This window comes from Lytechinus pictus, chromosome 10 (genome assembly GCF_037042905.1).
Source record: "Lytechinus pictus isolate F3 Inbred chromosome 10, Lp3.0, whole genome shotgun sequence".
NCBI lineage: Eukaryota > Metazoa > Echinodermata > Echinoidea > Temnopleuroida > Toxopneustidae > Lytechinus > Lytechinus pictus.
In genome coordinates, this window is record NC_087254.1 from 14,664,151 (window position 1) to 14,736,239 (window position 72,089).

General features: G+C 35.4%; 1 protein-coding gene and 1 long non-coding RNA gene across 2 annotated transcripts; one reads left to right on the top strand and one right to left on the bottom strand.

Annotated features, from left to right (window-relative positions):
- Positions 1-14,864: 14,864 nt before the first annotated feature.
- LOC129270227 (uncharacterized) lies at positions 14,865-36,646 on the bottom strand. The gene is made up of 15 exons (XM_064106025.1): positions 36,598-36,646; positions 35,931-36,038; positions 34,898-34,979; positions 33,123-33,174; positions 31,837-31,944; positions 30,381-30,429; positions 29,002-29,060; positions 28,371-28,520; positions 27,807-27,878; positions 26,348-26,404; positions 25,218-25,399; positions 21,500-21,545; positions 19,418-19,486; positions 17,792-17,934; positions 14,865-16,035 (listed from the first exon to the last, which is right to left on the bottom strand). Exons 1-15 carry the CDS (start codon positions 36,644-36,646, stop codon positions 15,939-15,941), a joined length of 1,323 nt encoding a protein of 440 aa, XP_063962095.1. The 3' UTR covers positions 14,865-15,938.
- Positions 36,647-55,298: 18,652 nt separating this feature from the next.
- On the top strand, positions 55,299-66,662 carry LOC135155786 (uncharacterized). The gene is made up of 3 exons (XR_010294958.1): positions 55,299-55,362; positions 63,579-63,689; positions 66,299-66,662. It is a non-coding gene; the product is annotated as an uncharacterized LOC135155786 (long non-coding RNA).
- The last annotated feature ends 5,427 nt before the right edge of the window (positions 66,663-72,089 follow it).

Consider the following 72,089-nt stretch of genomic DNA (forward strand, 5'->3'; position numbering starts at 1 on the left):
CTTCATTTAATGAGAAAGCCCACAAACCTGGAAGAAAAACTGCACTGATATATCTCTTAATGGAAAAATATCACTGCCATTGCACTTGTGACAATAATGGAAAATGAAAAACAGAAAAACAAACAACCCTCCCCCCCCCCCAAAAAAAACCCCATCATTCTGTTTGATGTTGAAAAGACTTTTACCCCTTTGGGTAATAGCCCTGTAGGAGATGATATATTACGGTAAACATTAAACAGATTGAATTTAAAAAAAAACTATCAATGACAATGCCACCATGACAATAATGGAAAATGAAAAGGAAAAAACAAAATACCATCATTCTGTTTGATGTTGAAAGGACTTTCATCCTTTTGGGAAATAGCCCTGTAGGAGGTGATATATTATACATTAACAAAAAGAGATTGAAAAAAAACTATCAATGTCAATGCACCAGCAGCAATCATGAAAAATGAAAAGGAAAAAAGCCCCATAAAACCATCATTCTTTTTTATGTTGGAAGGACTTTCATCCTTTTGGGTAATGGCCCTGTAGGAGGTGATACACATTAATAAAAGGAGATTCAAGAAAAGTATGAATGAGAACGCTCTCCACACATGTTCAGGTTAATTCACTGAGCAGATAACTTTGGGTTCTAATTCAATCAAAAGTGAGAAAAATGCAAGACGGCATTTCAGCTCATTATTGTAATGAATTATTATTGATTTAATAGAACATGCAGGCAGCTACAGCTATCATTCACAGCCCCATTAACTACATGCCTTTCCAGGGAACTTGGCTGTTTTGTTGGAGAAAATTGCTTCATAGGCATTGATTAATGAATTTCCAAAGGCTTCTTTAGTTGGAAAAATGGAAAATATATATGAATGTGAAGATGATTGAGTAAAACAGTTGTTTTACTGATACAGCTGAAAGTATTTTCCTACATGAAAAGAGAGCTGTTTGATAATGAGTTTGATGCTTTTGCTAATTATATAGAGCAAAATTCTTTGCTTGAAATCAAATTCAAATTGAAGGAAATGTCCAACAATAGTTTAGCTAGGGCCATTATGGTAACATTTCAGCAAGTACTCATTGGTGCCTTTAGAATTTAATAAAAGTTAACTAATACCTTGGTCACATTTGCTCTACGGCGGCCGTACGGCGAGTCGAAAACAGCCGTTTTAACATTTGTTTGTACCAGCTACATGTACATATAGGTGGTTTTGGTAAATATGAATAAAACGGCTGTTGTCTACTCGCCGTGGCCGCCGTAGAACAAATGTGACCGTGGTATTAATAACGACAATCTATTAAATTCCAGACTGAACAGGATTAAGGGACATGAAATTAAGTGACACCAAACAAAAAAGAAGAGAAGAAACAATGCAGGATGAATGATAAAACCATCTCCAAACCCAACCTGTATATATGCAGTTCAACTGGAAGCCCAACATAAAAACACACATTCCAGGAAAGTTGCTTCAAACTATTCTTTAAGAAAAAAAATCTATTAAATGGATCTCAATTTAAGACAGCCACTATCAAATATTTCAATTAAGTTACTTGTCTGTTCAATATACATGTACATTTACATGTAGGCTACATGTACGTGGACCAAAACTTTTTGAACATATCAAAGACTGACCGTTGCTGAGAAAGTTCAGTTCAATAACATGTGATGCTGCAGACTAAAAAAAAAAAAAAAAAAAAGGCCTATTTTGTAATGATTCAGAAAACTTTCTCCAAAGATCGATCTTCCCACACTAACAGCTATAATAGGCCTCAATTTACACTTTCTTGTACTTCACTTAGTTCTCTTTACTTTTATGTTTTGCTCGAGCGCCTTGAGCATTTAATCAAAATGGAAAAGACGCTATATAAATCATATGTATTTATTATCATTATTAGAAAATGCAGCTAGAAGGAAACATTTTATCATCAACAATACCAAAAATTCAATGAAATGCCAGTTTCTTACATAAAATTGATCACAGTCCATCATGAGCAATGACAAAAAAAAGAATATAGACAGAAAATGAAATTTAACGATACCAGTCCGTCCAATTTAAATCTCAGGGTACCCCGTTCCAGGAAAATCAATCTACGTCACAGTAATACTATGAGCCCATTGATTAGTATCAGGTATAATGACGCATGCATATCGCATGCATGGGGTCACGGTAAGATGGCTATACAATTTTTTGTATTAATAATTCAGGCAGAAAGGAAGGTAATTTACAAGGAAATTTACAAGCAGTGAATGCATGTAATCATTGGTTACCTGGAAGAAAAAAATATCGATTTCGATAAAAGTTTCATTCATGATTTATGAGGGTGAAATGGAACACTTCAACAATCTAAATTCCAAGGCCCGTATTCTGAAGTCTGGTTTAACTTAAACTCAGGTTTAAAGTTGTGGTTTAATTATGGATAGCCAATTGTTACATAAATCACTAAGAATCATATTTCAGCTCATTTGCTGTCAAGTCATTTGTAATTATGTAGGAAGTATAAAAAGATGATTGTCTTCACCATCGATGAATCAGGAAAGAGCACAGTAAACATAAGAAACATACAACTTAATAAAAATTTTGACACTTCTGGCTTCCCATAATTTTAGCACAGAGTTAGACCATGGTCTAAGTTAAACCTGAGTTCAGAATACGGGCCCAAGGATTCAAAATAAATCCTGATCTGCTGTGAATAGTGACAAGCCAAATTAGATTTAAACCTTGTGGATTTAAATGAAATAATACAAGATTTGGATTTAAATCTTTTGAGATTAAAAATTTAATACATCCAATATTCGACTGGTCACTAATCACAGCCATCCCGGATTTATTGGAAATCCTTGAAGTTTAAAAAATATACACACTTTTCAGGAAAAAAATACACAATACTTGTATTATTTATACCATTCGATCCTAGTTTAGTCATGTTCGTATAAAATCTATGACTCAAGCAGATAGTAATGCAATAATAAAGTCTTGTTCATATTATTTCCCTTGCACAGGGGTGATCAAGGATTTCATTTTTTTTTTAATGGCACAGAAGTATAAACAGATTCTCACTCTAAAAAGAATGGAATGGCCTCCCCCTCCAAACATCTTTACTATCTAGCAAATAAAAAGAGTTCTAATGGTCAAGCACAAAGTAAAAAAAAATGCAGGTACAAATGATTTTTTTTTACCCTTTATGGATGGATCAGTACCTGACAGGGCAAAAATATATGTTTGTAATATTTTCTGGGACTTATTTTCCCAACCTACATTGTACGGGCTGAATCTGAAAGATTGGAGAAGCTTCAACATGGCAGTAAATGGGAATATTTCAGGGCTCTTTTAAGTGTTTCGGAGTGAAATCGCCCCAAGCTCTGGTGTATTTTTTTCCTTGCGTGACCCTGGTTATGGTATTCAATCAGCCCAAAAACACTGCGTGTACATTCTCCACTCTTTTAGATTAAGACCGTCAAGTCAGATTGAGTATCAAATGAGGAAAATGCCTTGCATGTATCAAATGGGGAGCACTTTAATGAGGCTAACTGATAAATATTATCATACTGTATAATATCTTGTTATTATGGTATAAAGGTCCCCCCCCCCAGTTTGCACAGTCCCCCTTGTCTGTGCACATGCACATCTGTGCGATTCTAAAAAAAGGAGATACGCCATGACCACAAACTTTACACATGCAATACATAGAATGATATCCATTAAAAAATCCAACTCAAAATGGTGGAAAAAATGATGAATTTTAGCCGCATTTCATGTGACAGCCTCAGTGTAGCCTTTCTCATCAAAATCCCTGAATTGTGTGTAAAGTGAGAATGGGTGTCCACTGTCCAGACATCAATTTTTGTTCAATCTAAAAATGACTGGCCAATTTTTTCCCAAAAAAATCTTACATTCCTTTCAAATTTTCTACGAGATTTTTGGCACACTTATTAATATAAAGAACATTGTCAACTGAAATTTTTTGTGAAATGAAAAGAAATCATTAAATTTTTAGGTGCGCATACATGGTGCCCCTTTCATACTTGCTTTACTGCTACATGCATTTGTCTTTTTTTTTGCTATAAGGGCTATGTACATGGAAGGCCACCAAGTGGGTGATATTTACAACCCTGTATGAATATCAGAAAGAAAGAAATAACTAAATAAATATACAAATATAATAAATAAATAAATAAAATTTAACTTCATTTAGTTCCAAAATGTTCACATTTTAATAGGAATGTCTAACTTACAAGTTGCCCAACCTATTCAACAGTTTGAAAGAGAACAACTACACAGCAAAATCTGTGGTGTCAACTTCAGTACATACAGGTCCACACTCATTTTACTCCTGTGTTAAATTTACAGTTTTAATGGAACACCTGTATATGTTAATACAATCCATTATATTGGCTACTTCCTTTGTGTTCAATCTCTGTTGGGTGTAATTAAACACCTCGGGTGTGGTGCTCAAGGGACACCAACTGGTGTCAATTCTACTACCCTTCCTAGTTTTTTTACAGTGTATTATCAGGTTGGTGTTTCATAAACCTGTTCGTAAGTTACGAGTGACTTTAAATATGACTTTATGGATGATTGGTGATCCTTTCTTGAGGGTAAATTATGTGCACTAAATGGTTAGGATTTAGCTCTTAAGAAAGGATCAACAGTCGTTTGTAATGTCGCTCGTAACTTACGCTTTAGTTCAGTTCAGTTCAGTTCAGTTCAACTTTATTCAATTCCAATATTAAAAACATTTAACAACACATTGGATAAAAAAATGCAATTCAAGATAAAATAAAGTAGTTCAATGGTATGTACATGCACATTGAATAGAAAAAGTATTGAAATTAGGTATAGCTGTAAAAAACCATAAAGGTCTTGTCAAGACATCTCCCTTAATAACATAAGATTTGATCAATTTATAAAAGCGGAGAACAATTCAGTAAATATTCAGTAAATAAAAATGAATTGCGTCTTGCACCAAGACAAACCCAGAACAAACATACACGTAAAGGGTAGAAGAGAATGAAAAGCAGAGGGGGGGGGGGGTTGAGAGTGGAAAGAAGACAAAGATCTACCTACCAGGCATCTAAGGGTTAAGGAATGAGGGAGAACTTGGTGTTAACTTTAAACCTACTTCCATGGTAGAGTGGTGATTAAAGCGTGATAAAAAAGTAATTAAAGATGCCTGGAAAGCTTTTAGATCTATTTAACATCCTAGCATTCAGTGAACATTATGCAATTATAAAACATAATGGCAAACCATAAACATATTATGTAATAATTAAAAGTGCGACGCATTGTCAATGATGGCAATCAAACATAATGACATAATTATGTTATGAAATGATTACAAGTACAACACATTGCCAGTGAAGGATCAATTATTTCTTCATAATGCTGCCAATATTCTATTTCCCGACGACGACTGAATTCTCATTATCTACACGAGACAGCCTTGAAAAGCCATCTTCCATCTACCGCACTCGTACCTGTCGCGACTGGCATGTTCTCTCTTCTGAGAAACATACAATCGTCTGGGGAAAATGAGAAATACAGCTGGGTTATTCATGAAAGGCAGATGTTCAGATACTGTGAATGTTCCATCCTTTTCAGTGAAATTCACAGTCATATATTTGGCATACAGGTTGTGAGGATCCATGCACATGTTATAAAAAATATCTTGTTTTTAATATGTACTTGTACCGATTTCTTAGTAACTTCAACCTACATGTAAAGAATGAAGGTAATCGGAAATTGAAGTCAGTTACGAGTGCTGTTTGTGTTACTTTTGTTCTTTTATCTTGTCCAGACATTTCGCGAATAAGTTTTTACCCCCAACAGAGAGAGGCGTGACTGTATGTATATCTATCTGTCTCTCTCTTTCCCTCCGTCCTTCCTTCCTTCCCTGAATAAGCTTTCACCACCCACTCTCTCTCTCTCTCTGTATCCCCCTCCTTTCCTTAATCCCCCTTTCCTTCATACCCTCCCCCCTCTCACTCTTATCTCTTTCTATATCTCTTGTTTGGTCCCTCCGAGAAGACCTTAAGCCATCGGTCCTCTGGTTGCTTGCTTACAAGCATTTATGCTTTCTTAGCAATCAGGTAAAAAATTACCACCATTAATTTTGTGCCTCTCTCCTCTCCATCCCTTCTTCCCTCTATCCTCCCCCTCTCCCTCTCCCTTCATCCTCCCATCTAGCTCCTCTCCCTATCCACTCTCTCTCTTTCTATCTTGTTTTTTACCTCTCCTTCCCTACATCCCTCCTTCCCTTCACCCCCCCTTCCCCTTCTCCTTCTCCCCCTTTCCTCTCTCTAGCTCGCTCTCTCCCCCCTTTTTATCTCTCTCTCTCACACTCTTTAATTTCCCCCTCAAACACCATTAACATGACTATAATGCATGTTGCTATTCTCAGTGTGGGCCTACTTCCCTTCCACACATTTCTACCCTCCAGACACCGTCAACTCATTCAAAACTAATTCTATATCGGAGATAACGATTTCTCCCTAACATTTGCCACACCCCACTACATCCTAGGTAAAGAACAGACATTGTTCATGCACCTTTCTACTGTTATGGAGGTGTTGGCAAGTGATAAAAAAACTAGTTCACTGATTGCAAGACAGCTGTAAAACCTTGCTTCAATATCCTTTCATCAATCAAGTTCTTTGTTGATGCTCTGGTCTTCCATGATTGTGGACAGGTACAGGGGGGGGGGTTCACAAAGAATTATTGCACACACGGTATCTAACGCATATCCTCATTGATGACTACGCAATAGTGTACATCCTATGAGAATGACCTAACCGATATGATAAAAACGCAACTTGGACGTTAAGAGCGGTTTACAGTGGGAACTTAAATCTTTCTGAAATATGACACCCTCACTCCTGACCTGGGGCCTGTTTCATAAAACTTGTTATAGTAACACATTTTTTAAAAGCTACTGAAATCTCTTCACTCTGATTGGCTGACAGAGAATTTGTTATAGAAATTGTCCATTTGATATTACGACAAGTCTTCAGGAAACGGGAACCTGACACCATCCCATCTTCGAATGAGACAATTTTTAAAATTTTATTTTGGGGAGCTACTGTTTCGCACCCTCCAGCCCAAATCTGCAACATTGGATAAGCTTTATAACATTGCAATGAATGGGAGTATTCCAGGGCTCTTTTGAGCATATCAGAGGCAAAATCACCCGAGCCCGTGTAATTTTTTTCGCCCTGCTTTGAATGCTTTATCACCTCTCTCCTCTACTTTCCATTATCTTTCCCCTCTCCCTTTCACTCTCCCTCTTGTCTGTCAGGGGGGGGGGGATAGACTCAATTTACAAGGGTGTGCCTCACAAAAACCTGGAATGAATTGAAAAACCCTGAAATGTAAAAAAAAAAACAAGAGTTTCTTGGATCAAGCAACAAGGCATTTGAAATATTATAGGAGTGGATTGCATTGGATGCTCTTTATATAAAGTAATGTTATACCTGAAAGAGCATTAAAATGTATTACTTTAAACAACATTGCTTGACTGAATTCACACAGGAATCCTTGCTCATGCAACAACTGGTGCATTGGATAATCCAAAATAGGATTTATTTCTCATCCTGAAGTGGAACCGAAGCAATAGGCTCACCTGCCTAGTTCAATTACCGCACTGAACACCCAGAAAATACATTGATTTATATTCATGAATACATGAAGGAATGGAGGTTGCTCAGGACTTCACTCCTCTTGGGGGGAAAAAAAGGATGATTATATGGATGCCACGATGGATCGAATTACAGAAAGACGGATAGATTGATACTGTAGATAAACAGGTAGATGGATGGATGGATGGAGAAAAGATGGACAGCTCGAAACATAAAGAAGTGCAAAAGACAAGGAATGAATGAAGGCAACAAATTTGCATACCATTACAACCAACCCCCCCCCCCCCCTCGAAAAAAAAATCCCATCAGCAAAAATTGAAGGGCTGTTTGTCTCCCCACAAATGACAAGCAAGCAAATAAGAAAAGGTCACCAATCCCAAATGAATGCATTGTAGCACTTAACAGGGTGCATTTTTTTCTTTGTAAGTTTTATGTGGTGTGCCACCCCCTCCTGCCCCCCCCCCACCCCTCCCTGGCAAAATACCTTGAAAGGTACATGTATGTGGTAACTTGTTGAGCACAAGAACGTGTCAGCATTTCTATGCAATTAAGATGTGTGTAGCTTACAAACAGCTTCATGAAACACCTCAAGGCACCTACATGTACTGTATAAAAATAGAAATCACTCAAAACATCTCTACATTTGTAGATTGGTGTTCACCACGACCCTGGGAAAGCAATCAATCAATCCAGGACCTGAAACAAACCCTTGAAAATGCTTTTCCTATTAATAAGGAAGGAAAAAAATGGACCCAGAAAATGCCAGAAGACCAAACAAAAGGATCTTTTCTCAAATGGTCTAGCATGAACATGGACAGTATAAAAAACGATTCGTCAGACCAGGGACGTGTCCCTGGTCAGACAGAAAGAGAAAGAAAGAGAGAGAGATCACAACAAAAAAAGGCTACATGAATCTTCCTTCCTCTCTCTCTAGATCTTTTCTCAACCAGCATGAACATCAACAGCATCACAAACGAGTGGTTTGTCTTCAGCGATATTTTAGTTTCAAATTCCCAAATCCATTCTCACAATACTCGTCACAGCAAATGCCTACGCCCTCCAGATTTTCGAACTTCTATCGCTTTCAATTCATTTAAGACTTACTTCCCCAAACTATGAAATGGAATTCCACAAAAAATTAAAAAAATAGTTCAACCTTATATCAAGATTTAGATGTCTATGCAGGACAATTTTATTTTCCATTTATTGATTGTATGCAATTAATCGTAAATCATACATTAGTGCTTCTTCCCACCCCCATCCTTTTTTTTTGCTGCAGGAGTGTTTGGTTTCATTTTACTTTTTGATTTTCACTCTTTTTAATTTTGTAATCATTTGATCAAACCGCATTATATCACATTTTTTCATTATCATTATGAATTATGTGATTTTTTATAAAAATCTTCACACTTGTTATTTGTAATGTATTAATGTAATATGGTGACCCCTTTTAATAGCATTGCTTCTTCGGTGTCTCCGAGCCATCTATTTTTTTTCCATTACTTTGTTCATCTTCTATCGTATACTGTTTATCCTTTAGATGGTTGAATAAATGAATTGAATTGAAAAATTGAGTGGTCAGAGAAATAGATGGAGAGGGATCACAATTCAGCTAATAGCATGGCCTGCTGGGAGAACAGTTTTCAGAACTGAAGTGGCTTCCCTGGGTAATACATGTATATTATTATTATCATCAAAAAGGCAACATGTGTCTTCCTTCCTCACTCCCTCCCTTGCACCTTCACCCCAACCCCCCCCCCCCCTCTCTCTCTCTGACATGCTATACATACAGAGCCCTTATAATACCCCGCTCCTCTGATGAGCATATATAACATGAATGATTTCAATCTCCAGCTGAACACATAACAGAGACACTAATCCGAATTGAAAGCTGAACATTCCATATCACTTATTGTCTGAAATGAAAGCATGGTGACATGCACGCATCCATCATTCCATTTTCATTATTGCTGAAATCATTTCTGAAAAATTGCACTTACAAGCGAGACAGGCCAGCGTGTCTGCCTTAATCAGTTGATCTTTTTTTTCTAATGGACAGAAGGATGGGGGGTATAAAAATGTAATGTTAAAAACATTGGCTAACATTAAAATTTTTTTTTTTTTTTTTAAAGTCCTGAACTTTGAGGTGTGTTGAATATAACATATTCATTTAACATGTTCATATTCATAAACAACACCCCTGCGGAAGCAAAAAAAATTAGGACACTTTCAAGATATCTGCGACTGAAAAATCAATATTTCATAAATCTCAGGCAGGGAAGATCAATGTTAATTATAAAACACACTCATTCTCTCTCTCTCTCTAAGTAAATAAAAAGAAGACAACTGGCCAAAATCAAAACAGGTTAATTATTAGCTCGACCATATATATTCAGTGAAATCACCGACTACAAACTGACCTTTATCTTCTAATAAAGATTAAGTGGTTCTTCATAATCCCAAGTTAGCTCAATAAAGCTATAAATCCCATCAGCCTTCCCCTGAATAGATTAAGACCTCATTAGATTTAGCTTTTATGGGGCAATTATTGCCCTTGTGAAAATAAAGAGAAAGTGAGTATAATTGCCTTTGCAAAGAAATATGTGATTATGTCCCAGTTGGAACTAAAGACTGGAACAGAATGAGCAAGACTACAAAGCAAGCATTTTTTTTATTAAAAAAAAACCCTTCATCATATTGTCCAAGGATCGCAATATTACATGTATAAGCCCATGAAATATCTCAATTATTTAAATGTCAGTGATTTTACGAACCGGCTCAAACCTAATTTTTGGTCAAATTTTCAAAATTTATTTTTTTTGCATATTCTGAAAGCTCTTGATTCACTCTATTGATTTGCCAAATTTCAGATAAAAATAAAATTAGCAGCTTCTTAAATGCATACATGCGCTTCATCTCAAATAATAAGAGAATGAATACGAATTGATGACAAAATTCTATATATTATAACAAAATAGAATGGATGCTTTAAATTAAATAATTGATCTGGTTTCTTTCAAAGCGTGAAGTTAAATGAGGGTCTGAAAAACATTCAAACTTTAAACGCAATTATCTCGAAATCATGCTTTGGAGGCCAGCCGAGGTTTGAGCCAGTTCTTAAAATCACTGACGGATTGGGTCTTCATTTTAACATGAATGCCAGTTTTGGTAACAGGTTGAAAATGAGTTTGCACAGATTCCAAGAAAATAACTAAGTCTGTCTATATTTGTATTTAAAAAAATGTGTCAAAGCATTCTGGAAGGAATTGTATAATTGTTGAGAAATAAGAAAATAAGCATGGCATTCTAGCCAGATGTCTAGTCCTTTTTTTTATTAATCAATAATAATACACTGTCCCACACATGCTTATCTGTGTTGGCGATCTTCAGTGTGATCGTTTTCCAGCTTTTAGATGTCAATATTTCACAAAGTTCAAAATGAATTATATAATTCTGTAACATTTATCTAGATCTATAATGATATAGTGACAGATAACCTTGGTTCTGCTTCTACACAATCTCATGAAGTAAGTATTGACTGCAACTACATTTATTCATTTTAGTGAAAATAAACTCAAGATTACTTTCACCAGAACGACTTGTCAGATCAGAAATAGCGGGGGAAAATAAGAAAACATGGTCTCGTGACGATGGGGTATATGCTTGAGCTGAAGTAAATGTAGGAATCCCAATGGGCTTCTAAATCAAAATGAAATACATCTAATCGCAAAACATAATACTGACGGTTTGAAGTTTATGGTTTTGTATGCATATTTTTGTAGACTGTGGTTGTGTCAAATTTCATTTCAAAATCCCTCCTGAATTTCGTTTTGACATTAGTTACACAATTCATATTTTTTGCTGCCTTGTTAAAGGTGAACTCTGTTGGAGATTACAGAAACTGAAAAGAATTAGATGAAATCTAGATATTCTAAGGGAAATATGTGCCTTCCTTCAATAGTATTTACTTTCAAGTTAATATATTTTCTTAAGATACATGTACATCATAATGTGTCATTTCAGTGATGTACAGCTTTAATATACATGTAGGACAAATGGCAAACATTGCTTGCTTTGCTAATATTTGTTGAATTTTGGAGAGTTAAGCAAAAAAAAAATAAAAGCAGACTGAGATCTCATGCATTCCGTGTTTATAATTTTCTTCCCAGATATATGTAGATGGAGATAAAAGTGATTCATTATTTTGCTTTTTAAGTGACTTCATTGATTAAAACCCTTTTCAGATAAGATAATATGTCCAGGAATATGAGAGATGCCACAGGATAATCTTTGCACACGTTTCATCATATGTTGTGGCTTTTCATCACTAACTTGGTTTATTATACCATTCGTTTGAATGAGTATATGAATCCTTAATTTGGATGCATATTGCAATTTACCTCAGTATTTTCACAAATGAATTAAATATCATTCTAAAGAATAAATAAATAACCATTTACAAATAATTAAGAAAGATCTTACAAATTGTGAAACTAGAGAATTGTGTCAAATACTGATCTAACATGAAGTTAACATTAATGGTATGAAGTCTTTATAAGAAAGGGAGTTAGCTTGAAAGTATTTTTTGTTTCATGCCATTCTCACTCTCATTCTCTCTCATCATATTACATCCAATATTCAGAATGTCTCTCCATACTTAAATCTCTCTCATTTTGGAAGATTCCATTAAAAGGCAGAGTAATCTTCCATGGATTTTAAATAATGGCCTTCTATAATCCCATCCGATCTTTGAGTAGGAAATAAAGAAGAAAAAAAACATGCATTTCTATGCACAAGATGGAAATGCGCTCTTATCTTGATGCATATTCATTTTTCAGAAAGCTCATCAAAATGGCATAAAATGCATAGAAATGATTTATTTGATAGATGCACCAAGGTGCAATCAAGTTTAATTCTTTAGCTTTAGAAATATCCCATTTGAATTTCAATGGTCAAGTTGGAAAGCAGGTGTTTCTGTTTCTGTTTATGGTAACTCATGTGGGAACTCGGAAGGACAGCATTTTACTGGTAAACACCAAGCTGGTATATACTGTATATCCAATTTCCTAGGAAACATTTTGCATCTTGGTTAATCGGTCACACAAATGTATCTTTGCAACTGATGTGATTTATATCCAATGCTGTAAAAAAAATACTCGACTCATCTCATGCTTTACCAAATGAAAAATACATGTCTTCAATATTCTTATTTCTGACTCTTAATTGTTCTTTTCCCCTTCTGAGCAATAAGAAAGGGAAAAGTGGCAAAAGAAGTTTACCTGATGTAATCACTACGATTCTTTATCTGCTGTATCATAGAGCTCTGAAACCTATTAAGTCATTAAGGACTTTTTGCAACCACTACATGCACATGTACATAGACGCTTTCTGGAACAATGACAATCTATTGGCTAAAGCCTTTCATGACAAAGCAGTCTTTGTCGAAAATCAGTGAATCAAAACAGCAGCGTTGTCCTGTACTCTGGACAAATGACGTATTTGCAAGTGCTCGTCAGCTCTGCATCGTAGGATTATCTGCTCTCCCGGTTAATCAATTTTCGACAATGAGCTCAAAGCCGTTCATTGCGATTTGAAGAGCATTTTCAATAGATTCACAGCTTTCCAGAAAGCATCTGCATATCGGTTGCAAAAACTGCTGATGCTATTGAACTATACTGTGTATCCCACAAAAAAGCAAGTCAAAACATGTCATGGGTGATTCCATACGTGTCTTACGGGACATTTTGACATTTCTAGTTTTCTAGCCAAATGCTTGAGCAACAAAATATTATCTTTTGTCAATGATAAAGCTACATGTATAGTTGGTGGTCATGTGAAAAACTGATACCAGTAACCAACACAAAAAAATAATTATAGGCGAGTTATAGGTGAAAATGCTGTGTGTCGTACGGGACGCAGAAATGTCCCGTACGACACGCTTTTTACACGTTTTAGGCTCTAATTCACCTATAGACTACAAATTTTTGGTAATTGCTGGTTTTTTGCATGTCTACCCAGTAGTACTTCAATATTACCACAAAGCAAATTGAAGTTCTTCGTTCGTTTGGACAGCAGGTTGAAAAATGTGTGAAAATGGCTAAATTTTCTAGCATGGAATCGCCCTCATGATCATTAAAAAATTATGTGCTACGCTTCCATAGTCCCTGCAAGATCTGAAAACATCGATTTGCATAAGGCAATCTGTAATAATTCATGCATGACTGATCACAATTTGAAACTAGCTGCAGAACAGAGTCATACTAAATTCCCAATCATATGATATACAATTCATTTGGATTTATGATAGCTACATGTAGGATTATAATTTTTTTAACAGCAGTTAACCTTCTCCTTATGAAGTGTTGTGTATAGTGTACAGATAATTCCTCTGTACACTATATCACAATCATTAACTATGCTTCAATCATAAATTTTACATTTATAGTAAGATAAAAATCTCTTCTATCATCTAAGCTCAAATATATCGTGAATTGTTCGAGCATTGTCATAATCAATTGATGCTGAAACCCAAAATCTGTATATACAGATTTTCACAGATACAGATCGATACCTCTGCCTGGGCATTGGTAGGCAATTCCCAGTGGACAGACTGGTTCAACTCAGGCCTAACTACATGTATGATGGGGTGTCCAAAGACTCCAAAATTTGCGGACATTTCAAAAAAATATTCATCAGGCTAAAATTTGTTCAAGAAAAATAATAGCTACCTAATTGGCGGCAAGATCGTAAACTAGAAAATTATTGATGAAAAATGTGAAGTAAAAGGTAGGTTAAAGGGTTTCGCCTGTATCACGATCTCAGAACTCTATTCCTATCGACGAATGTGTGCGTGCTGTGATGAAAAACTGTTCTGAAAAAGTGTGATCTAACTTCGCTGACCAAAGTATTTTTGAGATTTAAACAAAAACTCAAGCTCAAAAGGTGAAATATTTATATCAGATGGACGGCAAAATGCTATCGAATCAGTCAGTACCAAGCTTTACTCACATCTTTTATGATATCTGCGTGCAAAATGATGACATTGTGATGCTTGTTGAGAAGTTAAGATTTTTTCGGAACAGGCACTAACGGTGACAAATTTGCTGATCTTTTGTCAATATTTTCATGAATACTACACCCATCATCCTAAAGAAACTTAAGATAGAGGGTACATGTACATGTAGGTCGCTTTTCATGTTGACGACATAATATTTTAAAGATATTGAATATTTTTTTTAGATAATGATAGTCTGCGAAGTTGCGAAGTATGGACACACGCGAAGGTTGGACTCACTGCCATTTCTTGAACTTCCACTAATTTGTGATTGTTCATACCCACTGATACATCCTCACAAACACATACTCACATACACCACATACAAGTATAAGTGCAAGTGCTGAAAATTCATACACCAACAAATGTGCATTCATGCTTACAAATCCCATCCCACTTTTTTTTGCTTTTTATGATTAAAAAAATATCTCATTCACATATGCAAATGCAGCGGCTTTTCGGGCAATACCTCAGCACAGCACTGTGACTGGCATTGTTTTTTCGAATTATTTTGATTCAATCAAATGGCATACATGTACCTCCACCCTGAATTTCATTCTATTAATTTAAGGTTTAAAATCTACATCTAAAAACTGAGCCATCCTAGTCAGATTTTAATGGCAAGCTGATACTTGGATATACATGTAGATATAATCACTGTTCTTAATTCAATTCAATCTACATGTATTACTGATTCATACATGTATAATGCAAAGCAGATATATACAATAAAATGTGGATGGGAATCACAACAAAAGCCTATGGCTTGCTAAATAGTGATCCCCTTACATACAAAATATACAATATGGCATGGTAAATCAAGCAGACCTACCAACCTCTGGGAATGAAAAACTGTATTCTGTGATTAAAAAAACTGTATTTTTCCCCAAAAAATTGTATTTCATAATAAAATGCATGGCGCACTCGCTCATTGCGGCGCTCGAGCTGCATGCAAGCTAAAATGTGCACTGCTCTTGCAGATGAAAAAAAAACAATATTGAAACATGTATATCTCACCCTCGTTTTAAAAAAATGATTGGAAAAAAAAAACAAGTTACCTGAAATTACATTGATCTAATAACCATATTTTTTATATTTTTTTTTACAAAAACATATTTTTTCAAGAAAAAAACGTACTGCCATATTTGGGTTGCAAAAACGTAAAATATGCCAAAAACGTACTGGTTGGCAGGTCTGAATCAAGTAGTTAAAAGAACATTCAAATCTTCAATAGGTTTCATATGTATTTCAGCATAATTATGACAAAGGGACAATGAATGAACTTACCTCGATTTCTGTTTTGGCTTCGAATAAATAGCAAGAAAACTGTTTGGATATAGAGCACGTTGTATCCCTGCGACACACAAACAGATAGGCAAAAAAGCAATTTAAACACAATTCGACATTGTCAATGCTTTTACTACAAAATGAAAATAATAAATAATATACATGATATGCAACAGGTTCTATATGGATATACTCACCTACACATTACAATACACAAGAGGATACATTTTTTTTGTATGAGCATGTGTGTTAAATAAAAAGGGGCTTCTTACATTCAGGCGATACAAATCTTCAGTCTAATCATGAAGCATGAGGGAAAAAAGTGCATCAAATTATGACAATAATGAAAGAACAAAGATAACCACTGTAAAAGCAACCAAAAATGTTTTGGCGGAATTTGGGTCCAAATAAGCCGCATCTGTTAGGATTAATGGGGCGTTGAAAGAACCTTGCAATCAATTGCAAGTCTATTTTCGTTCCCGAAACCAAGCATATGCCATGCAATTAATTGCAAATTTGCGATTGATTGCTAATCTGCTCCATGAAACAAGGAGTGTAATCTGATTTGCTAAAGATCAATCAACTGTAAAATTGCAACAGAATATTTGTGATTGATTGCAAATATTTTCTTGCAACACCCCCAAAGTGTTTGAAAATGATAAGAATCTAGTAATCAACACCACCATGGTGCAATTTCATAAAAGTATTTAACAATGAATTAAAAATCAAAGCCCTCATTTGTGGGGAATAGAAAATTGAGCCTATGAGGCGTATAACCCTCACACTGTGTGCAAGATGGGTAGCTGTCTGTGTAGCAGAAAAAAAATTAAAAGTACGAAAAAATGTTTTAAAAACTCCTCCAAACAGAGGGCTTTCAGCTGTCTACATTCATATAAAGCACTGTGGCCCAGTGGATAAGTCTCCTGGCTTTGAAACTGAGGGTAGGGGTTCTGATCCCAGGCACCGCTTACATGTAGTTTCCTTCATCAAGTAATTTATCCGCACTGCTCTGCACTCGACCCAGGGGGCCGTTTCATAAAGCTGTTCGTAAGTTAAGAGCAACTTTAAGAACGACTGGTGAACCTTTCTTACGTGCCAAACCATCGCCAGTGAATATACCATTTACCATTATGACCACAAGAAAGGATCACAAGTCGTTCTTAAAGTCGCTCTTAACTTACGAACAGTTTTATGAAACACCCACCAGGTGAGGTAAATTGGTACCTGGTAGGAATCAATGTGCACTGTAAGTCATTACAGCCACCAAGCTGAAGCCTGGGTAATAATATCTAAGTCCTTTGGAAGTGCATAGAGACGTTATTATCATGTGATGAGCTTTACAAGAACTGTTTATACTTAGGGATACTTAGGGAGTATACTGAACAAAGTCATTTTGACTCTGTATTCAGTTCCAAATTCTTTCTCCCCTTTAGGTTGGCCGGACCATGTCCTGGTGGGTCAGCGTCGAACTTGAACCTCTCCAATACTTGTCCAGTCCGTTCTCGAAGCTGTAGACACTGGGTGCATTAACTAATTCATTACTGAGACTATTCCATGGTTTTCTCATTCTCATGTAAAAAGATTTCTTACGTTTTTCAGTGACTGATCTTGGAATAAACAATTTTTTATCATTATTCATATCCTGGGGGGCGTTTCATGAAAGGACTTGTCGGACGTTTTATCCGACAAGTCCCATTTTATCCGACAGTTACCATAGGAACAGTGCCTCTCAGCCAATCAAACTCATGTAAAGATGTCAGATCTGACAACTTGTCGGATGAAAATATTGATGAAACGCTCCCCTGGCTTTCCTCTAGACTCACCCAATGACAAGAGCAAAGTGTTTGACATAGTCCATCCGCCTTCCACATGATGCGATCTCAGGGTAGCAATGTTTCATGAGTTCTTCTTTGGTATCATGGTCAAAGATTGTTACCAATGTCTCTCCTAATTCCAGAACTACATCCTACGTAAGACAATCAGAGAGTTCATGTTAATACTTGGTGGCTCAAATCTAAAAAAGTGGTTTGAAATCATTGTTTACAAATAGTCTGTAGGCACAGACATTTGGTTTTCGCACAGTGCATAATGCTAGTCTGCTATGCAGACTCTGAATGGCTCGTATGGTGGGATCTCAGCGCGCTGAAGCAAACCAGCCTGAAAGGGCCAGCGAAGCGAGCCATTTCAGATAGTAGACCTAGTCTGCTATGCAGACTCGTTGAATCAGCTGTGGTACACACACTGCAGATGTGGGTCTACATTTGTAGACTAGCATAATGCAGAGTCTGAAGTAGTGAGACTAGATTCACCCATGTACTGAGGCTGTCTTATTTGACACAGACTGTTTGAAGTCTAGTCTTCACTCCAGACATGGAGCAATTCGTTTAAGTGTCAACTTTGAGTCTGTCTCAATTTTGAGACTAGTTTAAAACTATGATTTCTGTAAATTTCATTCATTAGTTATTATATTTAATCCAGCCTGTACATTGAGAAAGGTATAAAAATGAATTCGCACTTTTGTCATGAAGCACTAAAATTTATACTGATTGCTATGGCTTGAGACCCATGTATATATTCAAACAAATTTAAATGAATGGTGGGTTTCTTCAAATAAGATTTATGTCATGGCCAGTTTATCAAATTTTGACCAATGCTTATCAGCACTATTACGACAAAAAGGACATGTGAAATGTCAAAACCTTAGCAAGGTCATTTCAACTGCTTTTGAATGCTAAACACAATATAGCAAATGAAGTGACAAAAAGATCTCCAATGGAGCTTATGTTCTTTAACATCTCTCCCTACTTTCAACCTGTGAGTTAAAATGGGATCAATTTATCAGCATCAGCATCGTATTTATTTTGGACCATAAAGATTAGCAAACTGCGCAAAGTACTCATTCATAGAAGGTCATACCAAGATAAACTATAAGAATTATATTAACAATAATATAGATGAACAGATATTAAGACACCTAACTTCTAACAATTTCACATAATGACCTCTGTGACCTTTGGCCTCTGTTGTGTGACCAAAAAGTACATTAAGATCCACACTTACATGTATGTGTGCATACATGTACATCTACATGAATCCAGTTTGAAGTTCTTGAAGTTCATAGCTTAAACCCATCTTCATTTATCACAAGAACAAGATATTTTGATGCATTGATTGACGTCTGTGACCTTTAATCTCACAAAAAATTGCATCAGATCATCGCCACTCCTATCTGCATACATGTACTTGGATTTTTTGAGTGATTAACCTTTTTTCGAGGGGGGGGGGCAGGGGTGGGCTTTCAAAATATTTTGGACAAAACGCACACCCTACCGATTCGTGACAATCATAACGGTGTCATATCTTTGAGCAATTTGACAAAATCTATGAAAAAATAAAGCCAGATTTCCAGAATACTATCCCTAGATATGTAGGAAAAGAAATATACTCACCCTCGTAACATTAGATGAATCATTGAGTATTTGAAGTACAGCATCTTGTATCACTTCTGTTCCACCACTCTATTAAACACAATATATGAAGTAATTATAATAATAATAGTAACAATAATACTTATAATAATAACAATAATGATACTCTGCTTTTATATAGCGCTTAATACATCAGAACGATGTCTCCAAGTGCTTTACAGATCTATATAGTATTATGCTGGTCATCAGACCCTTGCATGCCCGCATACAATGTATGTACTTTCTCCACTCCCTGGGGAGCATGCCACCAAGAGATCTAAGATTTAATTGTTAGGCATACTACATATATGCTTTCGCATCCTACCGAGTACCCATTAACACCTGGGTGGAGTGGGAAAGTGTGGATTGATGCCTTGCCAAAGGATGCTAGGCAGCAATGAGATTCGCATACATGATCCTTAATTACGAGTCGAGAGTCAGAACCACTGCCCTTTATAAAGATGAATGAACATGTGACCCTACACCTCAAACCAAAAATAATTTACCCAACATGAGTTTTTCGATTTTTAATAAGCTTAAAAACAGATCCAAAGCTTTAAAATGATCTATAGCTTCATCAATAAGTACTTGCTTCAATGAGTGAGAGCTTCATCTTAATAAAGGCGAAAACTACTTTGAAGTTTGTGTTTGCTCAAGCATGATACTGTACATTCATCTCATGCATCCTTTGTTCAATAATAAACTTAAAGCAGTCAGGAAAAATGGTGTCAAAGAAATACTTGCATCTTGTTTTCGGTTTAAAGAAACGACTCAACATTTCGGCAGAATGGAGAAAAAGAGTCTTTCAATTATTAAAGCTGATTTTAGCGTTTTGATTTATGGAGATCAAATGACTAATTTGGCTACCGTAATTATGAATAATATTTCAAAAACATGCCAATTTAATAATTTAAAAACAAATCTTAAAATTCACAAGCATCACATGAAAATGGGTGGAGTGGCAAGTTGACAATTAAGATTTTACATTCACAAAACATTGATTTTAGGATTTCCAAATTTCTGTTTATCTTCTAAATTGTTAAATACACCTGTACAGTCAACTCTCACTCAGGAAATTGAAACAGCAAGTTTTTTAGGTGCTAGTCTTGTGTGATGACCCACTTGTTGATCAAAGTTTCAATCAGGGTCTATGCGTGCAGTCTAGTCAAGTGTGACATACATGTACGAGCAATCAATAGATACATATACATACACAAGCATGTATTTATGCAGTGAGTATGGATAAGTTTGCATTTCTTTGTATTTCAAATACTTTAAAAACTCTGAATAATAGGTCATCAAATCAAATGACAGAATACGAAATTATTCATTTCAAGAAGGTACGGGTCCTGTAATGAAACATAGATTAGCAATTATTCATATGGTTGATTTTCACAATTGTACACTGTTGACAATACAAACAATAGTTAAAGGACAAGTCTACCCCAACAAAAATTTTATTTGAAACAGAAGCACTGAAAATTTCATCAAAATCGGATGCAAAATAAGAAAGTTATGACATTTTAAAGTTTTGCTTAATTCAACAAAACAGTTACATGCACATCCTAGTCGGTATGCAAATGAGCAGACTGATGACGTCAATTACTCACTATTTCTTTTGTATTTAATTACATGAAATATGAAATGTTCTCATTTTCTCCTCATTGTCAAGTGAAACAACGATTAATTCCTCCCTGAACATGTGGAATTAGCATTGTCTAATACTATATGGTCCTTATTGTCTGTTAAAATTGAAATAATGCATAATTCAAACAATAAAAAACAAAAGAAAAATAGTGAGAGAGGGACATCATCGACTGTCTCATTTGCATGGCACTGAGTTGTGCATAACCCTTTCTTGTGACAAATAAGCGAAACTTTAAAATGTCATAACTTTCTTATTTCACATCCAATTTTGATGAAATTTTCACCATTATGCTAGTTTGATTTTCTCTATTCATTTAAATCAACATTTTTCTGGAGTGGACTTGACCTTTAAAAGATGTTCTACAATTATTGCTAAGCTTTGAGTTATGGGCACATGATCTGACAGGGAATGCTTACCTCTCCTGTCGGAACCTTCCCTACATATTGCACTTTATGGAATGAACTAAAGAAAGGAAAAGTGAAAGTAAAACATTATTATAATTAATAAAACTCCTGTAATAAAATCAAATACATGTAGGCATAGTAGTTAGCTATAAAACATGAATACAATAACAGAATATGAACACATTACTGATATTAAACTATAAATTCAACAGCATATCACTGACAGAGGCAAATTTGTTGATGTTTTCTCTTGGAAAGTACATGTATGTCTGAAATCAGTTGTTATGGTTAGGGTTAGTGTTAGGGAACAAGTGTCAAGCAGACCTACCAACCTCTGGGAATGAACTAGCACATCAATTATGTGGAGCTCATCCAGCATCTCGCAACAAAATTTAATACAATTTTAATTTCAGCCCAGTTGACACTGTAGTGAATTATATTGGTGACATGAATTGAGGATAAAGAATTGAAATTGATGAAGAAATGACATACATGTAGAAACATTTTTTTGTGATTTATGAATAATTTTGCATAAATTAGCATAAATAATTTTCTAGACAAAATTTCAAAATTTTGTGTACAAAGTTGGTGAACCTCATGCAGCTCTACCAGATGGAAGAAAAAAAATCAAAATCAGTCAACAAATAAAGAAGAGGCATTTTCTGTGATTTATGAATAAATTTTGCATAAATTGTAGCATTAATACTTTTCTACTGAAAATTTCAAAATTCTGTGTAGAAGTTTGGTGAACCTCATGAAGTTCTACCAGATGGAAAAAAAAATCAAAATCGGTCAACAATTAAAGAAGAAGCATTTTATGTGAATTTTTAAAAATGCGCATAAATTAGCATATTTAATGTTTCAAAAAACAAGTTACCTGAAATTACATTGATCTAATAACCATTTGTGTAAGGAAAGAAAACAAGGGCAGAAAGAAGAAATGAAAAGCAAAGAAAAGATCAAATGAAGAAAATAAAATATAAAAAAAAACCTAAAAGAAAAAAAAAAAGAAAACTATAAAAAGAATGATAAGAAAGCTAGAAAAGAAAAGAAAGCTTCTTTTTTTTTACAAAAACGTATTTTTTAAAGAAAAAATGTACTGCCGTATTTTGGTTGCAAAAACGTACTAAATACGCCAAAAACGTATTGGTTGGCAGGTCTGGCCAAGGTTACTAATCTATGAAATGGATTATTTTAGAGCTTTTGCTAGAGACTGGACAAAACTCTAGGCGAAGCACCTATGTATAAGCAAACTACATGTAATTTGAAAAGTTTTGTTAAAGGAGAATGAAACTCTTGGAGCAAGTTAGCTTTTGTGAAAGCAGAAAAATCAAAGAATAAGATCAACAAAACTTTGAGTAAAATAGGACTAGCAATAAAAGAGTTATGAGCATTTGAATGTCGAGATCACTAATGCTATGGAGATCCTCCCATTGGCAATGCGACCAAGATCTGTGATGTCACACACGTACAACTCTCCCATTTGGACACTGAAAATATACCCCAAAACATCTCTTTTTGCTTATTCTAATCATATGACAAACGATTCATCAATGGTACATGTATAATGTTGTGAAACCTCTGTACTTGTCATCTCATAAAGAGAACACCTCACCTTGTGATAGACTCTATAAAAGTGAGAATATAAGTGAAATAAGTACTAGAGTAATGAGGGAGTTGTACGTGTGTGATATCACAGATCTTGGTCGCATTGCCGATGGGAGGATCTACATGGCATTAGTGATCTCAATATTTAAATGCTCATAACTTTCTTATTATTTATTCAATCTTCCTCAAACTTTCAACAATATGTTTCTTTGATTTTTCTCTTTGATATGGATTCAGCTGGTTTCAAGGGTTTCATTCTCCTTTAAGTAAATGAAATACATGTATGCCCTAAAATCTCTAACACGTAGTGTTTAGTAGGTCATACATTTACTGTAGTAATTTGAGTATTACCTTTCATTGATTTGAAGGAAGCAAGATGTGATTTGTCCCGTTTTATTTTTGCCTTAAGGGCAATGCCAATTTCAAATTGATTTTCATTTTAGCAGACAAGAATAGATATTGTTTGTTTTGTGACATCGACATGATTTTCACATTTTATGCTGCTAGGTCAGGAAGGTGTTTTGATGATCTCTTTGATGTATTTTTAACTTACATAGGTGGTAAGTTTAAATTACTTCCCATCGTACAAAAATTCAATTCACAAGTCTTCAAAACTCTGACGGAAATCTTTATAACCTAACTGAAGTGACCAAGGTTAATTGCATGTTATTAAGAAACTTATTTGATGTTGAATTTTATACATAAAAACATTTTAAGATTTCTGGCATTTGCAATATTACGCCAATCTCCTGGGTTTATTTACAAATAAAATCTGAACATTGTTGCGTGTTAGTCATTATGCATTTCTAATAAATGATAGACATAGCTTATTTCTAATGTACTTTTATGAGTTTCTTTTTGATGTTTATGTTATGAATTTCTGCCATTTAAATGTGGGCTTTTGTCGTTACTACTTACTTATGCAAAAATAATGAATTGCTTAATCGGATCAATAAAGTAGAAGTGTGGTGTCATGTTTATTTTTGTTTTGGGGTTTTTCAGTATTGAGATTGTAACTCCGAAGGGGAAACAGTGCTGAGGGTGCTTGCGAGAACTACGGACGGGAAGTTTTGGGAATTGTCCTCCATTGTGATGTCACCACGATGAGTCATCGGTGTTTGGATTCTCCTAGTGATACTTGTCGTTTTCTTGAATGGGCCCGCAACAAATTTGAAATCAGCTAAAGACTCTATTCTTTTTAATGATTTTGGTTATTTTTGCAATACTATTCATGATATTATTCACGGATGTGAACTTTGTTGAATTGAACAATTATTAAAGATTTTTAATCATTTAATTGATTTGTAATTCCAATCCGCTTTCTACTTCATAACTTGTTCTGTGAACAGTACTCAGGCAATTACCTTTTCTCAGAGTTTTTTGTCCTTTACTTTGGCACTGGGCCTGTGATAATACATGTATGTATACTCTTACATGTATTTGCTTGGCATGTTTGAATTTTTTTTATGTTAAATGTCCATCTTTGACCCCAGCTTTACATCATAATACATGTACCATTTTTATGAGAACCGCTCAGTGCATTCAAGGAATTAATCCAACCAGGAACCCATTACCTCACCTGGGTTGAGTGCATCACAATGTGGTTCAATTTATTGATGAAGGAAATTAGGCCATGGTTGGAATTTGAACCCACAACCCTCTTTTAAAAAGTCAAGAGACTAATCCACTGGGCCACAATAACTGAGGGCGTCGTGGTCAAGACTCTTTTTTTTCAATCAGAGGGACGTGGGTTCAAATCTTATCCATAGCGCGTTTTCCGTCAGCAAAATATCTACCCACATTATGCTGCAATCTACCCAGGTGAGGTGAATGGGTACATGTACCTGGCAGGATTAATTTCTTGAATGCACTGACCGCTGGAAGGCAACTCAAGCTAAAGCTGGTGTAATAATAATCATAATAACAACTTGCCTCAGATTAGATAATTTCCAAAAATATGGCGCTAGATAAATGCCTATTGTTACTACTACTACTTCTACTTCTACATGTACTATTATCATTATTATTATTATTATTATAATTATTATTATTATTATTATTATCATTATTATTATTATCATTATTATTATTATCATTTCTTAAATCATCTATTATTTCTCACCTTCCTGATATACTCTCCATGGGTGGGTCTTCATCTTCCCCTGGTCTAAGTCCTTGTATAGATCCAGACCAGTCCCCGTTGCTGAGCCTGTCCTGTGGTACCAAAAAGCTGGGATACTCCTGAGCCATCTTCTCATACCTTGCCTTCAGCGGAGGAAAGACCTTCCCCGAAGGTAGATAACACTGTGAAGTAAATAATAATAATATACTGATTTGTATATTGCAGAAACTATGTGCCTAATTCTTCTGCGCTGTAACAGAGAGCTCTCCTGAAATGCTTGAAAACAAATTGAGAAAACAGAAAGAAAAAAGAATGTATGGAAATTAATTGAAAAGATAGGTTTCTAGTCTGAGTTTGAACGTTTCTATTGATAGAGGGGATTTAATTACAATATGGCAAGCCATTCCATAATTTTGAGGCTGTGCATGTGAAAGCATGATCTCCAAAAATTACCTTTGTGTTACGAGTGGGGATGTGACGGATGTTACAGAGCAAATTATTGTGTATGGTGAGAACTGCGCAGACTTTGAGTGTGTCTGTGAACTTTTCTTTACTACAAATTACCAGAATGATATCTTAGTATTTTTATACTCATATGATGGTTCCTAGTAAGGATTGTTGATTCATTTGTTAGCAGAACAGAATCCAGTTGGTTTGGAGGTTTAAGAGTAACATGTTCAATATAGCTTGATGTACATGTGACTTTAGTGTTGATGTGCTTGGAAAATATTTGATACAGCTTCTGCTACTTCAGTTTAGTATTGTAACTTTCAGTGATACGTAATTTCATCGAACATTAAGCAAAAGTGTACGAAACAAGTTGTTTTTTGCAAAAATTTGTGGATTCCAAGCTCGTTCATGAAAGACTATCAGCGTGTTTCTACAGAGACTCATTAAACGGTTTATTGGTTTATTGATAAACCGCATCGCACAAAATACGGGTTCTCATATAACACCTCTGGGAGGTGGTTATTGCCGTGTTCCGCGACCCGAAATGAGAGTTAATAGCATTATTCGCTCTGTAGACACAGGTTGGTTTAAGGGCGATACGGTTTTTCTATTCCAGAAAAGATAAACCGTTTTTAACGATTCTCTATAGAAACACGCTGTATGTAAATATATTTATTTACCTTAATAATGGCAAGACTGATCGGCCAACCCACGTGGTCCTTCAGTAACCCTGGTATCTAGAGAAAAATATATGTATTTAAAGGACAAGTCCACTCCAACAAAAAGTTGATTTGAATAAAAAGAGAAAAATCCAACAAGCATAACACTGAAAATTTCATCAAAATCGGATGTAAAATAAGAAAGTTATGACATTTTAAAATTTCGCTTAATTTCACAAAAGAGTTATATGCACATCCTGGTCTGTGTGCAAATGAGGAGACTGATGACGTCATCCACTCACTATTTCTTTTGCCTTTATTATATGAAATATGATATATTCTAATTTTCTCCTCATTGCCAAGTTAAACAACCGTTAATTCCTCACTGAACATGTGGGGGTTAGCATTGTTTAATACTATATGGTTCAGTCAAGTTGGTCCTTACTGTCAAATTTGTAAAAAATGAAATATTGTATAATTCGAACAATGAAAAACAAAAGAAATAGTGAGTGAGGGACATCGACTGTCTCATTTGCATGTCACTCAGTTGTGCATATCACTGTTTTGTGAAAAATAATCAAAACTTATAATAACTTTCTCATTCTACAACCAATTTTGATGAAATTTTCAGTGTTGTGCTAGTTTGATTTTTCTTTGTTTATTCATATCAACACTTTTCTGGGGTGGACTTGACCTTTAAATAATGATTATTTCATGGTTCAAAGAGTCATTAATATTTTTATTTTCTATGGTCTAACTTAACCATACTTACAACTGTACATCTTTCAACTTTCAAGTCTTGCACATCTTTTGAGACCAAATTTGTCAAGTCTCAATGGAAAGCATCTTGCAGTTGCAACACTTTGAGTAGATATTTGAAATCGATGCAAACAATTCATTCTTCCGATGGTCGTTTTGAATTTTTATTTGCAATGAGAATATCTTCTCTCTGTATGTATCCTATCCAACAAACTCCTTTTATACTGCTATTGGTTCCTTTATCTTTTATCAGAGGGTTTTGAATAAATTCAGGGTTCCCAGCTTTTCAAGAAAACAAGATTCCCTGATTTTTCCCTGATGAAGTTTAAAAATTCCCTGATTATTCAAACCCATTCCCAGTTTCGTATGTTTTCTAAGATGTTGCAGTGAATTACATGTAAAATAAAAAAACACTAAAACAACGACCATAACCAGTCATTCAATGTATGTTGTTTTGATATGCAACAAAATATAACATAGTCTGACTGACTACCATGCTTTTTAATTTTGGGCCGATCAAAATTCCCTTATTTTTCCGACTGGAAAAAGTAAAATAATTTTCACTGATGGGCTGGGAACATTGTATTACTAACTATCCATATACATTTTTCATCTGGATTTTTTGTTAATTGTATGCTTACAATTTTCCCCTATGTATTGCAATGCTCCCCTCATGTCAAACTGTTATGACAAACAGCCAGTGTGTATAAAGAAAACTTACCCTTCCTCTTACTGTAGCATATAAACTTTCTCCATACAATTCGTCAAATACATCTCCAGGCTCTATTTTGTTCTGTAAACGATCAATAATCATTGGAAATGAAATATGAAAAATAGATACATGACAAAATTTTCATTTTTTTCTTACAAAGATTAGTTTTATTCTTCTTCCTCTTCCTCCTCCTCTTCTTCTTTTTCTTTTTCTTCTCCTTCTTCTTCTTCTTCTCCTTCTCATTCTTCTTCTCCTTCTTGCTCTTCTTCCCTTATTCCTCTTCTCCCTTCTTAGTTTTTCTCCTTCTCCTCCTCCTCATCAACTTGTGTAATACAAATCAAATAGCAATCAATTATACACGTACTACCACAACTAATGTCAGTAAAGAAACTTCAACATAATTCATGTTCATTTCATATAATTTCATATCAGAGTGGCAATCCCCCATTGTCTTGTTTAAATAGAAACTGGATTAAAAGACAAAAAGAGTGATTCCCTCTACATGCAACAGTAAAAAGCATATCTGATATTTGGTATGGAATCTGTACTTCTTCCATTTGTTTTACCCTGTACCTCATCTGCTGCAACACTGCCTGGTTTGACCTCGGCTACAATGATCCTATCCCAGATATGCCTGACGATGACCCCTAAAGACTGACTAGGCACCAGCTCAAAATGATGGTAAATCGGAATCAACCACGTCTCGTCCAAGAAACTTGAATTCTTTTACAGAGAAATGGATTGGAATTATAAAAAAGTTAAAACTACCTTAGGATGATATATAGCCAGAAATTCTGTCTGTAACCCTTTGTAAGAGGGCAAATGCTGACTGAAATAAATGATGATGATGATGAGTACTGCAATAAATCTTGGTCGCATTGAATTTTTGAAGATACAAAAGCCAGAAATAAACTGAGAATCCATCTCTCTATATATAGAGTCAACAATACATGTATATCATGCATATCAGCATATGAAACTTGAGCAAAGTTGCTTGATATATCAACCTGATTGTAGAGTCTTTGTCCAAAATGAACATTAAATTGCAAGAGACATATTGCTACAGAATAAATACATGTACATAATATGTTAATTCATCAAAGACAAGTTTCTGAACGTGAAGCACAAGCAATATGGCCATCACTCAAATATTTGGGTGGGATTTGCAGTGGGTGGAACAGTAAAAGGGTAAATGGATTCTTACTTTGATGTTGAAGTCAAACTTAATCTCTGATGCCCAGAAAAGAAGGGACGACAGACTCTCTGCACATAAAAGATATCAGATAAATGTACATCAACACACATTATAATCTACACCATGCCAACAATGATCAAACAATAAAAAAGAAGCTCATTATTGCATAACCCTGGTGGGTGTTTCATAAAGGTGTTCTTTTCAAAGTCCCCAGCTTCTTTAATAATACTAATAATAATAATAGCGGTCCCGGTATATTTACCCAGGGTAGCCACTTCAGTTCCGAAAACTGTTCTCCCAGCGGGCCCTGCTATTACAACAAAAGTCTGCCTGGTGATCCCTTCTTAAGGTAAAACCATAGACTGCAAATTTCATTGGTGTTGATTTTATAGCTTTGAGGATCAACAGTCACTCGTAAAGTTGATCTTATCTTAATAATAATAATAATGTGACTTATAAAGCGCCAAAGCCACTCTGTAGAGTGCTCAAGGCGCATGAAGAGCTAAGAGTAAAATTTAAAAAAATTTATAAGATTTTTGAAAGTCTCGACAGAGGTACATTTTTTATGTCTTCAGGAAGGCTATTCCACAAAGTGGGGCATGGAAAAGCAAATGATCTTTCCCCCAAGTTTCTGAAACTTTGGAATAACAAGGTAGCCAGAAGTGGATGGGCACAAAGATCTACTTGGTCTGCAGTAATTGATAAATGAAAGACTGTATTGTGGTGCTGATCCAAGAATACTATGAAGAAAAGCAAGCAACAAAATCTTAAAGATAATCCGATTTTTGATAAGGAGCGTTTATTTCATTGCTCGAGGAGATCACCCTAACTGTTTGAAATAGACATTTTTCAGCAGCATTGCTTTATTTTTACCCCACTGGCCCTTGAAAACATGAATCATAAAATCAAGCATACCGATAAATGAAATAGAATTGGTTGCTGTTTGAATCGCAAAATACAGATTCCCATTCTCTATCAACTTTAAACAAGTTTTGAAAAATTATGAATAACTAAAATACTACTGTAGGATTTGTAGCTACAAAAAATTCAACACAGGAAAACTGACAAAAAAAGTAGATTGGGAAAATAGGTTTGGTTAAAGATTACAAGCCAAATAAATGAAGCTCTTTTGCATTTCAATATTTTTTTCTCGAAAATCACGGCAGGCAATACGCCAATTGTATCTAATGAAAAAATAAAACAAACATATTTTACCCATGAAAAATGTAGAATGACACTCTAGCACATTAAATGAGGTAATTAACGCACAAAATGGGCTCTACATGTATGTCACTTGAATAAATTAATGCACATTAATGTATTTATGTAAATTTCATATCATCTAAACACTCAGAGATTAAATCCAATGTGAGATTATATTCACTTACCAACCAATAACTCATTGCCAATTATAGACTCCAATGGATCATAACAGGTCTGCATGCAGAGAGACAGAGAGAGAGAAAAAAAACATTCAATGAATGGTCTAATATATGGTGGTATGGATAATTCTGGAAGAGATTTACAGTACACCATTTGTTGAGGCATAGATGGACTAAGAAAAATGGACAGAGGTACATGTATAAGTGAATATTTTTAGCAGTGTAGTCTTGTAAATATAGGCCCACTTCAATGATAACACAATAAATTCACTACTCATTACATTCATTTTGCTATGATTATGTTACCAAGAAGCAAAACAGGTACTACAGGTATTCCTCTCAAGAACATATTGCTTTCTCCTCACAAATAAAAATATCAGCTATTCTATTCTCTGTACATCTAATAATAATCTTGAAAGGTATATTTCATCAAAGAGTAGCTACACATACTTACGACAAAGTCAAAGTCACATTAGTAGACATCTTTCGTGATAAATCCGCCGCGCAAATTTTTTTGACCACGTCACTTGCTGACTTTTTACTTTCAAGTCTCATGCAACTTTTGAGACCAAAATTGTGACCCCTGGGTACGCGGTACCGAAATTATGCAACATTTCGTAAGTGCATGCAGACCCAAAATTGCTCAAAACGTGAATTTGTGTACAAATCCATGCAAATAGTGTTTAGCCAAAATTCATAAATGTATCATTATTTCTCCTTTTACTGATTAAAATAAAATAATTCCATTGTCTATGGTCAAAATACAGTCCCTGACATTTTCCATTGATGTAACTTCTGAAGGTTTCCATGGCAAAAAAGAATAGTGTAGGAGGTTTCACGGTACAACATGTATTTCTTGGGCAAGTGTTGGTCCTGAAAAGGACCATCCAATCTCGACGTTTCGACAAGTGTGTTCTTGTTGTCTCCTGAAGACGACAAGAACACACTTGTTGAAATGTCGAGATTAGACCACACTTGCCCAAGAAAGATACAAGGTGTACCATGAAACCTACTACACTAATTTCCATTGAAAAAACAATAAAAAACAAAAAGTAAAAAAACAAAGAAATACAAAAGAAATTTAGAAAACAATAAAAAAAATGAGAAAAGAAATGTGATGTTAAATTTTTCAAAGTACTTTTGATCAGATCCGTGTCTGCGTACAAAAATTAGCATTTTAGTGCCATTATTTAGTTAATTAGAGCAAGCTTTTGATTTTACACATAAATTAGCATGATTAATTAGCAATGAGATTTTTCGTAAAATTTGATCTTAGTTTTCTAGATTAGGCCATGGGTAACACACGTGCCAATTTTCGTCGCGATCGTGCGATCGATGGCTGAGATCATAAGGGGGGGGGGCTGAATTAGCCCCCCCCCCCAGTCTTCTTATGCGTCAAAAAAGCTCAGTCTATTTAGGCTTCAACTTAATAGAAATCATGACACAGTACTACCCCACTCACCTCCAATAGCTTGGTATTACTGGTTATGACTTCAATAGGAATGCCCAATAAACCATTGTTGAGGGCGAGACGTATGAACAGCCTACCTCTACCAAGATTGGTCTTCACCTGGATCATAAGGACAATAATCATCAAAGGAATATATGTGATTATAAGAACGGTTCAAGGATGAAGCCAATAGTGAGAACGTGTACATGTTACATGTTCATGCTTTAATTCTACGCAACCTCTCAGCCATGCATTTCTTTTGCAGCACTGAGCATTTTGGGTGCATTATTTCACCCATAGAACATAAAAACTGAGACGCCATCTTTAACATGAGTTTTTTTTCAAGGAAAGGCTATTGGTGCCGGTGCTAACTTAGACGTGCATACTTGATACGCTTGTGATATCACAATAGAAAGTAGGAACATTATGAGCTTTCCATTCTGTGCAATATAGGCCCATGTGAATGAAAATTAGTTCACACCTCTGTACATATATACCACGATAATTATGAATGTAGAGCAAAACAAGTATTTCTCATCTCAAGACATTGTTGTTTTTCTACACAAAAAGTAGACTTATTTGTTCACTGTATTACTAATAATATCTAATTGCTGTATTTTACGACTAGCTATTTATAACACACTGTAAATGAGAGACCATACATGTACATGTATACATTGTTAGTCAGTTCGCTCTCTGTACGTCGTTTTATAAAACGGGTTCAAGGACGTTGCCAATAGTGAGTGCGTATGCAAGTCACATGATCATGCTTTAATTCTACCTATGCAACCTCCCAGCCATGCACTTTGGGTGCATCACTTTACCCATAGCAGGTAAAAACTGAGACGCCATCTGAAATATGTGTTCTTTTAAAGAAAGAGCTATATGGAAAGGATTTTGATGCGCTCACTGAGGCACGCATACTAGATACACCTGAGATGAAATTTGGAGGGACTGGAACAATCTTCCAACTACAAATGCACACAGCTAACCCATTTTATAAAACAAATAATGCACATTTTTAAATTTGTGATATTAGGGACGATGCAGGCATCAAGGGCATACGCAAAAACAGGCAAAATCACTTAGCGCAAGCCCCCATGCTTTTGCATATTGCAAATAACCTTGAATGCGCTGCATCGCCATAACACACTCATAAATGTGCATTATTTGTATAATATGACATGTACTCCAAAATAATTGGAAATTCTTTTGGAGGGTAGGTGTCTCATTCAGCATAAGACAGTGTTTCAAGACCCTGAGGATATCTAGACACATTGTAGAACAATATACTTTACCTTCTTGGCTTTCCGGACTGCATCCAACATGTGTGAAAACTTAGCACTTGGTCTGTTGATAATTAAACAAGTGTATATTAGTAAATGTGCATCATATATATGCTGATTCATATTTACAAGCTTTCTAAATAATTAGGGAACTTCAAAACATAAAGATAAAGTATATTTGTGTGTGCACTTGTCGATAATATTAGGGATGTATGCTTGAGCCAAGGTGTTTGTTAGACTGATGTCAGATTGGTTGGAGTGAAATTTGAGGGAAAATCAGAAAAAAAATTGCTAAAAATTCAGCATACAGTAAGCATATGATTGTTTAATGACATGTTTAAAATTTCACAGAATTTCATATTCCACAACAGAAATATCAAATCATCTCATTTCCACAATTAGAAACTAATCCTATATCCTGATATTTTCAAACCGAAATTCAAATAATTCTCATTTGACATTGAGTGCGTATCATTCAGACACATTATTTTAAACATGGACACAGTATATAGAGAAGAAGCTGGCCAGTGACATCACAGAATTTAAAGTTGAAAAAATTCATAACTCTAGTGTCACCAAATCATTATTGATGTTCCTTAATGATGTTCTGACTCTCGCCTCCCAAACAGAGGGTCGTGGGTTCGAATCCTAGCCAGGTAATAATAGCAAGGCCCGCTGGGAGAACAGTTTTTGGAACTGAAGTGGCTACCCTGGGTAAAAATACCATTATTATTATCATTATCTGTTTTTTTCATGATTCCTTTCTACTTAGGGCTAGGGTTTACTTACCCTTATCAATTAAAATCACACAAAAAAAGTTTGATCATTTTCCTACCATTGTTGACCAGCCACCCCAAAACCAACAATAAGTTGCCAGGGAAGGTTCTCTATGAAAAGCCTGAGTAGTAATTTGGTCTTCAAAAATTAAACAAACAAGCTAAATCTGAAAGAGTAATTCTTTTCCTTCACACTGTCAAAATTTAAAAGTTGTAAAGTTGAATAGAAAAAAAATACAAGAGTTTCTTTGACACAAGGTTTTGCGGACTGCTTGGAAGTTTCAATGAGATTGCACAGTGTGCACACCTCATGCTTGAGTGAACCCCAAACTTCAAATGTCATATTCTCCCTATACTTTGAAGCTCTTGAATTTATTCTACATTCGATGAGGTATTATGGGGGTTGCTTTTGACCAATTTTGACAAAAGCCTAGGATGTGCTGTTTTGATTCCAATAAAAATCTCAAAATTAATTTCGGGCAACTTATTTGGGACTTTGTGGTGACAGGTTAAATATGTGACCTGCCACCCCAAAACCAACAATAAGTCGACCCAAATGAATATTGAGATTTTTATTGAGCTTGAAACTTCATTTCCTAAGCTTTAAAATGATATATGATATGTTAAAATTGACTAACAATAACCATTACAAGTACTTGATTGAATGCAGAGGAAATTCAGCAAGAGCTTAAAAGATATGGAGAAAACAAGGTTTGAAGTTTGGGGTTCACTCATGCATGAGATGTGCATACTGTGTAATCTCAGTGAAACTTTCCAGCAGTCCGAAAAAGTAGTGTCCAAAAAACTCTTGTATCTTTTCTTTTATTCAACTTCTTGACCTCAAATTTTTACAGTATGAAGAAGAAGAATTGTACTTTCAGATAAGCTATTTTTTTAATTTTTGGTTTTTGGAAACTAAATTCAGTATTTTGGCTATCTACAGAGAACCTTACCTGGCGTCTTATTGGTAGTTTTTGGGTGGTAGGTCACATATATTCCTATATACTTTACCTGCCATGTTTGTAATACTGCTCTATCTGCTCTATCCAATTCCAATAATCTTTCTTTGACAGCCCAAAAACTGTATTGACACCTGCAAGAAAATCATGAATATAGGTAACACTAATATCTTTATTTGATAACTACTGTCCTAGAAAATATCCCAAACCTTTGTTATTTGTTGTTGTTGTTCATTTATAAAAACCTGATGCCAGAAATGAACTGGCAACACAGTCATTAAAAAACAAGTGGAATGCCTCTGGCAGTCTCGCCTGCATTACACAATTTGATATAGCAGCAGTGCTTCTGTGAATAATTATTCACAGAAGAAAACTATAGTCTCTTTGCAGGTGAGACAAAAATTGTTTTGACAAAGTGCTATTTAATTGGTAAAATAATAATCATATGCAACATTTATGTAAGCATTAATACAATGTTTCTAAGCGCTGCATACTATTACCCCGGCTTTAGCACAGCTACAATGTACCCTGATCGGGCGCTCAAGCATTCAAGGAATTTCTTCCTACCAGTTACACCTGGTTGTAAAGTGTCAAATGTACATAAATGCCTTGCCAAAGGATGTGAGTTCCATGGTGGGATTCGAACCCCAGACCTTGTGGTTCAAAGTCCAGAGGCTTATCCACTGTGCCACAACACCTCTACAAATAACTTTTCAATGAGGATAGAGATATTCAAGTATGAACATTTTTATGTCTCAATTTTCACTGAAGATCATAAACTTAAGAAAAATAAATGAATAAGAGTAATAACAAAAACAACAATAGTAATAATCATAAAAAATGATAATGCTACTACTTGATAGTGATGATGTATAATACTAATAATATTAAAAAAATACAAATAAAATGATAATAATGATGATAATAATAATAATAATATGTATAATTTCATAGAGAGCAGAAACTTTAATGATCATGTGGCTGCATATTTCTATGGTACACTACTGTAAATGCAATTGACCAGTGATAAGTACTAATGTATTATAAAACAGTAAAATTTGGGGATGTGATTTAAAATGGCCTACTTTTCAATCCCTTCTTAAAGATATCCTCTATAGTTGTGAAGAGTTGGAGTGTCTCTGGGTGAGTGTCGTCCACAGGTCGAGTCACTGCCTTCAGCTTCAAAAGAATTCCTACAATAAAAAAAAAAAAACCCAGTGGTGCTTTAGAAATTATATCATGACTTACCCCGAGTGTCTTTACTTGTGATCACTTGTGCTGCGAACAAAGAAACTACAGTACAAGGGAAGACTAGATGCCTCAGGGATTTGTGTAGGTCTACATCAGTGAGAATTTTTTTGCAGTCTGCAACCAGAACTCAGTGTCCGTTAGGAGTCTGTACAACATACGACAACTTAGACACTCTTCCTACAACTGCAAGGATGCGGTAAAACAGAATTCTAATTTTTGTACATCAATGGGGATTTTCTTGCAGTCTGCAATCTGAACTCAGTGTCCATTTGGAGTCTGTGCAACATACAACAACATAGACTCTCTTCCTACAACTGCAAGGATGTAGTAAAAAAATAATTCTGATTTGTGTACATCAAGGAGGATTTTCTTGCAGTCTGCAACCAGAACTCAGTGTTCGTTTGGAGTCTCTGCAACATACAACAACTTAGACTCTCTTCCTACAACTGCAAGGATGCAGTAAAACAGAATTCTGATTTGTGTACATCCACGTGGACTCACTTGCAGTCTGCAACCAGAACTCAGTGTCCCTTAGGAGTCTGTGCAACATGCAACCACAAGGCTGCAGTAAGACAGAATTCTGGTTTTAGCATTCCTACAGTAGCATTATGCTGGTATTTTTTAGTGAAACATTTTAATTCTTGGAATTTCATATTTGTCAGGAAGTAATTTAATAGATTTCATTATAGGCATGTTTCAGTTAAGGTATAAACATTTGTTATAAATATCCACTAGACCCTGGTTAGGGTATACATGTGCTTGGAATATTTCCAATCTCAGTTTAGGTATGCACAAATGTTGGAAATGTTTTATTATCCTCCCCCCTTCCGAGAATATTCAAGTATTGGAAATATTTATTATCAGGTGGATGCCATGTTTTGTATAAGTGTTAGATAGATTGCAGTTCTCTATAACATTAATTAATTCAGTTGTGCAGATGCACACAGAGTCTCTTTTATAATGTGAATATCTTTCTTTATACATTCATCTTTTCTTTGAATTCTTTGAAGGGCTCGATCTCGTCCGGTAATCGTCGAAGCCACATCTACTTTGAGGGGTAACGCCCTCTGCAGAGGCCAAGGGAACCTACTACTAAAGGCCAAGTGGAGGATCTCGTCTGGTAATCATCAAAGCCACATCTACTTTGAGGGGTAACGCCCTCTGCAGAGGCCAAGGGACCTACTACTAAAGGCCAAGTGGAGGAAGCATTGCAAACTGCAAAGGCCAGGAACTGGACCTTCTACCACAGGTCGAGTGAGGCATGTCAAGCCAAAACAGAGATGATAAGGGCTTTCTTGAACTTTTTTAAAGTCTATCTTCTTCATTTCATTTCATTTCATTTCATTTATTTATTTCACCACGGTTAAAAGCCCATTCAGCATAGCTGTTTTACAAAGGGGCCGTGATACAATATACAATATTCAATACACAAAATGATCATAGTTTTTTAAGCAAACAAAGTAATTCATTAAAAAATAACAATAATAGTTAATACACAGATACAAACAACTAAAGTGGATAGATTAACATTACAGAGTGCAAGTTGGATATGAATTATCAAAATTCAGTTATCTTGGACTTAGGTATACAACTAAAAATATACGTATCGGTATTCCTTATTCCCCCTTGTGTTTCCCCGCCCTTCCCAAGTGAAATCATTATATAAATCTCAATCAATATGTCTGATTAAAGCTTTAATCAAAGCACATTCGTAATGGTAGCTTCATTTAAATGGAGTCTTAGTTGTGATCTGAAGCTAAAGGTGGACCTTATTTCTTTCAAGTCATTTGTAAAATTATTCCAGGCAATTGCACCTCTATATTCTAATCACCTTTTCCCATAATTTGTTTTTACTTTGGGGATGCAAAGACTATAATCCGATTTGCGGGTTCTATAGTAATATATTTGATAGTTAAATCGTCTACTTATATATTCTGGAACAGCTCCATACAAAATTTTGTGAATTAGCATTATCTTTCTCATTCTAAGTCTTTCAGTGACTTTGTCAATTTTTAATTGACGACAGAGGTCTTCTGTTGGATACCTTCTGGATACCATCAATACTAATTTAAGAGCTCGTTTTTGTAACAAAGTTAGTTGTTCTATATACCCTTTACCCGTATTACTCCAGATTCCATCACAGTAGTCTAAATGACATTGTATAATAGTTTTATACAAAGTTAGGGCATGATTTTGGGATATATAAGGTCTAATTCTTTTCAAAAGATACATACATTTAGCAATCTTGGATTTCATATGACTGATATGAGCTCCCCAATCTAGGAATTCATATATTACAACTCCAAGATATTTTGTTTTAGTAACTCTTTTTAGCAATTCGCCATTCAAGGATACAGTTATATCATTATCAACTTTGTGTATACGATTTCGGATACCAATAAGAACAAATTCGCATTTAGCTATATTCAACTTTAATTTGTTACATGCAAGCCACTCTGATACTGCTTGGAGATCACTCTCCAATTCAGATTTTATATCAGTAGCATTTTTGGAACTGAAATAAATGCATGTATCATCAGCATAAAGAGATAATTTAGAATTTTTAATTACTTTACCAATGTCATTTATGTAGAGAGAGAATAGCAATGGTCCAAGCACTGAACCTTGGGGTATGCCACATTCAACGGTAGCATAATCTGAGTTGACACCATTCATATAAACGTATTGAGATCGGGAGGATAAATATGACTTAAACCAATTGAGATTGACACCTCGGATACCAATAGAGTGTAATTTATCAAGGAGAATCTTATGCACAATACTGTCAAACGCCTTTTTCAAGTCTAACATAATCAATCCAGTAAGTAATCCCTCATCAATATTCTTTAAAACATCTTCTGTGAGGTTTAAGACTGTCGTGTGGGTAGAATGTTGGGGCCAAAAACCCGATTGATTCTCAACTAAGATATTATTACTAGTTACATATTTATACATTTGTTCAAAAGCTATTTTTTCGATAACCTTTGCTAACACAGACATAAGAGAAATCGGTCTATAATTTGCCATCTCTTCCTTATTTCCCTTTTTAAAGATAGGCGTCACTTTTGAAACTTTCCATTGCTGTGGCACATTTAAAGTTTTTAAAGAAAGATTTACAACATGATGCATTGGTGAGACTATGTAAGGAAGTACTTCATGAATAAATTCAGTAGTAATGTTATCTGGTCCACATCCCTTTCCCTTGGGCATTTTTTAAATAGATCTTTTACCTTCTGGGTTGTTACTTCATGAAATTCAAAAGAAGTGTTTATTCCTGTCAAATAATCTAATGCAGACTTCTCAGTATGTGGTATGTCATGCTGTACTTCCTTACCTACGTTAATAAAGTGATTATTAAACGCGTTTACAATTTCTTTAGGATTTGTTATATAATTACTATTATTTACTTTAACTGAGTTTATAATTAGTGTTTGTGTGTTTACTTGGTAATAGAAACTTAAGGGAAGCCCACATTGAACTCTGATCTCCCTTATTTTCATCAATGGATGATGCAATATATTCGCGTTTGCGTTGACGAATATGCATTGTTATTTTGTTCCTGAGTGCTTTATACGCAGACCAATCTTCATGATTCCGAGATTTCCTTGCTTTTAGTTTTAATTCATTTCTGTCTCTTATTAAATTCAACAAGTCAGGTGTCATCCAGGGGGATACTTTATTCTTGATTCGATGTTTCTTAACTGGTGCATATTTGTCTATTAATTTCAAAATGTTTTGATAAAAGTTATCACAAGCAATTTGACAATCAGTGGACAATAATACATTATCCCAGTTGATTTCTTCGAGCTCTTGTTTTAAATTATCCCAATTGACCTTTCTCCAGTTACGAGAATATTTGAACTTGTGTTTGTGGGGTTTATTTTTATATCTGCCTCTAGCATAGTACACCATATAATGATCACTGATACTGAGTTAATTGGACGATTCCAGATTCTTGCATTTTTGTGCAATCATTAGAGATTATCAGATCTATCAGAGTTTGTGATGAATCTGTTACTCTAGTGGGGTATTTAATGACTTGTTGGCAATTAAAATCTTTAATAATGTCACATAATTTTTCTGCCTGCCACCTTTTCTTATTTGGCCACATATCACAGTTAAAATCCCCCAACATTATGAATTCACTTGCTGTGTCTTCAAGCGTTTCAAAACATTCTCGTATCTGGTACAACTAAGAATGGCTTCTGTTTTTCTGGAGAAATTTCTGCAACCATATATTCAAGGTTATCATGCATCAGGTCATATCTTATTCGATAATTCAAATTCTCACTGATATACATAGCAATACCTCCACCTGATCTATTTCTATAAAGTCTTACTAAGTTAAAGTTCATAATACCGAGTTCAGTGTTTTCTATCAAATCATTTAAATGGGTTTCACTTAGTGTAATTATATCAATTTTGGTACTAAGTAATAATAATCTGAGCTCATCAATGTGCTTAATAAGAGAACCGATATTTAGATGAGAAATTACAATTCCTTTGATGGATTTTATATTATTTAACTTTTCTTCAACATTCTCAGAATATACGAGAATTGAGTCATCTTCATTAGACATGGTTGTGCTAGATAAATCATGTTGCCTTGATTGGAATTCGTCTTGGTTTTCAAAAAACGGATGTTCAGAAAGAAGACATGGATCACAGATCGAGTCACATTCTGAGTTAAATACAACTTCAGATACAGATGTGCAATTAAAATGACACCAGGTTTTACAATTTACACAGAGCAGTGCTTTCTGATTACATTTCACTGATTTTCTACAAATAATGCATGGATATTTCACAGACATTAAAATTAAATCCCATTTACAAAAAACTACCTAAAAGAAAAATTATTATAAAATTTAACAAGTTATAGAAAAGAAATATATATCAAACTCTTTCCCATAGAATTCAATATTAAAAAGAAATATTCATAAAAATATAAATGCAAATGGTCCAATGTTTAAAGTTGTTTATGACGAATTAGCGTTTAGGAAGATCGTTATCTCCGCGGAATCCTCGCGTTATAAACTTTCCTCCTGTCGCTCAAATGAGGGCAACAATCCTCCCATCTGATGACTATTCGGAGATAGCGAGCTACATGTACTTACCAGGTACCAGTATCCGCTTTAACAAAGCCCTAGTTTGCTAAGGTTGGGCACAACAACCTGACTAAATATTTATGACACCTCTAATCCTGTCATAAATGATGTACATGTAGATCTGACTACTGCCATCATGTGGAATATGGCATGCAAAAGTGCCTCAAAACTACAAAATTATAATCTTAGATTAGATTAGATTTATTCATTTCCATTCAAGAAAATAAACAAAATAGAATCGAAGTAATAGTACATACTCAAAATAATACAGACAGTTCAATGACATTTTATATCAAATATTGAAGATAAATTAACTGTAAGGACGGACTTACCAAAAAAAGCAAAGCTTATACAAACAGCAAGTACCTAAATTTAGTTTCAAAACTAATTACAAAACTATATACAATAATGAAGACGGACGGAGACACGCGTAAAACAACTACAAAATATCAAAATAAAGCAAATAAGCGATTACCGGTACAAAAATAAGACAAAGTAACTTAAATAATAATTACAATGATATTGATAAATTCAAAATAGTAATTATAGAATTAACATAAGGGGAAAAAGGAGGCAAAGGAAAAAGGGAGAGAAGGGTCGTGCAAATAAAAATGAGAAGAGGAACAAGACAGGTGCACAGGTTGTTAGGCATTGTAGTGTCATTATTTAAAATATGTTTATCATTTGACAAATTTATTGATCGTTAAAGGTTAGATTTTAATACTTTAGTTTTAAAAGGTTATGTTAGCTTAACTTGTTGGTGTGGAATATTGACAAATTAGCATTTTTTTAAGTTTGCGTTTGAAAACATTAATGCTTGGAGATTCTTTAAAGTCGTTGGGCAGGGGATTCCAATACACTGGTCCAAAAATGATGAAAGAGCTTTTCGCTAATATAGTACGGGAAAGGGGTAGGTGATAACAGTTACGCTGTCTTGTTTGGTAATCATGTATGGAGGAGTTTTTACAGAACATATTTGACAAAATTGTGGGGAGATTTTAATAGTAGATTTTAAAACTTTTAGTTTATGCTAGCTTGACTTGTTGGTGTTAAGTATTGACAATTTAGCATCTTTTTAAGTTTGCAATGCTTGGAGATTCTTTAAAGTCGTTGAGCAGGGAATTCCAATACTCTAGTCCAAAAAAGACGAAAGAGTTTTTTGCTATTATTATATATTACGAGTTGGGGGTAGGTGATAACAGTTACGTTGTCTCGTTGGATAATTGTGTATGGAGGAGTCTTTTACAGAACACATTTTTAAAAAATTGTGGGGAGATCATCTATACTTAGTTGGGTGAGTTGGAAAAGATATAAATCATTCAGCATATTGGTTTAAAAAAAAAAGATATCTGTATGTGATCTGAATTGAGTTTGAGATATTATTCTAAGTAGTGCTGCAAGTCAGGCGCCATGTTCGGGTTCGGTTCGGTTCGGCAAGGTTCGGCAGAAATTTGCCGAACATTGGCTCGCACTCGTACCAGCTAGGCCAGCGCATGCAGTCCCCTTGTAGCGGGACTCTGTGCTCATGAATATTTAAATTTACAGTCCGGCCAAACGTGATTGGCAATTGCATCACATACGAGGCGGCAAGCGCCAGTGCACTGAACTGTAGGCATAGTAGGGCCAGGGGCGTGTCGAAGGAAGCGTGCTAATGTAATGCGCCTTTCGCTAATTGGCTCGATGGGTGAACTAAACCACCAATCGCGTGTCGCTGATTGTCGCATCGGTACATACAGCCACGTGCTTTGTCTGCTCGCGAAACTCAGCTCACTGATTGAAGAGCAATTCCCGAGATTTATATGATTTCATTGGTCAGATTTCATTCGACCATGAACATACAGACCAAGTGGGATGCAAAGTTTTACGACTGTAATGGGACAGGGGGAGTAGAGTGATCATCGAATTGTTTATGGTTAATTTGAGAAGTTGATAAGAAAGGAAAAAAAAGTAAAGATTGGGGGTCATTTTCCCCCAAGAGATGAATGTTTCCGCATGGCTTTATCTTCATTCAACTTGTCAACGAGGGGAAGGGGATCTTGCTATATGCTATACCGTAATCATTCATGAGTGTTTGATTTTTATTTTCATCTGATTGTTAATAATAAAAAAGATAACTTCACCTCATCTCATTTCTATATTATTTGTTTTGCGTCGAGCTCCTTTCCATCTCTAACAGTCACTCACTTTATTTCCCACTTTCACTGGATCTCTCGTTTTCAAAACTCTTTACTTCTCTCTAAAATCATGAAAACTAGACAGTAGCGAGCCGACACCTCAATAATAATGTCAATCACCTCAATCAGATCTTTATTCTCCGCCGCAACAATACACGAGTTACGATCTTAATCACATCGTATCGTAATTCGTAATATTAATGGTACTTCATCTTTCACTTTCAGTTTATTGAGCTCGTTCATTCAAAATACTTTGAAGATTTTCAAACAAGAATCTTGTTCGCCACCTAAAAACAACAATATTTTAGATAATTAGATTTAACCAATGAACACTCATACAGTTTTGGTTTTCTTTACCATGCTTCGGCGATTCGGCCACAGAGCGAGAGACGATGAAAGCCAGTAAAATAATTATAGCGCAAGCTCGCGCAACATCATTCATCGGATCCCCTTTCTTAATCAGGGCCGTAAAAACCACAATGTCAACATGAAAATGAAAACAAAATCTAGTTAACCGCAAAATAAGCGCATACTTCCAACATACAATTGCAAAGAAGATTAAATAGAGAATGCGCAAATATAATGATTAGAAAGGGTGTAAACTTACAAATTTATTAGCTGAAAGCCGTTTTTTTTTTTTTTTGCCGAACTTCCGAACCAAGTCTTAGTGTTCGGTTCGGTTCTGTTCGGTTCGGAAGTGCCATGTTCGGCGAACTACCGTTCGGTTCGGCGGTTCGGCTACAGCACTAATTCTAAGGGCCTTCTTCTGCTACTGAAGTATCCTTTGTAATTGTGTTTGGATTGCACAACCCCAGGCCAAAATACCATAATTGATGTATGGTAATATTAATGTATGTTATAGTGCAAGCGTGAGATGGAAGAAAATATTTGAGTTTGTTGATAATTCCGAGATTTCATGAAATTTTTTTGCATATATTATTGATGTGTGGTTTCCATTATAGTTTAGTGTCAATAATAACAGTAACACCCAAGAATCTGGTCTCTGAAACATTTTCAAGAACGGTGTTGTAAAAATTGAGATTGTAAGGTAATTTGTTACCATAATAAAAAGCATATAATTTCTCTTTTGCAGATTGATAGTTTATTCACCTTAATCCATTCAGTCACATGCACTGTATGAGTTCTGAATTTACAATTCTTACATAGGCCTAGTTACAGGTTGATTTACATTATCATGACTGAGAAAAGAGAATGTTCAAATCGTCAGCAAACAGTATTAAATTTAATAAATTTGAACATTTCTTATGTTATTAATAGATTCTAGAAGTTAAAAAGAAGAGGGTCATTCTTATGTAACAAAAGTGGGCCAGATTATCCCCCTCCACTCCTAGTACCAATGAGGTCCAAACATTACATGTATGGACCTCATAGGCGACATCTGTAGTATTTTGTGTCAGAAATCTTTGTGAAGATGATTATTTGTGTATTATAACACAAGTACGAGCTATCGTACTGTCTATTCATTAAATTTTTGTTTAAGAAAGTTAAAGCATTGTTAGCAATAAAAAAAAATTGAAAGAAATGAAGGGGAACTTACATTTTGACGACTTTTTCCAGATTTTATTGCCAGTTGCTCTTCACTTCTGACTCGCGATCGAAGCTGATATGCAGATCACGTGATACGCGTTCTCGTCAGCTGATCGGTTGGTTATTCTTTTCGCCAGACGTTGATAATTATATATTTCATAATGCTAGCATTCATCGCAAATTTAGGTGAAAGAGATTGAATTTAAACAGCGCAAGCTTTAATTTTCTCAAAAATAACATTTAATTGATTGCACAAGTTTCGCCTTGGAACAAGTAGGATCATTTGGTCCCATGTTTGCGTAACTACGGGGGGGGGGGGTGGGGGCGGGGTGTCCCTACCACTATACACCCACTAGCCAGCAATTATCGTTTTTTCTCTTTTTTTTAAACCAAAATACCTCCCCCCCCAAAAAAAAAAAAAAAAAAAAAAAAAAAAATAGGGTTAAAGAGAAAGAGAATTGAGGAACACAATATGCTTTATTTTTTCCTCTTTTACTGTTTAACGAGACTTGTAATCAAATATTAAATGGGGCTTAATTAGAACAGCCTTTTTTAAGTCAATTAATAAAAAATATTCTTCCTCGGGATTTGAGCTTTCATGAAATATGAATCTTTTTCATGACTACCGAAAGCGCTAAAAATGTCCAAATTTTTAATTGGTATATAAAGCTTTAGCTCATGCGTTGCGCCCGTCTTATTTTAATGTTATACAATTTTATGCTTTTAATGAATTTCTAATTCTCAGATCTTGTCGCAATCCGATTGGTAACTATAATGAATGATTATTATGTTTCATGAATTGTTCAAAATGTGTCTCTCTATCAGTTTTGAATATTAAAAAAAATGTCAGCTCATGCTTTTTGCTCGCAATATTTTGATTAGTAAGAATTTCTTCTCTTGTATATGCGAGTTTGAGTAAATAACTAGAGAGAGAGGGGGGGGGGTCCCTCACCTACTTGTCCTCGCTTATTCCCAATTTTTTTTAATATTATACTCGTGTTCAGAGTGTTTCAAAGTCTTTTCTGATTTTTTTTACACTTTTTATTGTCTCGGAGCTTCCCTCTATTTCTTTTAACTATGATGTAGCCCTTTTTACTTGTTTCAATTCTTTTATGTCTCATTTCATTGAAAACATAATTATTAAACTGACTGACTTTATTACAAAATTTTGATATTATTTTGTCTTGTTTGTTTGGCTTTCTTTTTTTTCTTCTTATCCTTCTTCTTACTTTTTCCATTTCCTTATTTTCTCTTTTATTTCATTTCATGAGGCATCCGCCAACTTATATACAACAACAACAAACATATTTATTTGGTGGTGTGCCCCTCTAAAAAGGGAGGAAAATAGGAAGGAAAAAAAGAAGAAGGGAAGGGGGAAAAAAAAGAAAAAAAAAGAAAGATGATGATGATGAAAATTATCTTGGTGATGATGATGGTGGTGGTGATGGTGGCGGTGATGATGATGATGATGATGATGATGATGATAATGATGGTGGTAGTGGTGATGATGATGAGAATGAAGTTGGTGATGATGGTGATGATGAAGACTAGATGTAATTTTGTTATTTTGTCTTTGACAAAATTAAGTAGTGCATAGGTGAATTTATTTAAAGTTAATTACGAAAATAGCAGAAAAAATAATTTGAAAAATTGGTATGCGTTCAGGAAAAATCCATCCCCCACCAAAAAAAAATTAAAGGTGAGATTTTTTAAATAATTATTTGTGACGGCGTAGGCCTTTGCGAGCAGCTATATCGGATATAATTATGGTAAAAAGTAAATGAAATGTCAAGAAATGCGTGATAATGACTTTTATTGTACATTCAGTATATCAATAGATAACTTCATACTCTCTCCAAAAAGAAAAAAGTGGGTCATTACTGACCATTAAAAATGGGAAATTTTTGCATTTTGTATTACATAGAATATTGAGCAACTGCTCGTTTATGACGTCACAAATCAAGCATTCGAAATTCTACTAACTCCATTTTTTTTAAATAACACCTTCACCGATGTTTTGAAATTATTTTTCTTTGGCCTATATTTTCACAATCTTTTTATCAAGGTGAAATTCCCCTTTACAAAACAGTATCCGCATGATCAGTGTGTAGCGGTAAATTATTCACCTGATAACTATAGACCTATCTATAATTCATGCGGCTATGTTTAATAATATATTGCTGTGAATAGAATGAATGTCATTAAAAACATAATCTCACTGATCACTAATGCCAGCTCGACGCGCGAACTGAAAAAATATATTTTCTGCCCCGATAATTTGATAACCCTAACCTAACCCAATTTCTAAGTATTTTTATCATAAACAGGATAACTATAGACAATTAATTGAAAACTTGATATTCTTAATTCTTTTGTGAAAATGAATATGAAGGACAACTTTTTAATAAAGAACACAGTTTTAGAGCGTGATTTATATATACAACCGCTTAATCCTGTCACTGTCGGTATGACATGAAGCAGTTGGAACTTTCTGATTCCATCAGCTTAATAATTTTTGCAACAGGCGCCAGTCCAACAAACAGACAGACATTTGCCCAAACAGACAACATCTCAACCTCTGCTCATTTCTTTTTGCACGGACACATAAAATCTCGACCTACCCATCACTTTTCTCACTATTTTCTCCTCCCTTTTATTTTCCATTAATTTTTCTTTCGTTCACTTTTTTTCTGTCCTCTTTTTCCTTCTATTTTTTTTTCTCGTCTCACCGTTTTTCCTCATCCCCCAGCCCCCGACGCCCACGCAGATTCGCAAACAATATCAAGTGTACTGTTAGGCAAGGGCGGAAATCTCTCCCCAAAGGTAGCCGGGACCAGGGGCTGGAAAATTTGACAAGAAAAAAACGAACAAACAAAAACAAAAAAGAAGGTTTATCACCCCAAAAAGAAGGTCATCTTGACCAAAAGAAATTTGATAAGCAAACAAGCAAAAAAAAAGGGCACCCCAAAAGTAAGATCGTCTCTTCCAAAATACATATTTTATTTCGATTTTGAATGAAAAGACCCAAAATAGTAGGGGGATGACATTTCATAATGTGTCCCCCTACTATTCTAGGTGAGGGGGACATGTCCCCCTGGAATTTGCGCCCCTGTGGGTGGGGGGTGTTGCGCCTCCCTTTCGGAATCATTATGGAAGAGTGTAAATACTCGCTGTGATTTCGATCTCATACCTATAAAAAAAAATAGAACAGCTACGCCTTGAACACAGGCCAAAATGCCTAACGATTTCTCCGCGGCATTAACAACTATCGTAAAGGGCGCTCCATTTATCAATAAAGATGGATGTAAGGCCGTCTATGGCGACAATATTTGCCGCAAATATTTACGAAGAATTGTGAGAAATGGTCTGAAAGACTGAAAATGCAACAAAAGAACCGGTGAGTACCGATTAAACATTATCAATTTATTTAATAGAACATATTTCATGACTACAATTCAACAATTTCTAGATAATATTGCTTAGTTCTAAGCTAGGGCGGCCCAAATGCGCGTGAGTGGAGTCCCAGTTTATTAGCACGGGTAAGTATTGGGGTGTCGCCTAGAGTGTCCCCCTCCTCCTTCTTTTTTTATCCTCCTCCCTCTTCTTCTCCTTATTTGGCTCCTCCTCCTTGAAGAATGAAGTAATTGTCCTCCTTTTTATTTCAATCATGAGGAACCTTTCCTGAAACGGATTTGGCGGATAATGACTATCTTGTTCTTGTCCATCTTTTCCTAGGTTTATTGTTGTCAACAAACTTGTCTTGTCTTGTCTTGGGTTAAGTCGGCATATGCAGACTTGCTGTACTCCGCCAACTTTATTGATGTGTGTGAAACACAATCCAGGACTCAGGAGTGGGCGGGGGCATTAAGAATACAAACAAGTAAGCACATGGGACCGTAGCAGAATATATGAAGTAGGACTCCGTTCAGGCTCAGCAATCAAATACAGAATTGTACGGTATACTCATTGCAATTAAATGACAAAGTAGTACATGCCGATCAATGAATAGTACACGAAAATACATTACCTTTTAAATCAGTCAATAGCGGATCTTTAATAGACATTTCGGCAACTAAATTCAGAGGAGGTGTAGCTAAGTAAGAAATCAAAACACAACTAGCTAGCTTTATTGTGTAGCCTCAATCAAGGCAACGTAAATAATAAATCGCGATGATATGCGTCGGCCCAGAAAAGTCCAATTCAAAGTTCGTCTTTATTCATCAAAAGTGGGGGGCGGGGGGGGGGGGGGGGCTGACCATGCAAAAAATCATAATCAGATGGTAATTGTTACGTTTTTGTACACGGTCTGGGAGCGCCGGCCAGCTGAAGCCCCCGCTGGCGTTGCCCCGGGGACCTCGACACGTCTTGAAATGCAGTAGAATGTTACTAGTACAGAAATAACTAGTAATCATTATTTCAGTACAAAAAAAGGATTTAATTCCAATATTAAATGCATGAAGTATTAAAATTCCTGAATGTATTGCAGGGGCGGATCCAGCCTTCGCCAATAGGAGGGGGCAGATTTTTTTTCAGCCATATTTTCCCGGCGATCGGCCGCTCGAAGTTGATATTTTGTTTGTTTCTTTGAAGGGATAGTCCTAATAGTCACTTCTTAGCTTTATTCTTATAAATCAATATAAATATATAATGACCACATAATTAAAATATTGCGAGCGCAAAGCGTGAACTAAATTAAAAAAAAATATGTATTTCTGAATTTGAACGTCCTGAGCAATGATTGTTATCCTGGACAAGATGTGTATACAACTTAATAATAACTGCGAGCGCGAAGCGCGAGCATAAATTTTTAATATACGTTTTGATCTGATCAAAAAGGGACCTGTTAAGGACTGCTTGCAGTTAGGGAGTTAGTCATGAAGATGTTACATTATTTCAACAATCAAATAATGCGAGCGCCAAGCGCGAGATGACAAATTTTGACAGTTCTACCTTCTAAGCACTTTTTGTAATCGTGAACAGGATAGGTATATAAATAAACAATTGATGCAAGCGCGAAGAGCGAGCGGAAAAAAAATCGAGATTTAGACCTTTAAAGAGACACTATTCATGTTTTGTAAATCATGGAAAGGATGAGTAATTGGGGATCTTCCTACATTAATCATGCGAGCGCAAAGCGCGAGAAGAAAATTTTGATATATTCTGATTCTAAAACTGAATAATGATCTAAATAGAGAACAATCTGTGTATCTCAAAAAGACATGCGTGCACGTCGTGTTTCAGATTTAGACCTAGAATCTGGGCATTCTAAATAATTTTCTTATCATGAAAATCAATAAAGTGAGCGCGAAGCGCGAGCTTTGAATATTTGATATTCCGATCTGAAAAAAGTGTCAATTTAAGCTCTATATCTGAAGCACTTTGTAAGAAAATTGCGAGGTGGATATGCACTTAAAGGTCAAGTCCACCTCAGAACAATGTTGATTTGAATTAATAGAAAAAAATCAGACAAGCACAATGCTGAAAATTTCATCAAAATCGAATGTAAAATAAGAAAGTTATGACATTTCAAAGTTTCGCTTATTTTCAACAAAATAGTTATATGAACGAGCCAGTTACATCCAAATGAGAGAGTCGATGATGTCACTCACTCACTATTTCTTTTGTTTTTTATTGTTTGAATTATACAATATTTCAATTTTTACGAATTTGACGATTAGGACCTCCTTGCCTGAAGCACAAAATGTTAAAATAATGGAATTCCACGAGTTCAGGGAGGAATGAAACTTCATTTCACATGACAATGACGAGAAAATAAAAATATTTCATATTTCATATAATACAATACAAAAGAAATAGTGAGTGAGTGATGTCATCAACTCTCTCATTTGGATGTAACTGGCTCGTTCATATAGCTATTTTGTTGAAAATAAGCGAAACTTTAAAATGCCATAACTTTTTTTATTTTACATCCGATTTTGATGAAATTTTCAGTGTTATGCTTGTTGAATTTTTCTCTTTTTATTCAAATCAAGTTTTTGTTGGGGTGGACTTGTCCTTTAATAAAGAGTTTATACTTTTCATTATTATTACTTTGAGCTTTGACATAGGATCAGGCATTCTAAGGACATTTCGTCATCATATGAAAATGATGACTATCTTCCTATTTCTCTTCAACTTGTCGATATTCCATTCTGAGAGAAAGGGACAATTTGATTATTAATTAATATCTTATTTATTAATCTAATAAGCCCAATGAGATCGCGAAATCTTTTAACATTGAAAACTGAACATTTCAAACACTTTTATAGTTATGAATAATATGCATGAGTTAATATATTTTTCACAATTAATGCGAGCGCAAATCGCGAGCCGAAATTTTCGATGAACTGTCATGAAATGGGGATTTTGTAGAATTGATATTGAGATGATACACATAACTCACCAATCAAAATGCAGCGTGCAGCGCTGGCTGATACGTTTTGACAATCAGACATAAATAGGGATAATTTGAGAACTTTTTGGAATACACGAAAATAATAGGTACCTGACAAATCAAATTTTGCGAGCGTGCAATTTGCTTACTTGCTTATAAAGGCGGCTTCAACGCGAGCAGAAAATGTTAATATTCAGACCATAAAACCGACATTTTTACAGAGCACTTTTTAAAAATCAATTTGCAAATAAAACAAAATAATGAAAGTTCAATTTCCGAGCTGAAATATGTTTTGTACATAACCTTCAAAACTTGATATTTTAAGCTCGAGAATGAACAATATATGATACTCACCTATTAGGCAATGCGAGCGCGAAGCGTGAGCGAAAAATTTATATAGTGACATTAATTTTTTTTTCCAAGTCTTCTCTTCATCTAGTTTCATTCACTCGTCTTCCTATTCTTATTTTTCCTCTTCTTTTTTTCTCCTCTCTTTTCCCTTCTTTTCTTTTTTCCTTCCTTCCCATTTTTTATTTTTTTTTGTCCGCCAATATGGGGGCCCGGGCCCCTCGGCCCTGTTACACCCAATGTAATAAACGCCCACAAATGTAGTAACGCCCACAAAATAATGTAATAACACTTTACCCACGAACGTCATAACACTTTACCCATAAATGTAATAATTTCACCCAAAAATATAAAAATGCACTTTACCCACAAATGTAATAATTTTTGATCGCCCACAAATGTAATAATGACTTTACCCACAAATGTAATAAATTTGAAGGGATTTCCTCCAGACCCAGTTATAAAAATCATATAAAAAAGACCTCACAATCATATCAACATTGGATAGCACGGAAATATTGTGTAGTCTTTGCTCTAGACCCAGTTATTTCAAAATAGCAAATCATAAAAAACAATAAAAACAAACAATATTAACAAAGATCCCCCATCTAATTGATGTTGAATAACTTGAAAATATAGCGTAGTCTATCCTCAAGACCCAGTTATTTCAAAATAACAAATCATAAAAAAGATAGATAATAATAAAACAAAGACGTTGAATAACGTGTGTGTGTGTGTTGAATAACATAAGAATATAGTGTAGTCTTCCCTCTAGACCCACTTATTTCAAATTACAAATAATTTTTTGAAAAGTACAAAAAAAAGTAACAAAGACCCCGCTATCTTATTAATGCTGAATAACATGAATATACGGCGTAGTCTTTCCTCCAGACCCAATTATTTTAAAATAACAGAAATCATAAAATAACAGAAATCATAAAATAACAGAAATCATTTTAAAAAAACAGAAAAAAAAAATCTAAGACCCAACAATCCTTCAAACTAAGAACATTTAATAAAATAAATGTTTAGAGAGTTTTCTTTATTCCAGACCTTGTCATTTTCAAAATGAAGATAAATGAAATCTTCATAACTAAGACTAAATTATTGTGCCTGTTCAACATGAATAAGATGATCGGGGGAGCATTTCATGCATTTATGTCTGACAAGTTGTCAGATCTGACAACTTTCCTTGATGTTTATTGGCTAAGAAGCAGTGCTACCATGGTAAGTGTCGGATAAAATGGTAAGTGTCGGATAAAACGTCTGACATCTCCTTTCATGAAATGCTCCCCGGGTCTTAGTTTTGAAGATTTTTTTTATTAGAAATTTCTTTGCCTGGAAGAAAAAGTATGTTTTAAATGCATTCTTTATAACAGGATCTTAGGCTGGAAGAGGGTTTTAATTTTAAATCTAAATTTAGACGAAAGACCAAGCTTAATACTCGTGTTATTCCACAGGAATAAGAATGTGACAGGGTCTGAAGTTTTTAAGATTGTTTAAATTATTTTTTGAATGATCATGGGTCTGGAATAAAGACAACGCTCTAAACATGTGCTTTTCTACATGGTCTTAGTTTTGGAGGATTGTTGGTTCTTAATTAGATTCGTTTTTTTTTTTTTTTTGGGGGGGGGGGGGTTGGGTTTTATTGCTTTTTATTCTTAAAATAACAGTGTCTGAAGGAAAGTCAACAATCGATCTTCATGTTATTCCACAAGAATGAGATTATTGGCTATTTGTTTTAGAATATTTTTAAAAACTATTTTATTTTAAATAACTAAGTCTGGAGAAAGGATGTTTGCTCTACCCACGCATTATTTCAATGTTTTGTAGGCCGGGTCCTAGTTTGTATTAAAAACAACTCGGTATGGGGTAAAGACCATGCTTGAAACCCATATTTTTTACTGGGTGTAAATTTTGAAGATTGGTATTAGTTTTGAAGTTTCTTTATTCCTTTTTTAAATAACCGGGTCTGGAGGAAAGAATACGCTTTAAAACTCGTGTTATTCCACAAGAATAAGAATATGATTGGGTCTTACTTTAGAAGATTTTTTTTCGTAATTTTTTTAATGACTAGGTCTGGAATAAAGACAACGCCCTAAACCTTTGTTTTTATATTACATGTTCTTATATAGTTTGAAGGATTGTTTGGTCTTAGATTTGGAGTTTTTTTTAATTATTACTATTATAGCGTTATTTTGAAAAAAATAACTGGGTCTGGCTGGAAGACTACGTTATATCTCAATGTTATTCTGGGCGCCACAACGCCCAGTTGCCCAGTGCGCCTGTAATCCAAGCTGTGGGGAAGTTACAAATTGATGCAGAGGTTCGAGCCCTGGTCACGTCTTTCGGATGGTGACGTTAAAGGTCGGTCCCAGACGTTAATAATCATATCTGATTGATACACGTCTGACAAAACTCAAATACACTCACACACACACACACAGTTATTCAGCATTAATAAGATATTATGAGGTCTTCATATTTTTTTTTATTGTTATTCATAAGTTTGAAATAACTGGGTCTGGCTGAAAGACTACGCTATATTTCCATGCATTTCAAATTTTAATTGTGCCTCTCAAAGGGAGGGGGGCACGAGCCAGCTGTGCCGCCCCCCCCCCCCCCCCCGTGGAACCGCCAGACGCCAGTGCTTCTTATATTTTTATTAAAACCATCTTCACGTCAGGGTGAATTTCCCCTTTAGGGCAAAACAAGGAGAGTTGAAAAAACAAAACTCTAACAATCAAAAATTTTCGACCAATCCTAAGATTTGTTATTGGTCCCATCCATCCCGTTTTCTTTTTCTTACTTTTGTTTTCTTCTGTTACATCCCCTACATCTATAGCCTATACATATATTTTAAGTTTGCTGGGATGGGTTAAGCCGGGGGTTAAGGCACGGCCAGACCGCGCCCCTGGATCCTCGCCCCATGTTTATCCGAAATGTACATTCATTATTGCATGATATCATGTTCCTTTGAATATTTTTTATGATGCATTCTTCGTTCAGATGCATTCTATCATAATGTTATGTAAATTCGCGCCATTGAACGGTGCAGACGACGAGATTTGTGAAAAAAATTAATACGTCACAAAGAGCGAGCGTTATTGCATCCTTTCCCCCAAGCCCAAGGCCGAGGTTGAAGAACTTGGATGTCCAATAAATCTGGTAAAACTAACCGGGAATACCCTGTGCCCCAGACAGCATTCCCATATCAGATGATTTATTTTCGTCAGTGCTGGAATCGTTCACATGAAAAACTTGATCTGAATCAGTTTGAAAAGGTTTTATGGACAGAAACTGTGACTGGTCTTATCTTTCTGGTCAGCGGACTCAGAGAAATTTTCACGCCAGACCTTGACCACGCAGTGCCCCATCATCACCGGGGAGGCCAATCCGAACCCCACCGTTCTCACGCGAGATTGATCTCCGAACACCTTTTGATAGCTGTAGATCTACGTCTTATCAATGTGAACTTGATTATTCGTGAACATTTATGGATGGATGAATATTTGTGGATGTTTTTTTCAATGGATCAGAAATTAATAACTGTTTTGGAACTGATGATGCCAGTGTTTGGATCTCAGCGAGCATGGATGCCTAAAAGGAGTCGGGAGACATCGGGGCCAAGCCAAGGCCATCAACGGGAACATATAACAATACCGAGACTGAACATAAGTTCCTGTATGACTGAGTGAGTAATTTTATCCGTAGAACAATATAGCAATATTTCTGATATTAATGAGATTATGAAACCTTTTGGAAATTTGTCCTAATGTTAAAGCAGACTCTAGCTAGATCTAATAAGATTTTAATGTCAGCGACATGAACGTTAGATCTAACGATAGAATTGAAAGGATTAGGACCATGAAACTGTAGCCTAGCCTTAGCCTTTCTAGTTTAAATAATTCACTGTGTAATATCAAGGTTTTACTTTCCCTTAATAATTGCTTGAAAGAATTTAGTTTTGTGTGCACAAACTTTAAGCTTGCCATTTTTTCACATGTTCGATAACGATATTATTTCAATCGATCACGGATTGTTAATCGATCATCCTTGACTTCACAAATTTACTACCGTGAGGAAAGGGGAGGAGATATTCTTCATTCCGAAATTTCTGCACGAAAGATTATCATTGTTGAAACACTTTCATTTCATCTCACCTTATAAAAATTGTTGGAACATAAATGCTAGTATGGTTCGTATCTATCTCCCTGATATAGCAACTCGATCATCAGGCGCGATAGCTCAGTCGGTAGAGCGGGGGTTTCGGATTCCGGTGACCCGGGTTCGATTCCCAACTGGTGCGCTAGTGCCCTTTGGTAAGGCATTTATCCTCATTACCAGGTCCCTCGGAGAGGACCTTAAGCCGTTGGTCCCCTGGTTGCTTGCTCACAGGCATTCGCGCTTTCTTAGCAGTCAGGTAAAACAACCTCGGTATATCAGCCCATGATGCTCACCATCAGTCACGGAAGTGGTATCGCCGAAACGGTACACTATGTAGATCTAACTTATAGTCCTAAGACCTAACGTTGGAAGGACTAGTGGTTATGATTTGATTTTTTTTCTTCTGCTTTCATAACATTCGTAGATTATAAATATTTAACTAAAAAACAAACACAGTATATTGGTTACTGTTTTTTCGCATGAATCAAAGAAAAAATGGACTAAAAACTTTCATTCTAAACAAATTCACACTTAAAATGCTGGGCAGCATACTGTCCACTGTGTTGGGTAATGTATGTTGGTAAACATATATAGATATATTCTGGGCAATTATCAAATTTAGCCAATTTTTCACCCATCTATTAGTTTTTATTACCCAATTTGGGCAGATCTTAACCAATAGTTGTGTGGGCAGTATGTAGCCCAGGGTTGGTTAAAAGTTGGGCATTTTTTGCCCAATTATTGTAAGAGTGTATGATCTACTACCAAATAATTGTAACATTTACAATTTGCTGCTTATAATTGTCATAAGCAGATTGCTTGAAAAGAATGACTTCCCTGGATCAAAACTAATTAAATTGAATAATATATTTATCATGTTTATAAAGCAAAATGGTAATATTTGTTCATGATTATAATAATTAAGCTGGAGATGATAAGGATGGGGAGGATGGTGAAAATGTTGAAGAAGAGCACTGTTAAAACTAATTTAAACAACGCTGTTTACTGTGTGAATCGCACAGTAGTTGTTTAAACAGTTTAAACAAGTGTTTAGAATCTCAAACAACCATGCATAAATTATTGATAATCAGGGCCTAAATATTTGAATTTAAACTTTGTTGTTTAAAATTTTAAAAACTTGTTTAAAATGTTTAAATAACTACTGTGTGATTCACATTGTAAGCAGCGTTGTTTAAATTATTTTTAACAGTGAGGAATGAAGAGGCGAAAATGTGGTTCAATATGGTTGTAAACTTGATCATAAACCAATCAATACATCCTTTACAGGGGACACGGGGGGATGAGTGGGGGAAAGTTTGTATAAATGTCATGAATAATATGTTAAGCTTTACCTAACTCTTGCTTCAAGGAAATGGTATAATTAGTCATAATTAATGGCAGTGATCAAATCAATATGATTGATTGACGTAGTAGATGTAGGATATGAATATTTCCCGCATCTTTAATATTTTATCCATTTTGTAGGCGACTAATGATAAACATTTTGAAGCCCATCCAAAGCTCTAGCAAAGGTTCAATAATGTGATTTATACTCGAGCATATATCAATGTTATCACAAAAGTATATTGCAGCCGTTAGAAGTCAAATTTTTGCATTTCACAGCTGTTAGGATTCAAGCTTTTTTTGTACCTCGCGCCCTCGTTCAGTATTTTTATGCCCCCCAGACGAAGTCCGCAGGGTGCATTAAGCGTTGCCCCTGTCCGTCCATCCGTCCGCCCCCCACTTGGTTTCTGCGCAATAACTCGAAAAATATTTAATGGATTTTAAACATTCTTGGTGTGTAGGTAGATGGCACCAAAATACAGGCCATGTTCGAATTCGGAGTCCGCAGGTTAAAGGTCACAGCTCATTAAATATGCGAGTTGGTTTCCACATGATAACTTATGAAATATTCAACAGATTTTAACAAATTGTGTGTAGGTAGATTACACCAAAATAGAGGCTAAGAATTGAATTTGGAGTCCGCAGGTCAAAGGTCATAGCTCATTAAATATGCGAGTTGGTTTCCGCATGATAACTTATGAAATATTCAACAGATTTAAAAAATTGTTGGTGTGTAGGTAGATGACACCAAAATACAGGCTAAGTTCGAATTCGGAGTCCGCGGGTCAAAGGTCATAGCTCATTAAATATGCAAGTTTGTTTCTGCATGATAACTTATGAAATATTCAATAGATTAAAAAATGTTTGGTGTCTGGGTAGATGACACCGAAATACAGGCTAAGTTTAAAATCGGAGCCCACAGGTCAAAGGTATTTATAAGTATGCAAGTTGGTTTCTGCATAGTAACTTGGAAAATTATCAACAGATTTTCAAAGAATTCTGGTGTGTGTAGGTAGATAGCAGCAAAATACAGGCTAAGTTCGATTGCGAAGTCTGCAGGTCAAAGGTCAAAGCTCATTATATATGCAAGTTGGTTTCTGAATAGTAACTTAGGGAATAATCAACAGATTAACCAAATTATTGGTGTGTGTAGGTTTCTGCACGATATCAAGTTCAAGTATATTGAATGAATTTCTGATCGCGTTAAGCGGGGGCATCTGTGTCCTTTGGACACGTCAAATTTCTAGTTTATTTCATTTGTTTAAAGAGCCCTTTGAGCACTAATTTTTAGCTCATCCGGCCCGAAGGGCCAGATGAGCTTATGCCGTGGCGAGGTGGCGTCCGTCGTCTGTCGTCCATAGTCTGGCGTCTGTCGTCCGTCCACAATTTCAAAATGCTTCTTCTTCGCCATTTCAAGTCCGATTTCAATTCGGTTTGCTTTATATGATAGCACTAGGTGGGGGATGCTAAACTTCTACACAGAATTCTGAAATTCATTAAATATGCTAATTTATGCGCATTTTTCCAAAAAAAAAAAAAATGCTTCCTCTTCTTTATTTGTGGACCGATTTTGATTTTTTTTTCTTGCATCTGGTAGAGCTTCATGAGGTTCACCAAACTTCTACACAGAATTTTTAAATTCTCAGTAGAAAATTACTTATGCTAATTTATGCGAAATTTATTCATAAATCACAGAAAATGCCTCTTCTTTATTTGTTGACCGATTTGATTTTTTTTCTTCAATCCTTCACACCTTTTTTTTTTGCTTGTCAAATTTTCCAGCCCCTGGTCCCCCCTACCTGTGGGGAGAGATTTTCGCCCCTGCTTGTAAGAAGTTGTAAGACACAATTCAGTCAGTGTAACTTGTAGTTTCAAAAATATGCTCTCTCGCACGTGGTCATCAGACCCGAATGTACTTACAATAACAGCCATTGAAAAACACATTTCATGATAGACATCAAAATTCATCACCAAAATTGAGTTTTGCAGGATTATCCATTTTAGATACTCCTTTATACACACATGACTTTTAGTTCCCCCATATTTGGACACATCAGCTCATCCCCTCTCCCTCCCCGTCAGCCTCTCCCCTTCCCCGTTCTCGGACTGAATTTAGGCCACTGCGCAGGAATTTCAAGTCCCTTTGTCATTTCGTCCGTGGAATCCTCAAGGAAAAAAATGCTCACCACATAACTTTGATCTTATTTGTGACAAAAGAATGTTACGCACCTGCATCAAGCTCGGTGATGGTGAACTAGTCTCCAAGCACAGACCTTGGTAGGGGGTAGAAGCAGCCACAGTGCCTGAGTTAATCTAATCTAATACACACACACACCCACACACGCATACACCTTCACACCCTCACAGACATGATGTTTCTCTCAAATATACGCCAGTGCATAGCCGTATTTTTCTTCATTGATATTTTATGGTATAAGATCTCTCTTTTCCAAAATCTGAATTCAATAATTTTGTTTCAATTGTTAACCTTCAAAGGACTTCAGGGGCCCGTTTCATAAAGGACTTGCAACTGTTTTAAAGGTCAAGTCCACCCCCAGGAAACTGCTGACTTGAATAAATAGAGAAAAATCAAACTAGCATAGTGCTGAAAATTTCATCAAAATCGGGTGTAAAGTAAGAAAGTTATGACATTTTAAAGTTTCGCTTATTTTTCACAAAACAGTGATATGCACAACTAGGTGACTCAGTCGATGAAGTCCATCAGTCACTATTTCTTTTGCTTTTTATTGTTTGAATTATACAATATTTCATTTTTATAGATTTGACAATAAGGACCAACTTGACTAAACCATATAGTATTAAACAACGCTCATTCCACATGTTCAGGGAGGAATTAATCGTTGTATCACTTGACAATGAGGAGAAAATTAGAATATTTCATATAATAAAATATAAAAGAAATAGTGAGTGGATGATGTCATAGTCTCCTCATTTGCATACCAGCCAGGATGTGCATATAACTGTTTTGTGAAATTAAGCGAAACTTTAAAATGTCATAACTTTCTTATTTTACATCCGCGATTTTGATGAAATTTTCAGTGTTATGCTTGTTGGATTTTCCCTTTTTATTCAAATCAACTTTTAGTTGGGGTGGACTTGTCTTTTAACTTTGCCATTATGGCAGCTATCATGGAAACCACGGTTATGATTGGCTGCTGAGCCCTGTTACCATGGTGGTTGCCATTACGGCAAAGTTACAACAGTTGCTAGTCCTTTATGAACCGGGCCCCTGGTCTATCAAAATTATTGTGGAAGAGATAAAATAATGAAGCGTAAATCCGAGCGGTAAATCTATTTTTTCGGGGGGGGGGGGGGGATGATCTATTGTTTCATCCCCCACTTGAAAAGTATGACGTCACGGATTTACACCAATGTACTTTTTAGCAATGTGAACTAAGTCATGAATCAGAACCATATCATTATGACTGAACCCGTATGTTTGCATTGGGATGGTATAATAGAGAAGTGACGGGAAACATGGAAAGCAGCTCTGCATGACTATTTCTTTACTTAAGCGATATGGGTAGCAAATCAGGAATCAGTAAATTAATCAATTGAAAAACTTGAAAATCACGCAAACCTCTTTGTTTCAAAATGCAAAGTCGATTCATAACGGCATTGCAATATTTAGTAACATTCTGTGCGATACACTCCGTTATGAGTTTTGTTCTTTTATACCATAGATTCACTTCATGTAAAAATTGTCTGAAGCCAAAGACTATTATAGGCTTGACCATGCATGGGTGCCATTCAATTTCGCTGAATAGGTCTTTGTGTGTTGGTGTGGGTGTTGCACCTGTTGCCTGACATATCATACAGTGTATAAAATAACATAGGGTAGATGGTGGAGAAGCAAGATGGTGGTTTCAGCGACGAAACGCTTATCGTTGTTTGCGGAGAAAAATCTTCTCACAGAAATTGCATCCGATGATAGTTTGTATCTGAAGAAGCTGATTGGGGATGAAACGAGGTTAGTTATATATTTGAGCCTATTATTGTTTATGTCATAACACGAAAAATTGTTTATTTATTGTTTTTAAAAAAGCCACAAGTTGGTATAATATTGTGTGTGGACCCACTCACACAACATGCTGAGACGTTGTGCAGTTGGTTCCATTTCATGCCGCGGCGACAATTGCTCCGATGGAAAATCCTCACGTTCAGCCAAACATAAAACCTATTCTCCAAAATTAGATAAACCTTAATCCTCATACTTTAGTTATTTAAACCAAAAATTCTATTTCGATTCTAACTCTAACCCTAAGTTCTGAAATATTAAGACTGGATCAATTGCGGGAGCAATTGTCGCAGGAGCGAAATTAATGTCGTGTCACTGAATCGGGTTAATTCACATGAGAGCAAGGGACTGCAACGTAATATGGCAATATAAAATGTGTTTATTGAAACACCTTTATACTTTTTATAGAAAAACAGGGGGTATTAAAATGATACCATCTTAGAGCAACAATTAAGATGATTGAATATTAAATTTTGAATTTACTAGAATATCAAAGAACTAAACCTTATTAGTACCACGCATGTCCAGTGGCGTAACGGGGGGGGGGGGGGGCTGTGTCTCATCCCCTTCTTGGTAGACTTTGCCGGGAAAATAGAGAAAAGATGATAAGGGAAAAGGAAGGAAAAAAGTCAGAGGGAAGGAGAGAACACGGAGAAAGAACAAATCACCCCGGAATGATACTAAACGAGTGAGAGAAAAAAAAAGAAATACAGGGCTGATAAAATCGGTTGCGAAAGGGTGCAGGGAGAGGAAAATAGAAGAGGCAGAAATAAACATGAAGATATGAAATGAAGACAAGTGAAAATAATGAGAATGGGCTAGGAGAAAAAGCTGAAATTCAAAATGAAAAAGAAAGAGAAGAAAAAAAATATATAACCGGGCTGCCGAGGATAAGGAATAGGGGGAAGATTGGAATGACGTAATATAGCTTGCCGAATTTCACGCAGTACCGGTCTCAGCATGATCAGGATTTTAAAAAATGACTGGACTTTAAAATAAAACTATATTTTTATTCGGATTACCTTTATTTCGACACACCCTGAATCATGCGCGTATCCGGGGAAAGGGGTGGGGAGATTTGATGCGAAAGTAAGGGCTGCCAAATTGGTTGTGAACTCGGGGATGGAAGGGCACCAAATTTATCTTTAACTTAGGAATATAATTTTTGTCTCACCTGCGAAGCAGAGTGAGACTATAGGCGCCGCTTTTCCGACGGCGGCGGCGGCGTCAACACCAAATCTTAACCTAAGGATAAGTTTTTTAAATGACTGTCACAGTATAACTTAGAAAGTATATGGACCTAGTTCATGAAACTTGGCCATAAGATTAATGAAGTATTATTGAACATCCTGCTTGAGTTTCGGGTCACATGACCAAGGTCAAAGGTCATTTAGGGTCAATGAACTTTGGCCAAGTTGGGGGATTCAACATCAAAATCTTAACCTAAGGTTAAGTTTTTGAAATGTCATAACTTAAAAAATATAGACCTAGTTCATGAAACTTGGACATAAGGTTAATCAAGTGTTACTAAACATCCTGCCTTAGTTTCAAGTCACATGATCAAGGTCAAAGGTCATTTAGGGTCAATGAACTTTGGCCAAGCTGGGGGTATCTGTTGAATTACCATCATAACTTTGAAAGTTTATGGATCTGATTCATGAAACTTGGACATGAGAGTAATCAAGTATCATTGAACAACCTGTGCGAGTTTCAGGTCACATGACCAAAGTCAAAGGTCATTTAAGGTCATTGAACTCTGGCCATTTTGGAGGTAATTATTAGATTGATGTCATAACTTTCAAACATTATAGAATGTGGATATAGGGGTAATCAAGTATCACTGACAAGTCTTAGGTCGCATGATCAAGGTCAAAATTGTATGTCATTTATTGTCATTGAACGTAGTATTGTATCATTATATGAATGGTGTTTTTTGTGAATAATTATTTTATAGTAGTTTTCGAAATCAGCACTGCTGCTATATTGAATCGCACGATGCAGATGAGACTGCCAGAGGCATTCCATTTGTTATCTTAAGCTTGAGGGGTGTCAATTCTATTTTAAGTGGGGGAGAGGTGCCAGAATGGTCTTCACTTCCGATCCGTGCCCCCCCCCCCCTGAGAGACCCCACAAATATTTTCAATGGAATTTGGCATGCATAGGTGAGGGCTTTAGGGTCTTCATCATCTTCATCCCCATCAACATCCTCATCATCATCATCATCATCATCGCCATTATGTGTTTTTTTTTTAAGTCTAAAGTTTATGTTCATGATCTTTATTTTATAAGGATGTATTAACATGTTAGTGATAAGCAATTAAGTTATATTTTTCTAATTTTCCTCCCTCCTATTTCTGCAGGTTCAAATCAGTAATCTCGAGAAACACAGAGAGGTGAATCGACTTTGAAAAGCTTGACAGTTTCGTCAAAGAAAGACAGAAGTTAAGATTGATCATGACAGTCACCCTAAAGTAAGTACCTTTATTTAACCACTGACCTATTATAGATTAACATGTTTTGGGGTCATGTCTTTTTTTTTGTTCTTGTTATAATCAACAAATCCAAGTTTATCGGAGTGATGATGAGATGATTTTTTTTTAATTCCCAACCATAGAGATTGTGTTATACTGACTCTGAAGGGCGTATCCTCATATTGCTGTCAAAGGGTGGGGGCGATACTCCGGGCTGAACTATGTCTAAATAAATAGAGTAAAGTCCACCGAGCAAAATGCTGAAAATTTCACAAAGATCAGACAACAAATAATGAAGACAAGTTATTGAATTTAAAGTTTAGCTTTATTTTGTGAGGACAGATATCTGCATGTCTTCATGAATATTCATTAGGTGAACTGACGTAACAATGAATAGTTCATGCATTTAAATCATTTGTCAATCCATTTTAAAAGCTTCTTGAAGAATAAAATCTGAAATAAAGATACAAAAGAACATATGTGGTAATGACATCAATTTGTTTATGACATGCATAAAAATATAATGAATAACGAAAATCTTTTAAATGTCTTCGTTATTCCTTGTCCTATTTTTATCAGATTTTCGGTGATGTGTTTTATTTTATTTATCTGTTAAAGATCATATTTTCATCTTGGAGCATCCCCTTTAATTGGGGGGGGGGGGGGAGCATGCACAATCTTGCACGCCCCTCCCAAAACAATATTCAGTACAAACCCCCATAATCTTAAGTTGTGATCAGAGACAGGGAGGGGATGATGCCTTATATGAATATACATGCCCTTTAATAGTTATGGTGCGAGGAATGTGAAAGGAAAATGTGTTTTACAGGATAAATTTTGCAATTTTATATAAAATTCTATCTTGATTAGCTGCCCGATCAAAATAAAATATCAACTTTTTTCCTTTTTGATATTAAACCTATTCCAGAGCATGAAATCGGATGAAAATTTCAGATGACCTTTCTCCATAACTTTTTTATATTCAACCACTAACTGTGTGAGATAACTGCTCGAATGTTTTGTTTGTTAGGGTTTTTTTTACAAAGGAAACTAAAAGCATCGCTGAGAGAGGGCGCTACATATTTCAGATTTGAATATTTTCATCTTAAAAAAGAATCCTCATCCCATTATTGGCCGTTTATCAAAGCTTTTGTCAGGCTTTAAGACATAATCGAGAATAAGAACAAAAGTTAGGACCATTTTTTAACAGGCAGATACAAAAGACAAAAGGCTAAAATTTCCGGGATGGGGAGGTGGCTATTAATTGGTGAAACACCAGAGTGTCCTTTATCCTAGTTATAATTGTTTTTTTACTGATCTTGGTCATGTTGGTTGCAAAAGTTATGAATTGAAAATCACCAAACGTGTGTGGGGGATGTGGGTGTATACGTTTTTTGTGTCTGTATTATGGAACATGGGATTTAAAAAAATAAAAAAAGTTAACACGGAATTATGTCTAGGTTTAGAATGACTATCAAATTATTAGATTGTTTGAATGAAAAAGGCCCTATGTAACCAGGGGTGAATTGGTTCTCCAAAGTGCCAATTTGTTAGCAAAAAAATTAAACCTTTCTTCATAATATTGCAACTGGAATTTTACCAATGTTGATGTGGAAATGGTCTCTATACAATTAAATGATAATTGTGGAATAGTTTGTCTATTTATTTTGTTCGATATGTGATTCGTCTAATCACAATTTGGTCTACAACTTATCATGTGGTCTAACACCCGATTAGTCTATTACCACTCTGCCTATGCCAATGGCCCGTATTCTGAAGTCGGGTTTAACTTAAACTCAGGTTTAAAGTTGTGGTTTAAGTATGGATAGCCAATTGTTACATTAATCACTAACGGTAGAGATATCATATTTCAGCTCATTTGGCTCTTAAATCATTTATAATTGTTTAGGAAGTATGAATACATGATTGTCTTCACCATCGGTGAATCAAGAAAGAGCACAGTAAACATAAGAAACATACAACTTAATAAAATTTTTGACACTTTTGGCTTCCCATAATTTTGGCACAGAGTTAGACCATGGTCTAAGTTAAACCTGACTTCAGAATAATAATAATAATAGCCAATTTTTATAAAGCGCTTTTCCCCGAATGGCTCAAAGCGCGTTACAGCAATATATTACCCCGGTCATTGGATTCATTTCAATCCCGCACGAAAAGTGCACAATTTCCACTCCCTGGGGAGCATTCCTTGCATTCATCGCAGCCTCATTATGGTGCTGGCAAATTCAAACATACGATATCTTTCGCATTCTACCGGGTACCCATTTAGTACCTGGGTCGAGAGTGGCGAAAGTGTTGATTAACGCCTTGCCAAAGGACGCTAGACCGCGGTGGGATTTGAACACACGACCCTCTGTTTACAAGCGAGAGTCAGAACCACTACACCACGGCTCTTCCACCAGAATACTGGCCAATATGTCTAAGTTTAATTTGGCCTAATTACCATTTCGACTACATATGGTTTCGTGCCACTTAATCTAATCATTTTGGTCTTATGTGTAACAAATATTTAGGACCTGTACACCATACATTACTTTTAGTCTTTTATTAGCTAAAGTAATTGCATTTTACTATGTTCTTGTTTACAGTTTTCATTGGAATGGAGTAATGAAGGAGTAAAGATTCAAGTGAATACAAGCAACTTTCCTACAAAGAACTTTGTTTCTGCTTATTTTGAACCCGACTACAATCTCAACTACTACACATTCCTCGCCCATATCCATCCGGGAATCCATCTCTGCATGAGAGGCAAAATTTCGCTTCAGCAAAACCGACAGTGCCTCACTGTGCTTCAGAAGACTTTTACAGCAGTTAGCTAATCTTCGCGACTATATATTTACTGAGATTTAATACTATCAAGGACTTGAGATGCTGAATCGCTTACCAGTAACTTATTTTCATTCGACAAAAGAACTCTTCACTTATCGTTTGCCTGAGAGACATTATTTTCACTGGAGAACTTCGCCGAGACTAATCCGAATCTCACGCGAGGTTTGTTGATGGGTCTCTGGTCGGTTGTTCTACCCTTCATCTGTCGATTTGAACTCAATAATTTGGTGAACATTTGCGGACAGACATGTTTGTGGACCTTTGGAAAGAGACCTTTTCACTGGATCTTGAAATGGAAATATGTGTTTTTGTGCTGATGTTGATTTGGACATGGATTGTGAACCTGAATACACTGTCGGCTGGAACAGGTGGGAATGCTGAGACTGAACAAAGTTCCTGTATGAGTGAGTCTTTTTACCCGCAGACCAATAGAGCAATATCACTTAATGATCTTAATGAAACTTTGAAATTTATTGAGATGGGTCGTAAGTTTAGGTTTATTGCCAGGATCGTAGAGTAAGTTATGTAGGTTTGATAGGACCCCCTCCCCTTGTAGGCGCCTGAATTTAAGCCTGATCTTAGCCCATCTCAGTAAAATTCAAGGTGCCATTTCAAGAAGATTGCTGTGTTGTCACCTGCGGGTAATCAAATTATTTTGAAAAGAATGTTTATTGTTTGCCGAAAGCTTTACAACTTTTTTTTCGAAAAAAAAAAGGTTGTAAGGCTTTTTTCCCGACAAATCTCGAATCGTTCGGTTATTTCTAGGGCCCGTTTCATAAAGAGTTACAACCGTTGTAACTTTGCCATTATAGCAAGTATCATGGTAACCTTAATTCTGATTAGCTGCTGAGCCCTGTTGCCATGGTAGTTGCCATACTTGCAAAGCTACAACAGTAACTCTTTATGAAACGGGCCCCCTGATTCGGTATTCTTTTCGAAACAGTTAAGATGATTTCCAACGCCAAGATTCGGCAGACGAAATCACCTTAAATGAGAGTGGGGGCGTCGTGGTCTAGTGTTTCAGACTCTCGTCTTTCATTCAAAAAGTCGTGGGTTCGAATCCTATATAGCCATGACGTGTTTTCCTTCAGCAAGAAATTTACCCAAATTGAGCTGCACTCGACCCAGGTGAGGTGAATGGGTACCCGGCAGGATTAATTTCTAGAAGGCAGAGCGCTGGAAACGGCAGCTCAAGCTTAAGCCGGGGTAATAGTATTAGGGCGCCTCTGATCTAGATAGTTGGCGCTATATTAATGACTATTACTATTATTTTTCTTATCGATAATCGATAATTCAGACGTAAATCATTTTCGCATCGGGACATCACGTTGTCCTTATCGAAATATCCGTTCGTTCCGTTCGTACGCTTAAACAAGGTGAGTTTAATTCCAATGATTTTGTTATCATTTTTGCAGTTAACAGGTTTGATTATTGTATAATCGTTTATTTTTCTTTATTTTTCTAGTCTGATTATCGTTCGAAAAATATTTGAATTCAGCACACGGTCACATAGTTTCTAAGCCCTTGGACAATTATTTATCCACTCAAGTATGAGTGCGACGAGATGATGGCTCATGATTAATATTGTCAGATTTTATAGTGTAGCTACAGTGAGTCGAAAAGAACCAATATGTTAAGACAAAATGTGGGTGAAAATAGAGTAGCATTCAACATCTTGGGATATATTATCTTACAGATATGATAAATGTGGATATAACTGTCGTAATTCTTGTGTGGAAATATTGAACATGTTGAAGAGATAACGATCCCACACCTACGGTAGTAATATAGATATCGTTAATTAAATGTCCTAAATAGGAAAGGGACCATGGATGTTTACGAAGATAGAATGTTAACGGTCTTTGACTATCTTGCATCATCAGAATAGGTCTACTTCTGTTAATACTCTTTGCTTAAACATTAAAAAGTAGAAAAGCAAAGATCTGAACGATGATTTGATCATGATAGTGATTTAATGATGATTGTTGTCAAGTGAACAGGACAATGAATTTCGTGTCATATTTTCTATCTAGCTCATAGAAAATATTGACCTAACATCACAAAAGATTGCAAGTTATCTGGTGAAATGGATTACCATTCATTGTTTCGTATCTTAGATCTTATGAGCATAGTCTATCTATTATTTTTTGACAATGTTTTATAATCACATTAATGAGATCTATTTGTAGCTTTACATTTTATTATTCAATTCTAACATTGCAGTGAATGGATTTTGTCGTTTTGTTTCGACAATATTTTTTAGCGGAATCACAAAGTCCCATACACGTAATACAGTATTATCATTTTTTTCTTTCAATGATTTTTTATTTTCATAACTTCATATAGATATAACATAATCATGTTATAATACAGTATTATGACATTACATGGTATTCACTCAAATAACCGTAGATTCTAGATAGGAAGGAGTATTGAGACAAACAAAATACCGTAAGGGAAAATGATAATCATCAGACTAGCATAAACATAGGTCTATTGATAGTTCACTGCAATTACATATCAGCCTACCAATAATCAAGATTGTCTTGCATCAGAAAGGGTCTAATTTTATCTTCGTTCACCGAGCTAAAACAGTATAAAGTAGAAAAGCAAAATAATAGCAACGATGATCGTTATATCCCTATTTTCAATAGATCGCATCAAATATAGATCTAACATTATCAAAGATGGCAAGACGATATGGTTATTATCTCGTGAAATAGATCTAATGAGAGGATCAAGGTGTTAACATGGCTGTTACATTAATAAGACCGACATGTATGAGTAGCTTTATATTTTATCATCATTATCAAAGCCAACGAATTAACATGGTTTCTTGTTTATCTTTCAGGTTTGGAATGCCCAAAATATGTAGACACATTGAGACGGAAGTCCTTGGACTCGAGACTGTAATTGGAAAAACCCGCATGAAAATGGAGAAAATTCTGCCAAGTGTCGATTATCTTCTTCACTTCAATTCAAGTTTATGTCCACAATCTGATTACAAATTCAGGAGAGACAATTGACAAAAGGAACAATGTAGCAATCACTTCATGATATTTATGAAACTATAAGTTTTACTGATATGGGTTGTGAGGTTAAGTTTAATGCCAGGATTCGTAGGAAAATTCATACATTTAGGGTCCCAGTTAGGCGCCTGGCTTAAGCTTGATCTTAACCTATGTCGGTAAAATTTATTACTTCACATCACGCAGATTGCTGCATCGTTACCTAAACGCTAGTGATATTCTAATCCAAGACTTTCGAGAAAAAAAAAACGGTTGATGTTGCACCTTTTTATCTACAATCGTTATGATCATTCTGCCTTCTGAAGGTTGACTGGTAAAAAAAATCTAAAGCTATTCGGCTATCGAATCGTTCATTCGATATTCTGTCTTACGATGGTTATATTGTTTTCGGCGTTTAGTCAACGGTCTTGCACTGTTTCGTTCGTTTGATTTATAATGGTAAGTTTACTTTTACTAGTTTTTCTAAATTAGGTCTATGCCATGTATAAATAGCTTTATATTCGGTTCCAATATTTTAGTGAATTCGTATGAATTTTGTGATTTTGAATAAAACCAAAGTCCCATGCACGTAATTCAATAAAGGTCGATACTTTTTTTAATTAATTACCATGAATTCTAGATAGGATAGAGGCTTGGGTTTTAGGAGAACAAATACGAAGAGAAAATGATAATCATTAATCAGACTAGCAGCAATAGAGTTCTACTAACATGTTTTTTTGTTGTTGAAAATTTACGACAAAATCGGACAAAGTTAGGTTTATAAAACATAAAAGTTCCAGGATGAAATGACTATGATCAGGCGAAAATGAATATCCATTAATTTCATGCCATTATTATTTAGATCTAACGCTCAAAGCCAATTTCAAAGCCAATGAATTTCATTAACATTGTTTCTTCTTTATGTTTCAGGTTTGGAATACATGCCCCGAATATCTACACACGGTCTAGATAGAATCTCGGCTTGTAGACTAAGAAAAACCAGCACGAAAATGAACAAAAATCTGCGCGAGTCAATAGCATGGGGAACAATACGGCAATATTATTTCGTAATATTTGTGAAACTATGAATTTTATTGAGATGGGTTGTGAGGTCAAGTTTAATGCCAGGATTCGTAGGAAAAATTCATACATTTAGGGTCCCGGTTAGGCGCCTGGCTTAAGCTTGATCTTAACCTATGTCGGTAAAATTTATTACTTCACATCACGAAGATTGCTGCGTTGTTACTTAAATGTTACACTTTTTAGTCAGACTCTTTCGATAAAAGGGTTAATGTTGCGCCGTATTTGCAATCCGCCTTCTGATGATAAATATTTGACTGGTAAAAAGTCAAGTATTCGGCTATCGATCAAATCGTTCATTTGCTATTCACTCGCACGGTCATTAGGCATATATTGTTTTCGGCGTTCAGTCGATGATCATGCACCGTTTCGTTTTAATTATAGTGGTAAGTTCAGTTTTAGTACTTTACATTAATTAGGCCTACATAACGCATATTTAACTTTATATTCGTTTCTAACATTGTTGTGAACCTGTATTATATTTTTTCTGAGTTTGATCGACAATATTTTTATACAAAACCAAAGTCCCATGCATGTAAAGAAGTGATATGACGAGAGCTGGTATTCACTCAAATTAAAGTGGATCCCAGATAGGAAAGAGGTTGTAGGCAAATACAATACAACGGAAAAGACAATCATTAACAAGACTATCAGCAATGTAGGCCTACTAATATTTTCTTATTGGTAGATCTATTTCACGGCAAATAGGCCTAAGAACATAAAAAAATCCAGGATGATTATTATTGTGATCAGGTGAAAACGATAATTAATATTACGTCATCAGTTAGATCTAGTGACCATTTCTATTTATCAAAGTTTAGAGCCATCATCAATGTCAACAAATTTGATTAACATGGATTCTCTTGTTTTGTTTCAGGTATGGAATGCCCTTAATATCTGAGATGGAATTCACTATCGGCCTATAAATTATAGGTAAAATCCGCGTGAAAATGAACAAAAATCTGCGCGAGTCAATTGCATGGGGAACAATACAGCAATTTAATTTCGTGATATTTGTGAAACTATGAATTTTATTGAGATGGGTTGTGAGGTCTAGTTTAATTCCAGGATTCGTAGGAAAAAATCATATATTTAGGGTCCCGGTTAGGCGCCTGGCTTAAGCTTGATCTTAACCTATGACGGTAAAATGTATTACTTCATGTCTCGAAGATTGCTGCGGTGTTACGTAAACGCTACTCAATTTTTAGTCTGAAATTTTTGATAAAAAAAACGGTTGATACCGCGCCTTATTTGCCATCGTTAAGAATCCTGCCTTTTGAAGATAAGCATTTAGCTGGTATAAAAGGTAGGGATGCTGCGAGTATTCGGCTTTTTCGAATCGAATTCATCGAGTCGCTATAAAGCATAATTATCGTATTGTTTTATGTGCTTCGTCATCATACATCGTCTCGTTCGTTTTGATTACGGTGGTAAGTTTATTTAATTAGTTTTGAAAATTTCT

Excerpts from the sequence above, each read along its gene's own strand:
- LOC129270227 (XM_064106025.1), bottom strand. The coding sequence starts at position 36,646 with ATGTTGCACAGACTCCTAAGGGACACTGAGTTCTGGTTGCAGACTGCA. Across the intron at positions 30,430-31,836 it reads GTAATACCAAGCTATTGGAG|ACCTGTTATGATCCATTGGA; the intron begins GTGAGTGGGGTA and ends CTCTGCATGCAG. Across the intron at positions 19,487-21,499 it reads GGAAGGTTCCGACAGGAGAG|AGTGGTGGAACAGAAGTGAT; the intron begins GTAAGCATTCCC and ends TGTGTTTAATAG.